General features: G+C 37.4%; 1 non-coding gene and 7 pseudogenes across 1 annotated transcript; all 8 read left to right on the plus strand.

Annotated features, from left to right (window-relative positions):
* Positions 1-11,469: 11,469 nt before the first annotated feature.
* LOC149517891 (25S ribosomal RNA) lies at positions 11,470-13,996 on the plus strand (annotated as a pseudogene).
* A 6,343-nt stretch (positions 13,997-20,339) lies between these two features.
* Positions 20,340-22,100, plus strand: LOC149517892 (18S ribosomal RNA; annotated as a pseudogene).
* A 302-nt stretch (positions 22,101-22,402) lies between these two features.
* On the plus strand, positions 22,403-22,558 carry LOC149517893 (5.8S ribosomal RNA). The gene has a single exon (XR_016344390.1). It is a non-coding gene; the product is annotated as a 5.8S ribosomal RNA (ribosomal RNA).
* A 256-nt stretch (positions 22,559-22,814) lies between these two features.
* LOC149517894 (25S ribosomal RNA) lies at positions 22,815-30,038 on the plus strand (annotated as a pseudogene).
* Positions 30,039-35,412: 5,374 nt separating this feature from the next.
* On the plus strand, positions 35,413-36,518 carry LOC149517895 (18S ribosomal RNA; annotated as a pseudogene).
* Positions 36,519-38,711: 2,193 nt separating this feature from the next.
* On the plus strand, positions 38,712-38,868 carry LOC149517896 (5.8S ribosomal RNA; annotated as a pseudogene).
* A 248-nt stretch (positions 38,869-39,116) lies between these two features.
* Positions 39,117-40,817, plus strand: LOC149517897 (25S ribosomal RNA; annotated as a pseudogene).
* Positions 40,818-69,297: 28,480 nt separating this feature from the next.
* Positions 69,298-70,382, plus strand: LOC149517898 (18S ribosomal RNA; annotated as a pseudogene).
* The last annotated feature ends 1,707 nt before the right edge of the window (positions 70,383-72,089 follow it).

Consider the following 72,089-nt stretch of genomic DNA (forward strand, 5'->3'; position numbering starts at 1 on the left):
CAAATTATTATGATATTTGTTTTGTAATAAAACAAATGCTTCTGTTCATACAAACTTATTATGAGTAAAATATTGCTAAATTAATAATATTCCAAAAATTAATAAGAGCTTTGAAAAATAAATGTGTTAATTGAATCAATTCAAATAGTTAAGACTATTAGAACAATTATCTATTTCAAATCATTCTTACCTTTTGTTTATTCATAAAACAATTATTTCAGTTCATCCAAGCTTATTCAGAATAAAATAATTGTAATTTATTAATATTCAAAATATTAATGAGCAAGAGATTTAAATAAAATAAATCTATTTATCAAACAAGTTCACATAGATTTGACTATTTGAACAATTATCTATTTAAAGTTGTTATAACCTTTTGTTTTGTCATAAAACAATTGTTTCATTTCATAAAAACTTATTCGAAATAAAATAACACTACTTTATTAATATTTCAAAAATTAATAAGCAAGAGATTTAAAACTAAAGTTATTTTCTGAACTAGTTCAAATAGTTATGACTATTTGAACAAATATCATTCTCAAATCTTTATGATTTTTGTTTTCTCATAAAACAATTGTTTTTGATCATGCAAGCTTATTCGAATAAAAATAATATTAATTTAATAATATTCCAAAAATTAGTGAAAGATTTTAAAAATAAATGTATTTGCCGAACTAGTTCAAATAGTTAAGACCATTAAAATAATTATCTATTTTAAATCATTCTAATCTTTTATTAATATTTAAAAAATTAATCAGTAAGAGATTTAAAAAGTAAAACTATTTACCAAACCCTTTTAAATAGTTTTGACTATTTGAATAATTATCTATTCCAATTCATTATAACCTTTTATTTTGTCATCAAACAATTGGTTCTATTCATACTATTTTATTCAAAATAAAATAATACTAATTTAATAATATTTTGACACTTAACAACCAAGAAAATTAAAAAATAAATCAAATTGCTAAACCATTTCAAATAGTAAGACTATATGAACGATTATCTATTTCAAATCATTATGACATTTTGTTTTGTCATAAAACAATTATTTTTTATCATACAAGCTTATTCGAAATAAAATAATACTAATTTATTAATATTTCAAAAATTAAAAGTAAGAGATTTAAAAAATAAATCTGTTTACCAAATTAATTCAAATAATTATGACTATTTGAGCAATTATCAATCCAAATCGTTAAGATCTTTATTTTGTCATAAAACAATTGTTTCTGATCATAAAGCTTATTTAGTTAAAAATAATACTAATTTAATAATATTTCAAAAATTAATAAGCAAGAGATTTAAAAAATAAATGTGTTTGCGAACCAGTTCAAATAGTTAAAACTATTAGAATAATTATATATTTTAAATCATTCTAACCTTTTTTTTAGTTAGAAAATATTTGTTTCATATCTTATAATCTTATTTGAAATAAAATAATCCAAATTTATTAACATTTGAAAAATTAGTAAGGAAAAGTTTGAAAAAATAAATCTATTTATCGAACAAGTTCAAATAGTGATTACTATTTGAACAATTATTTATTTAAAATCATTATGACCTTTTGTTTTGATATAAAATAATTGTTTTAGTTTATAAAAGCTTATGCAAAATAAAAGAATACTAATTTCTTAATATTTCAAAAATTAATAAGCAATAGTTTAAAAAAATAAATTAGTTTACTAAACAAATTCAAATAGTTACGCTTATTTGAACAATTGTCTATTTAAAATCATTATGACCTTTTTTTTTTGTCATAAAAAAATTGTTTCAATTCATAAAAGCTTATTCAAAATAAAATAATACTAATTTACTAATATTTCAAAAATTAATAAGTAAGTAATTTAAAAAGTAAATCGGTTTACCAAATCAGTTCAAATAATTGTGGCCATTTTAACAATTATCTATTTTAAATCACTATAACCTTTTGTTTGGTTATATAACAATTGTTTTTTATTATACAAAGTTTATTCAAAATAAAATAATAGTAATTTATTAATCCCTCAAAAATTAATAAGAGATTTAAAAAATAAATTTATTTACCACACCAGTTTAAATCGCTATGACTATTTGAATAATTGTATACTTCAAATAGTTATAACATTTCATTCTGTCATAAAAAAATTATTTCTGTTTATACATGCTTATTCAAAATAAAATAATACTAATCTAAAAATATTCAAAAAATTAATAATTTAGAGATTTAAAAAATAAATTTGTTTGCTAAACTAGTTCAAATAGTTAATACTATATGAACCCTTATCTATTTCAAATCATTTTTGTTTTCTCATAAAACAATTTTTTCAATTCACACTAACTTATTTGGAATAAAATAAAGTGAATTTATTCATACAAAAAAATTAATATGTAAGAGATTTAAAAAGTATTTCTATTTACCTAACCAGTTTAAATAATTATGACTATTTGAATAATTATCTTTTTCAATAGCTATAACCTTTTGTTCTGTCATAAAACAAATGTTTTTGTTCATGTACGTTTGCTCGGAATAAAAGAATACTAATCTATTAATATTTCAAAAATTAATAAGGGATTTAAAAAATAAATCTGTTTATCAAATTAGTTCAAATAGTTATGATTATTTGAGCAATTATTTATTTCAAATTGTTATGACTTTTTGTTCTATTATAAAACAATAGTTTTTGTTCATACAAGCTTATTTGGATTAAAATAATACCAATTTATTAATATTTCAACAATTAATAAGTAAAAAATTTAAAAAATAAATATGCTTACCGAAATAGATCAAATAGTCATGACTATTTGAATAATTATCTATTTCAAATCGTTATGACCTTTTGTTTTGTCATAAAAAAATCATTTTGGTTCATATAAGCATATTTGAAATAAAATAATACTAAGGTGTTAATATTCTAAAAATTAATAATTAAGAGATTTAAAAAATGAATCTATTTAAGAAACAAGTTTAAATAATTATGACTATTTGAACAATTATCTATTTGAAATTGCTATAACATTTTGTTTTGCCATAAAATGATTTTTTTCTATTCATACAAACTTATTTTGAAAACAATAATACAAATTTATTAATATTAAGACAATTAATAAGTAAAAAATTTTAAAAATAAATTTGTTTACCGAACAAGTTCAAATCGTTATGACAATTTGTGCAAATATTTATCAAATTGTTATGACCTTTTTTTTTGTTATAAGACAATAGTTTTTATTCATATAAGCTTATTCGGTTTAAAATAATACCAATTTATTAATATTTCAATAACTAATAAGTAAAAAATTTAAAAAATATATATGCTTACCGAACTAGATCAAATAGTCATGACTATTTGACTAATTATCTATTTCAAATGGTTACGACATTTTCTTTTGTCATAAAAAAAATTATTTCAATTCATACAAGCTTATTTGAAATAAAATAATACTAAGTTATTAATATTATGAAAATTAATAATTAAGAGATTAAAAAAATGAATTTGTTTGTCGAACAAGTTTAAATAATTTTGACTATTTTGACAATTATCTATTTGAAATCACTATAACCTTTTGTTTTGTCATAAAATGATTTTTTCTGTTCATCAAGCTTATTTTGAAAAAATAATACAAATTTATTAATATGCAGGCAATTAATAAGTAAAAGATTTAAAAAATAAATCTATTTATTGAACAATATCAAATCTTTATGACTATTTGAAAATTTATTTATTTCAAATTGGTATGACTTTTTATTTTATCATAAAATAATTGTTTCTATCATACATGTTTATTTCAATTAACAAAATATTAATTTATTAATATTTTGACAATTAATAAGTGGAATATTTAAAAAATAAATATGTTTTTTGAACAAGTTCAACTAGTAATAATTATTTGAATAATTATCTATTTCAAATCATTGTGACCTTTTGTTTTGTAATAAAACAATTATTTTAGTTCATATAAGCTTATTTGAAATAAAATAATACTAATTTTTTAATATTCCAAAAATTAATGAGAAAGAGAATTAAAAAAGGAATCTTGTTGCCTAACATATTCAAATAGTTATGACTATCTGAATTGCTATATATTTCAAATCATTATGACCTTTTGTTTTGCAATAAAACAATTGTTTTAGTTCATATAAGCTTATTTGAAATAAAATAATACTAATTTATTAATATTCTAGAAATTAATGAGAAAGAGAATTAAAAAATAAATCTTGTTACCAAACATGTTCAAATAGTTATGACTATTTGAATAATTATTTATTTTAAAATATTATGACATTTTGTTTTCTCATAAAACATTTGGTTCTATTCATGCAAGCATATTTTGAATAAAATAATAAAAATTTATTAACATTTCAAAATTTAATAAGTAAAAATTAAAAAATAAATATATTTTCTAAACATTTTCAAATAGTTATGACTACTTAAACAATTATTATTTCAAATTGTTATGACATTTTGTTTTGTCATAAACCAATTGTTTCTGTTCATAAAAGCTTATTTGAAATGAAATAATACTAACTTATTAAAATTTCAAAAATTAATAAGTATAAGATTTAAAAAATCAATTTGTTTATCAAGAAGTTCAAATAATTCGGACTATTTGAACAATTATTTATTTCAAATCATTATGATATTTTGTTTTGTCATAAAACAATTGTTTCTGTTCATACAAGTTTATTCGAAATAAAATAATACTAATTTATTAATATTTTAAAAATTAATATGTTGAAAATTTAAAAAATAAATTTGTTCACCAAACAAGCTTAAATAGTCATGTTCATTTGAACTATTATCTATATCAAATTGTTATTATATTTTGTTTTGTCATAAAATAATTGTTTATACTCATACAAAATTATTGAAAATAAAATAATACTAATTTATTAATATTTCAAAAATTAATAAAAGATTTAAAAACTAAATCTTTTATATTGAACCAATTCAAATAATTATGATTTTTTGAACAATTATATATCTCAAATCGTTATGATATTTTTTTTGTCATAAAGTAATTGTTTTTGTTCATACAAGCTTATTTGGAGTAAAATATTGATAAATTAATAATATTCTAAAAATTAATAAAAGATTTAAAAAATAAATGTGTTTGCCAAACTAATTCAAATAGATAAGAAAATTAGAACAATTATCTATTTCAAATCGTTTTGACCTTTTGCTTGTCATAAAATAGTATTTTCAGTTCATACATGCTTATTCAAAATAAAATAATACTAATTTATTAGCATTCAGAAATTAATAAACAACAAATTTTAAAAAATAAATTTGTTTATCAAACAAGTTCAAATAGTTATGACTATTTGAACAATTATCTATTTAAAATAAATATGACCTTTTGTTTTATCATAAAACAATTTTTTCAATTTATAAAAGCATATCTGAAATAAAATAATATTACTTTATTAATACTTCAAAAATTGATATATTAGAGATTTAAAAAATAAATCGAACTAGTTCAAATAATTATGGTCATTTGAACAATTATATATTTCAAATCATTACAAACTTTTGTTTTTTCATAAAATAATTTTTTTTCATCATACAAGCCTATTTGGAATAAAATAGTATTAATTTATCAAATTTTCAAAAATTAATAGGAAGGAGATTTAAAAAATATATCTATTTACTGAATCAATTCGTATTTAAACAATTATCTATTTTAAATTGTTGTAACCTTTTGTTCTATCATAAAATAATTGTTTTAATTCATATAAGCTTATTTGGAATAAAATAATACTAATTTAATAATATTCCCAAAATTAATAACTAAGAGATTTAAAAAATAAATCTGTTTGTTGAAGTAGCTCAAACAATTAAGACTATTGAACAATTATCTACTTGATATCATTATGACCATTTGTTTTATCATAAAACAATTGTTTTAGGTCATAGAAGGTTATTCAAAATAAAATAATACTAATTTATTAATATTCCAAAAATTAATAAGTAAGTTATTAAAAAGTGAATCTATTTATCGAATCAATTCAAATAATTACGATCATGTTATCAATTATCTATTTCAAATTGTTATTACCTTTTGTTTTGTCATATAACAATTGTATTCGAACATTCAATTTTATTTGGAATACAATAATACTATTTATTAATCTTTTAAAAATTAATAAGTAAGAGATTTTAAAAATAAATCTATTTACCGAACTAGTTCAAATAGCAATGACTATTTGAACAATTGTAAACTTCAAATTGTTATAACCTGTTGTTTTGTAATAAAACAATTATTTTTGTTCACACAAGCTTATTTGAAATAAAATAATACTAATATAATAATATTATGAAAATTAAAAGCTAAGAGAATTAAAAAATAAATTTATTTGTCGAATTAGTTCCAATATTTAAGACTATATGAACAATTATCGATTTCAAATCGTTATGACCTTTTGTTTTGTCATAAAATAAGTATTTTTGAATCATAATAGCTTACTTGGAATAAAATAAAATGAACTTATTAATATTTTAAAAATAAATAAGTAAGAGATTTAAAAAATAATTCTATTTACCTATCCAGTTCAAATAATTATGATTATTTAAACAATTATCTATTTCAAATCATTATGACATTTTGTTTTGTCATAAAACAAATGCTTTTGTTCATATAAGTTTGTTCAAAATAAAATAATTCTAATCTATTAATATTTCAAATATTAATAAGAGATTTAAAAAATAAATCTACTTATCAAACTAGTTCAAATAGTTTTGACTATTTGAGCAATTATTTATTTTAAATCATTATGACTTTTTGTTCTATTATAAAATAATTATTTCTATTCATACATGCTTATTTGGACTAAAATAATACTAATTTATTAATATTGCAACAATTGATAACTAAAATTTAAAAAATAAATATGTTTACTGAACTGGATCAAATAATCATGATTTTTTGAATAATTGTCTATTTCAAATTGTTATGACCTTTTGTTTTGTCATAACAAAAATGTTTCAGTTCATATAAGCTTATTCGAAATAAAATAATACTAATTTACTAGTAATTCAAAAATTAATAATAAAGAAATTTAAAAAGATGAATCTGTTTACTGAAAAAGTTTAAATAATTATGACTGTTTGAACAATTATCTATTTGAAATTGCTATAACCTTTTGTTTTGTCACAAAAGAATTTTATCTATTCATACAATCTTATTTCAAATAATATAAGTCAAATTTATTAATATTAAGACAATTAAAAATGTAAAAGATTTAAAAAAATAAATTTGTTTACCAAACAAGTTCAAATGTTATAACTATTTGTTTAATTATTTATTTCAACTTGTTATGGCTTTTTGTTTTATCATAAAACAATTGTTTCTATTCATACAAGTTTATTTAGATTAAAATAATATTAATTTATTAATATTTCGACAATTAATAAGTAAAAGATTTAAAAAAATAAATATGTTTGCCAAATAAGTTCAAATAGTCATGACTATTTAAATAATTATCTATTTCAAATCATTATGACTTTTTCTTTTGTAATAAAATAATTGTTTCAGTTCATATAAGTTTATTTGAAGTAAAATAATACTTAATATTTCAAAAATTAATGAGTAAGAGAACAAAAAAAAGAATCCATTTACCAAATAAGTTCAAATAGTTATGACTATATGAACAATTATCTATTTTAAAACATTATGACCTTTTGTTTTGCCACAAAATAATTGGTTTTGTTCATGCAAGCTTATTTTGAATAAAATAATTTTAATTTCTTAATATTCCAGAAATTAATAAGAAAAAAAATGTTTTCTAAACACATTCAAATAGTTATGACTATTTGAACAATTATCTATTTCAAATCATATGATCTTTTGTTTCATCATAAACTAATTGTTTTTACTCATAAAAACTTATTCGGAAGAGAAATAATACTAATTTATTAAAATTCTAAAAATTAATAAGTAAAAGATTTAAAAAATAAAATCTGTTTAACGAACGAGTTCAAATAGTTATGACTATTTGAACAATTATTTATTTCAAATTATTATGATATTTTGTTTTGTCATAAAACAATTGTTTCTATTCAAATAAGTTTAATCAAAATAAAATAATACTAATTTATTAATATTTTAAAAATTAATAAGTTGGAGATTTAAAAAATAAATATGTTTTCCTCACAAATTCAAATAGTCATGTCCATTTGAACTATTATCTATTTCAAATCATTATGGCATTTTGTTTTGTTGTAAAACAATTGTTTTATTCATATAAAATTATTTAGAATCAAGTAATACTAATTTATTAATATTTCAAAAATTAATAAGACATTTAAAAGCTAAATTTGTTTACTAACCTAGTTTAAATAGTTATGACTATTTCAACAATTACCTATCTCAAATAGTATGGTCTTTGTTTTGTCATAAAACAAATTGTTTCTGTTCATGCAAGCTTATTCTGAATAAAATAATGCTAAACTAATAATATTCTAAAAATTAATAAGTAAGAGATTTAAAAAATAAATGTGCTTGCAGAACCAGTTATAATAGTTAAGACTATTAGAATAATTGTCTATTTCAAATCATTCTGACCTTTTGTTTTGTCAAAAAATTTTTTTTTTTAGTTCATACAAGCTAATTTAAAATAAAATAATATAATTTTATTAACATTCAAAAATTAACAAGCAAGAAATTTTAAAAAATAAATCTGTTTACTGAATAAGTTCAAATAGTTATGACTATTTGAACAATTATCTATTTAAAATTGTTATAAACTTTTGTTTTATAATAAAACAATTATTTAAGTTTAATAAAACTTATCAAAAGTAAAATAATATTACTTTATTAATATTTCAAAATTTGAGAAGTTGGAGATTTAAAAAATAAATCAGTTTATCGAATTAGTTCAAATAATTATGGCCATTTAAACAATTATCTATTTCAAATTAGTTATGAACTTTTTATTTTGTTATAAAATAATTGTTTTTCATCATACAAGTTTATTTGGAATAAAATAATATTAATTTATTAATATTTCAAAAACTAATAAGTAGGAGAATTGAAAAATAAATATACTTACAAGACCAGTTTAAATAGTTATTACTATTTGAATAATAATATATTTCAAATCATAAAATAATTGTTTATGTTCACACAAGCTTATTCGAAATAAAATAATTCTTATCTAATAATATTATGAAAATCAATAACTAAGATATTTAAAAAATAAATTTGTTTGTCGAACTAATTCAAATAGTTAAGGCTATATGAATAATTATCTATTTCAAATCGTTATGACATTTTGTTTTTTCGTAAAACAAATATTTTTGTTCATATAAGTTTGTTTTGAATAAAATAACATTTATTTTTTAATATTTTGAAAATTAATAAAAGATTTAAAAAAATAAATCTATTTACCAAACCAATTTAAGTAGTTATAACAATTTGAGCAATTATTTTATTTCAAATCATTATAACCATTTGTTTTGTCATAAAATAATTATTTCTATTGATATAGTCTTATTCAAAATAAAGTATGCTAATTTATTGATATTCTAAAAATTAATAAATAACGGATTCAAAAAATGAATCTACTAGCCTGACCAGTACAAACAGTTAAACAAATTTATTTTTTAAATCTCTTAGTTATTAATTGTCAAAATATTATTAGATTAGTATTATTTTATTCTAAATAAGCTTGTATGAATAAAAATAATAATTTTATTAGAAAACAAAAGGTTATAACAAATTAAAATATATAATTGTTCAAATAGGTATAATTATTTGAAGTGGTTCCGTAAATAACATTATTTTTTAAATCACTTTAAATTTTAAAATATTAATAAATTAGTTTTATTTTATTATGAATAAACTTGGATGAGTTGAAATAATTGTTTTATAACAAAACAAAAGGTTATAACAATTTAAAATAATAGATAATTATTCATATAGTCTTAACTATTTGAATTGGATTGACAAACAAATTTATTTTTTAAATCTCTTAGTTATGAATTTTTAGAATATTATTAATTTAATATTATTTTATTTCAAATAAATTTATATGAATAGAAATAATTATTTTATAATAGAACAAAAGGTTGTAACAATTTGAAATAGATAATTGTTCAAATAGTCATAACTGTTTGAACTTCAGTAAATAGATTTATTTTTTAAATCTCATACTAATTCTTGAAATATTAATAAATTAGTATTATTTTATTTCAAATAAACTTGTATGTTCAAAAATTATTGTTTTATGACAAAACGAAAAGTACTAACAATTTTTTTGAAAAAAGCTTGTATGTTGAAAAACAATTGTTTTATGACAAAATGAAAGGTAATAACGATTTGAAATAGATAATTATTTAAATATCCATAATTATTTAAACTAATTTAGTAAACTGATTTATTTTTTAAATCTCCTATTAATTTTTAAAATATTAATAAACTAGTATTATTTTATTTTGGATAAACTTTTGTGAACTAAAACAATTGTTTTATGACAAAACAAAAGTTCACATTGATTTTAAATAGATAATTATTTAAATAATTATAGCTATTTGAACTTGTTCAGTAAATAGATTTACTTTTTCAAATCTCTTGCTTATTAATTTTTTGAAAGTTAATAAATTAGCATTATTTTCTTTCAAATAAGCTTGTTTGAACTAAAACAATTATTTTATGACTAAACAAAAGGTCAAAATGATTTGAAATAGATAATTATTCTAATAATCTTAACTATTTGAATTGATTTAGCAAACACATTTTTTTAAATTATTTATTAATTTTGAAAATATTATTAAATTAGTATTATTTTTATTTGAATTCACTTGTACGATCAGAAACAACTATTTTATGACAAAATAAAGATCATAATGATTTGAGATTGATATTTGTCCAAATAGTCATAATTATTAAAATTGCTTTAGAAAACAACTTTAGTTTTTAAATCTCTTGCTTAATAATTTTTAAAATATTAATAAAGTAGTATTATTTTATTTCAGATACATTTATTAATTGAAACAATCATTTTATGACAAGATAAAAAGTTAAAACAATTTTAAATAGATAATTGTTCAAATAGTCATATCTAATTAAAATTGTTCAGTAAACAGATTTATTTTTTTAAATCTCTTGCTTAGTAATTTTTTGAATGTTAATACATTAGTATTATTTTATTCCGAATAAGTTTGTATGAACTAAAATAATAGTTTTATGACTAAAAAAAAGGTTAGAATGATTTGAAATAGATAATTGTTCAAATAGTTTTAACTATTTAAACTAGTTCGACAAACATATTTATTTTTTAAATCTCTTACTTATTAATTTTCAGAATATTATTAAATTAGTATCATTTTAATCGAATAAGCTTACATGAAAAGAAACAATTGTTGTATGCCAAAATAAAGATCATTACGATTTGATATAGATAATTATTCAAATAGTTATAACTATTTGAACTAGTTCAGTAAATAGATTTAGTTTTTAAATCTCTTATTAATTTTCAAAATATTAATAAATTTGTATTATTTTATTTTGAATAATTATGTACGAATAGAAACAATTGTTTTACCACAAAACAAAAGGTCATAATAATTTAAAATAGATAATTGTTCAAATAAACATAACTATTTGAACTTGTTCGATAAACATATATATTTTTTAAATCTCCTACCTATTAATTTACAAAATATTAATAAAGTAGTATTATTTTATTCTGAATAAACTTGTATGAATAGAAACAATTGTTTTATGATGAAACAAAATATCCTAACTATTTAAAATAAAAATTTGCTCAAACAATCATAACAATTTGAGCTTACTCAGTAAAAGATTCATTTACTTATTAAATTTTGAAATATTAATAAACTAGTATTATTTTATTTCAAATAAGCTTGTATGGACAGAAACAATTCGTTTATCACAAAACAAAAGGTCATAACTATTTGAAATAAATAGCAAATATTCAAATGAGAACTTTGAAGGCCGAAGGGGGGAAAGGTTCCATGTGAATAGCACTTGAACATGGATTAGTCGATCCTAAGAGATGGGGGGAGTTAGTTCAACAGCCTATCCAGTGCGAGCTTTGAAAGGGAATCGGGTTGAAATTCCTAAGTCAAAACATGAAGGCTAATGGAAACATTAAGGAGTTTGGAGTTTTTGACAGGGGCCTCGAAAAGAGTTATCTTTTTTGTTTAACTGCCTACCTACCCTAGAAACGGCTCAACTGGAGGTAGGGTCTAGTGGTCGAAAGAGCACCACACATCACGTGGTGTCTGGTGCACCCTCAACAACCCTTGAAAATCTAAAGGATCATGCTATCCATGCCCAGTTGTACTCATAACCGCATTAGACATCACGTGGTGTCTGGTCGATGGAACAATGTAGGCAAGGGAAATTGACAAAATGAATCTGTAACATCGAGAAAAAGATTGGCTCTAAGGGCTAGGCATTGGGGTCCCAGTGTCGAACCCATCAGCTACTGAAGCACTACTCAAGTTGCTTCCATGGCAATAGTAGGTCACCGCATGCCGACCAAGGGATGGACTAGGAAAAACTCTCTCAAGAGCTTTTCTTGAGTGATGAACAGTTTACTCAAAACTATATAGACAAGGGGAATTTGATTGTTTAATTAAAACAAAAGCATTATGATGGTCATTACGGATGTTCATGCAATGTGATTTCTACCCAGTACTTTGAGTGTCAATGTGAAGAAATTCAAGCAAGCATAGGTAAATGGTGGAAGTAATTATGACTCTCTTAAGGTAGCCAAATGCCTTGTCATCTAATTAGTGATGCACATTAATGGATTAATGAGATTCCCATTGTCCCTGTCTACCATTTAGTGAAACACAGCCTTTGAGTGTCAATGTGAAGAAATTCAAGCAAGCATAGGTAAATGGTGGAAGTAATTATGACTCTCTTAAGGTAGCCAAATGCCTTGTCATCTAATTAGTGATGCACATTAATGGATTAATGAGATTCCCATTGTCCCTGTCTACCATTTAGTGAAACACAGCCAAGGGAACGGGCTTGGTAGAATCAACAAAGAGAGAAGACCTTATTAAGTTGACTTTAGTCTAACTTTGTGAAATGACTTGAGAAGTGTAGGATAAGTGGGAGACCTCAGATGAAATTGAAATACCACTACTTTTAATGTTATTTTACTTATTTTGTGAATCGAAAACGGGGCACGATCCTTTTTTTTGGACCCAAGGATGGCCTCAATTAGTCAATCTAGGCAAAAAACATTCTTAGGTGGGGAGTTTGGATGGGAAGGCAAATTTGTTAAAAGATAATGTAGGTGTTCTAAAATGAGCTCAATGATAACAAAAAACATGTGGAACAAAAGGGTAAAAGCTCATTTGATTTTGATTTCCAATACGAATATGAATTATGAAAGCATGGCCTATCAATCCTTTATACCTTTGGAATTTGAAGCTAGGGATGTCAGAAAAGTTACTACAGGGATAACTGGCTAGTGGTAGCTAAGCATGCATAGCAACATTACTTTTTAATCCTTTGACACCAACTTTTCCTATCATTGTGAAGCCGAATTCACCAAGTGTTGGATTGTTCACCCACTAATAGAGAACATGAGCTGGGTTTAATCCATCATGAGATAGGTTAGTTTTACCTTATTAATGGTAGTTTCACAATAGTAATTCAACCTAGTAGAGAGGAACTATTGATTCACACAATTGGTCATCGTGCTTGGTTCAAAAGTCAAAAGTGCAAAGCTACCATATGCTAGATTATGACTGAACACCTCTAAGTTAGAATCTGGGCTAGAAGTGATGCATGCGCTTGTAACCTGATTGTCAACCCAGAGTAAAAGCCTATGGCCCCTAAAGGTACATGTTGTAGGTGCAGCCTCTGAGGTGAACAAATTATGCGGGCCTCCTTAGAGCTTAATTCCCACAAAGTAGTAGGTAGAATCCTTTGCAGATGACTTAATTATACAATAGACTACTGTAAGTGGTAGAGTGGCCTTATTGCCACTGTGCCATGATCCACTAAGATTTAGCCCTTTGTTGCTTTGATTCCTCCCTTCCCTTCACACCCATTGAAGTCTATTCACTTTATTTTTTTAAATCGTACCTTTTTGGGGTAGGGGATGAATGGTGTTTTCCATTGTAATTGATTGGGTTGGTGGATGACATTCCTACCTCAAGCATCCAAGTAAATGACAACCAAATGCCTTTGGTATTTGTTATAGGAACAGGCTCACCTTTGGTGCAGCTAGCCCTTAGATTAGTTCTGCCTGCGCACCATTGACAGCACTTAGCCCTTGGTTTGTGTGGGCAATTGCATCCAACACCATTGGTAGATGTTGGCCTATTATTTCCTCGAATACCATTAGCAAATGCTGGCCCCTTATTTCAGGATGCTACCTCAAACACCATCGCTAGATGCTAGCACTTGTCAAAAATTATCAACCTTCAAAACTCAAGTGCTTAGCATAATTCTAGCTTGCCAAAGATTGTGCTATAGTATTAGGCATTCTAGAAGCCCACAAATTTGATCTTCCTAGGACTATGCTTAGGCAATCCCACACATGGGTTTGATCGTGTGCTTCCACCTTGATCATCGATGCCTGCATTTAGGTCTAACTGTGTGACTGCACATTGCTCACAAGTGCATGCACCCAGACCTAGCTTAATTCTACCAAACCTAAAAACCTTGCTTGTGTCTCTGGAGTCTTGATTACTACCCATACCACTGTTTTGGGTAGTTCTCTATGACCTAGGACTCTAGTAAGCCTTATGGCTTGGTTGCTTGGTAGTCGAACCCTATCATACTAGAATTGAGACTGTTCGTCAACTTAGAGAGAACCCTTGGGCTTGGACTAGCTTATGGATAATGACACATACATATGCCTCAATTCATCTAAGTGCTCACCAGCCCTACACCTGAGCCTAGCTTAATTCTATAAAATTAAACACTGTGCCTGAGCCTCTAGAGTCTTGATCACTGCCCATACCACAATTCTAGGCTAGTGCCCTGCAACCTTGGCCTCTAGTAGGCCTTGGTCCCCTTGGCAATTGAACACTTTCCTATTAGAACTAGAACTATTTTTTGACTCAGAGAGAACATTTGGGCCTGGACCAGTGTTTAGGCCATGACACATTCACTTGCCTCGACCACCATTAAGATATGTTAGCCCTTAGTCTTTGCACATGCTTTGACCTCTATCGGCACATGCTAGCCTTTTGTATAAGTAGTTCCCTTGAACATTATTGGCATATGTTGGGCCACACACCGAGTGTGGTTTACTAGGCCTAGACCAAATACCATGCACACTACTATCGAGTAGTTGGTGGGTTCAGGCATATCTTCACGTTTTTTCCATATGAATGCCATTTTAATGGCTTATCAATTCATCTAAGTGCTCACTAGTGCCTGCACCTAGGGCTAGCTCAATTTCATGGAACCCGAACACTATGCTTGAGCCTTTGGAGTTTTGATCACTGCCCATACCACTATTCTTCGCTAGTGCCCGTAACTTGGGCTCCAATAGGTCTCAAGGCATAGTCCCCCTAGTAGCGGACCCTTTTTTACTAGAATTGGAACTATTCCTCAACTTAGAAAAAACCCTTGGGCCTGGACTAGCTTGCAAACCATGACACAAGTACATGCCTTGACCACTATTAGGATATGTTGGCCCTTTGTGTGAGTAGTTCCCTTGAACACCATCGACACATGCTAGGCCGTGCACCACATATGAGTATCCTAGGCTCGAGCCTCACACAATGCATACCATGATTGGGTAGTCAGAGGGTTCTAGTACATCTTCACATTTCTGCCATGCCAATGCCATTTTTATGGCCTATAAACTCACAAAAGCACTCACTAGTGCCCGCACTTAGGCTTGGCTCAATTTTGCCAAACCTGACCACCATGCTTAAGCCTCTAGAGTCTCAATCATTGCCCGTACCACTATTTGGGCTAGTTCTTTATGACTTGTGCTTCTAGTAGGCTTCAAGGCCTAGTCCCCCTCGTAATCGAACCCTTTCCTATTAGAATTAGAATTGCTCCTTGACTTAAAGAGAACCTTAGGCCTGGATCAACTTATGAATTATGACACATGCATATGCCTTGACCACCATTAAAAGATGCTGGCCCTTGGCCTTTGTGTATGCTTTGACCACCATTGGCACATGCTGGCCCTTTGTGCAAGCAGTTCCCTTGAACACCAATGGCATATGCTAGGCCACACACCAAGCATAGGTATCCTAGGCTTAGGTCACATATTATGTGCACCATGATCGAGTAGTAGATGGGTTCAGGCACATCTTTATATTTTTGCCATGCTAATGCCATTTTAATGGCTTGTAAATTCATATAATGCTTACTAGCTCCTGCACCTTGGCTTGGCTCATTTCCACTAAACTTGAACATCGTGCTTGAGCCATTGGAATCTTGATCACTGCCCTTACCATTATTCTGGGCTAGTTCCCTATGACCTAAACTTCTAGTATAACTCAAGGCCTGGTCCCCTTGGCTATCAGACTCTGTCTCACTAGAATTAGAACTGTTGCCCGACTAAAAAAGAGCCTCTAGGCTTGGATTAGCTTACAAACTATGGCACATGCACATGTCTCGACCACCATCGAGACATGTTGGCCTTTGGTCTTAGCATATGCTTTGACCATCATTGGTAAATACTGGCCTTTTGTGCGAGTAGTTCCCTCGAACACCATCGACACATGCTAGGCCGTGCACCAAGTACAAGTATCCTAGGCCATAGTCATGCACCATGTGCACCACAACTAAGTAGTAAGTGGATTCAAGTGTCATGGTTCATAAGCTAGTATAGGCCAAAAGGTTTTCTCCAAGTTGAGTAGTAGTTCTAACAAGATAAACTTTGACATCCAAGGGGACCAGGCCCTAAGGTTCACTAGATGTCTAGGTCATGGGGAAATAGCCCAAAATAATGGGGTAGGTAGTGATAAATACTCTAGAGGCCTAGGAAAGGTGTTCAGGTTTGGTAGGATTTAGTTAGGCCCAAGGGTAGGAATTGGTGAGCATTGCACAAGCATCCAATCAAACCCAGGTGAGAGCATTAATGGTCAAAGAGTAGGTACACGATTGAGCCTAGGTGTGGGTACACCTAAACACAATCCTAGGAGGATCAGTTTTTAGGGCTTCTAGAAAGCCCGATAATCAGCACGATTTCAGCAAGTTAATGATTGTGTAGCAACACCAATCCCTTAAAATCAAGAATTGTATCTTATCTCCTAAAATCATAGGATTCAAGCCAGTGTAATCCCTAGAGTTTAAAAATGTATCTTAGCACTAATTGTAAAGGGGACTCAATTATAAATAGAGAGATTCTCACCCTCATTGTACACACACTAGAACCATTGAATAATAACATCCTTACTTTTACCTTAAACTTTATTTTATTCTTTTTGTTAGCCTTTCTGCAAACACTTGTTGTGGCCTTTCATTTTGTAATGTACTAAGTGGCCAAGCCTTGTAATCTAAAGTGTCCATGTACTATTTCTTATGTTAGGCTAATTTAGGATGCGGAATAGTCCATTCTTGTGTCCTAGAGCTGTGTGAGCCTGAAGCTTGAGTCTCGACCAATGACACAAGCACATCTTCATATTTTTGCCATGCAAATGCCATTTTTATGGCTTGTAAATTCATAAAATGCTAACCAACACATGTACCTAGGCTTGGCTCAATTTTGGCAAACCTGAACATTAGGCTTAATCCTTTATAGTCTTGATCACTGCCTATAAATTCATAAAATGCTAACCAACACACACATACACCCCTAAGCCTAACCCAATTCTATCAAACCCAAACACTAGGCCTAAGCCTCTAAAGTCTTGATCACTACCTGTTCCATTATTCTAGGCTAGTTCCCCATGACCTGGACCTCAGTACACCTCAAGGCTTGGTCCCCTAGCTTTCAGACCTTGTCCTACTAGAACTAGAACTATTTCACTACTCAAAAATAACTCTTGGGCTTAGACTAGCTTACAGATTGTGACATATGCACATACCTTAACTACCATAAAGATATGTTGGCCTTTGGTCTTGGCACATGCTTTGATTACCATCGGCACATGTTGGCCCTTGGTGCAGGTAGTTCCCTCAAATATTATTGGCACATGCTAAGCTGTGCATCATACAGACCATGATTGGGCAATAGTTGGGTTCAAGCACATCTTCATATTTTTGCCATGCCAATACCATTTTTATGGCTTGCAAATTCATATAACAGTCTTCTATGCCTTCATGTGAAGTTTCATGGCAAGATGACACATTTTCTATTTTTTATGATTTTAAAAATTTTTCATGGTTTTGGATTTTTTTAAATTCTTTTAAAAGGAGTTTTGGCCCTAGATTTAGTATACGTGATCCTTGTATTTTTGTAAGCATCCATAAAAAAGTTAGATAAGAACTCGAAGTGTAGAAGATCTTATGGCCATTTGAAAAAAGCATCCTTATTTTAGACACTTAAATGGCTACTGGTTGCAAACCTATAAAAGCTTTTATGCTTTTTTAAGAGGTTGTGAGCTGTTGAGGTTTCTTGAGGGATAAGGGGCCAATATAAGGGCTAAGGACTAGCACTTATTATACATCATGTGCACACACCCTATGGTCCCCTTCCCCAATCGTTGGAACCCTTAATGCCATTGACTAGGTTTTCCAACAATCTTTTCGTGATGGTGCCTTAGGCGAAAAATGTGACACTAGTACATGCCCAAGCCTAGCATGTGCATTAGGGCACATAATCAAGCTTTACCTAAGGCCTTGACCATCATCAGCACATGCTAGCACATGGTGCGGGCACATGTTGGCACATGTTACGGGCACACACCTTGACCATCATCAGCACAAGCTAGCCTTTGGTAAGGGCACCTACCTTGACCACCACTGGCACTAGTTGGCTTTGGTATGGGCAATTGCCTTGACCATCATTGGTACATACTGACCCTTAGTGAAGGCACATGCCTTGATCAGCATCGATAAAAAATACCCTTTGGTATAGGTAGTTACCTCAAACACCATCGGCATATACTAGCCCTTGTTACAGACACTTGCCTCGAACACCATTAGCATATGCTGGGCCTTGGTACGGGCACATTCCTTAACCACCATCAACACCTACAAACCCTCATGCAAGATATGCCTGTTTGAAAGAAGTTTCCTATTATAAACACTTTAATGTCTACTGCTAACATCTATGTAAAATCTATCATGCCTTTTAGAGGTGGTTGTCGGGTCTTCTTTTTTCCCTCATGAGGGAGTAGGTGTGCATGATAGGCTTGTTGTTGCAAACATCCATGGCAATGTCCCTAGAGCAAAATCTAGGCCATGCATGCCTTCTGGTCATGTTGTCAAGCAACTAGTTGCTTTGGTGACTTGTAGGAGCTCATGGCCTTAATTGGTTAGTGTGCATATGGAAAAAAGGCTCAGTTGTGCTGAGCTTAAGCCCATGCCTATGATTGATGCTGCCTTAAACCCAGACCAAGTCCCTAAATCAGGCAACAGCTCCTTAAAGTGGTGCAAGCAGAACCTGTAGTCATTGGCTTAGTCTGGCCAAGTGTCTTGAGTATTTGGTAGTCCCGTGGTCCCTTATCATCGACCATAAAATTGCTTTGGCTTGGCCAAGCCCGTGCATGTAGCCCATGCTACCAAAGACCCTAGGAACAAATCCCTAAATCAAGCAACATCCCCTTAGGGTAGTGGCTGTGGAGGTTTAATGTGTAGTCTCGACTAGACCAAGCATTTGTGGTTTCATGCCATTATTGCCTATTGGATGGAAAGGGTAGTTTTATAGCCCTTGCTTATGTTTTTCCCATGCCAAGCAGTTGTGGCATGGCTTCATACATCATTTTTTCCTCTTACTCATCGAGTAATTGATTGGGTGGGTTGTGGACTAGTGTGTATGGATGCAGCCACTTGTATGCAACAGGCATATGAGTGATGTTATGATTATGGATGTTGGTAGGATTTATGCTTGATGCATCAAATTGTCAACCCATCATCCTCTTTAATCTCTCTTTATGTGGTCATCATACCTTGTGGGGTGCAATTGAGATCCTATGCTACATATCTAAATTGATGGTAACTGGATGTCTTATAATCCATCATTCTTCTTGTATCCTTAAGGGGTATGGGTCGAACCTCAATCATGTGTTGTGTCCAAAGTGTGCCACCCAAACCTCTATAGCCACATTAGTGCACTAGTGTTCAATCATGCTATTGGATGTGGAATGTTTTGTGGGTACAGGCTTTCAACCCTTGCACATCTATTGCTATGCATTTTACAAGCTTGACATGCATGATGCTTGTGCTTCATATTGGCTATCTCCATCACTTAGTCAGTGCATTAAGGTTTATGCAGTGCCAACATCCTGAAGGAATGCTACTTGGTTAATCCTGCCAAGTAGTCATATACTTGTCTCAAAGAATAAGCCATGCTTATGTAAGTTTAAACTAATTCAGATAGTGAAACTATGAATGGCTTATTAAATCAATTATATAGCTAATATGTGCAACAAACCTCAACGTTTGGAAATGATGCATTCATTAGATAAAAGGTCTACATAGGCTTTGCCCATTACTCTGATGATTCATGGTAACTCGATAGATCACACAGCCTATGTGCCGGAGACGCATCATTCAAATTTTTTCCCTATCAACTTTTGATAGTAGGATAATGGCCTACTATGGTGGTGATGGGTGATGGAGAATTAGGGTTTGATTCCAAATAGGGAGCCTAAGAAATATCTACCACTTCCAAGGAAGGCAGCAGGTGCACAAATTACCCAATCCTAACATAGGGAGGTAGTGAAAAAAAATAATAATACCAAGCTTTATGAGTCTGGTAATTGGAATAAGTACAATCTAAATCCTTTAATGGGGATCCATTAGAAGGTAAGTCTAGTGCTAATAGCTACAGCAATTCTAGCTCTAATAGCATATATTTAAGTTGTTACAATTAAAAAGCTTATAGTTGAAACTAGGATTGGGTTGTTTGGTCCACCTCACAGTGAGCACCAAGCTACTCTTCCCTACTATTGGTGAGGCACTCCTAGCCTTAATTGGCCAATTTATTCCTCTAACATTGTTACTTTGAAGAAATTAGAGTGCTTAAAGTAGGTTTATGCTTGTATACATTAGCATGGGATAACATCATAGGATTTCAGTCTTAATGTGTTGGCCTTCGAGATAGGAGTAATGATTAACAGGGACAATTAGGGGCATTCAAATTTCATAGTTAGAGGTGAAAATTTTGGATTTATGAAAGATGAACAATTGTAAAAACATTTGCCAATGATGTTTTCATTAATCAATAATGAAAGTTAGGGTTCAAAGATGATCAAATACCATCCTAGTCTTAACCATAAATGATGTTGGCCAGGGATCGATGGATATTACTTTTAGAACTCCACCAGCACTTTATGAGAAATCAAAGTCTTTAGGTTTTGGGGGAGTATGGTCGTAAGGTTGAAACTTAAAGGAATTGATAAAAAAGCATCACCAAGAGTAGAGCTTGTGGCTTAATTTAACTTAAGAAAGGGAAAACTTACTAGGTCCAAACATAGTAAGGATTGATAGATTGAGAACTCCATTTTTATTCTATGGGTGGTGGTGCATGGCCGTTCTTAGTTGGTGAAGTGATTTGTCTAGTTAACTCTGTTAAAGAACAAGACTTTAGCCTACGAACTAGGTACACGGAGGTGATCCTTCAAGGCTAGCTTTTTAAAAGGAATATGGCCACTTAGGCCAAAGAAGTTTAAGGTAATAATAGGTCTATGATGCCCTTAGATGTTCTTGGCCACACACTTGCTAAATTGATATATTCAAGTAGTCTATAGCCTTGGTTGACAAGCTTGGGTAATCTTTGAAATTTCATTGTGATGGGGATAAATCATTGTAATTGTTGGTCTTTAACAAGGAATTCCTAGTAAGCGTAAGTCATTAACTCATGTTGAGTACGTCCCTACCCTTTGCACACCACCCATTGCTCCTATCGATTGAATGGTTTAATGAAGTGTTTAAATCATGGTGACATGGATAATTCGCTGCTTGTGACATCATGGGAAGTCCACTGAACCTTATCATTTAGAGGAAAGAGAAGTCATAACAAAGTTTCAATAGGTGAACATACTGAAGGATCATTGTGCAAATGATCATTGTCGAAACCCATTTATCGAATGACTCATAAACACGTTAATGAAACACCAAAAGGGTAAGGGTGCCTTCATGCCCTGAGCCCATCTTAGCCTCAAGTGGGTGTGACACTTCATTCTACCTCTCGGAGGGGCGAAATGATTGGTATTGCTGTCTGCGGTTGAATAACAAAGCCATAGTGTGAATTGTGCCAAAGAACCAGAATGAAAAAAAATGCATATGCCATCACCATCCTGTTCGTGATGTGTGCATAGTCAGCATTATGACTTTTTTTGTCATGAAAACCAAAAATGACTCTCGATAATGGATATGTCAACTCTTACATTGAAGAAAAATGCAGTGAAATGCAATACTTGGTGTGAATTACAAAATCTCGTGAGCCATCGAGTCTTTGAATGCAAATTATGCCCTGAGCCATTAGGCTGAAGGCATTCTTGCCTGGGTGTCATGCACTGTCACCCCCTCTAAACCCCCGCCCATTGGGCTCTGGGTGAAAGGGGTGGAAGATGGCCTCTTGTGATTTTGTCGGTCATGGTTGGCCCAAAAGTGAGTCCCTAGCAATGATAGTGCTATGACCATCAGTGGTAAAGCCCCTAATGTGCCTTATCTTTGATGACATGTACTTGTTGTCCACCGATACCCGATTAGATCCCCCACATCACTTGGTCGATGCTCGCATCATGACCTTAGGTTAGGCGGGATTACCCACTAAGTTTAAACATGTCAATAAGTGAAAGAAATGAAATTTACCAAGATTCCTCTAGTAGTGGCGAGCAAACTAAGAATAGCCCAGCTTGAGAATTGGACACCTTCGGTGTCTAAATTGTAGTCTGGAGAAGCATCCTCAATGGTAGACTGGGCCCAAGTACCCTGAAAAGGGGTGCCAAGAGGGTGAGAGCCCTGTTGCACCTAGACCCTTTCATAGCACTAGGCATTGTTTGTGAGTTTGGTTGTTTGGGAATGCAGCCTTAATCGAGGGGTAAATTCTATCCAAGGCTAAATATGGGTGAGAGATCGATAGTAAACAAGTACCATGAGGGAAAGATGAAAAAGACTTTGAAAAAAGAGTCAAAAAGTGTTTAAAATTATCGAAAGGGAAGCAAATAGGGGTCAATAATATGCCTTGATCAGATGTGGAACAGTAAGAGCTGATTCACTGATCAACTCAAGGCATCGATCGACATGGGTTATGATGGTGGCCCAAGCCTAGGCTTTCGATATGCCTATAGAAATGTTATCACCATGATCATGGAATGCAGCACACATTATCTCGATGTGCCTCGACACCGCATGCTCTAGGCATTAGCCTGTGGTCTCACCATCTAACCCATTTTGAAACATAGACCAAGGAGTCTAACATGTGTGCTAGTTAATGAGCTAAAATACCCATAAGGTGCAAGGAAGTTGATTGGTGGGATCTCTAATGGGTACACCACCGACTGACCTTGAAATTTTTTACGAAGGGTTCGAGTGTGAGCTGCTTGTTAGGACCCAAAAGATGGTGAACTATGCCTAAATAGGGCAAAGCCAGATGAAAATTTGGTGGAGGCCTACAGTGATAATGATGTGCTAATCATTTGTATAACTTGGGTATAGGGGTGAAAGACTAGTCGAACCATCTATAGCTGGTTCCCTTTAAAGTTTCCCTTAGGATAGTTAGAGCCCTTGGCATGTTTTATAGGGTAAAGCCAATAATTAGAGGCATTGGATGCACAACACCCTCGATCTATTCTCAAACTTTAAATAGGTAAGATGGCACGCATCACTAGCTAAGCTTTCTCTTAATGAAGCAACAGACCATATGGCATTTGGATGGATGCTTCCCCACAAGTAGCCAAGGATAGTTTGATATCTAAATAGGTGACCAACAAACCACAAATTAATCTCAAGAATACATAATGATATATTAGGCCATATTAGGAGCACACTAAGGCAACCTTCGATGTTCCCATAAGAAAAAAACTATTTTATTAATATCAAGAAAGTACAAAAGTACAAAAAAAGCATTGAGTCCTCCCACCATCATCGAGGCTAGAGAGGCAGCCCTAGATGGGTGATCTAACATGTACCTTAGTTAGTGAGGTAGCCCAATAATATGTCGATTGCTCAACCCCTCTAAAAAGATTAAGAGATTTTATACTGATGCTACTAAGAACCATTACAAAGTTTGAAATAGGGACACTTTTTCCAAGCCAATGAGATGTACCCTCCTTTTTGGCACATTTACTTAGTCATGGCCCTATGCATGGGTGACTCATTACATCCTATGCCCGATTGTGGCCCTATACAAGGTTGGCTCATAACATACTCCCCCACCTATTTTGTCGATGACCTCATTGACTTGTTGGTATAGAATTCTTCAATCTTTTGCTTGAATGCTTGGAGGACATGATCTCTTTCCCAACTAGTTTCTTCTAGTCCTAAGCTCTCCTACGTCACTAAATATTCGTGAACTATTTTTCGAGATACTTAAGATACCTTGTCAACTAAAATCTCTTTAACTTGATGTTTTGATGGTGGCTTCATGGTACTGGCAACTCTAGTTGATTCACCTCAACTTGTATCTACGGGGTTTGCATGATAGGGCTTTAAGTTGTTCACATGGAACACTAGGTGCACTTTCATTCATTTTGGTAGGTCGATTTTATAAGAGGCATTCCCAACTTTGGAAAGGATCTTCATTGGACCCTCATACTTATGCTCCAACCTAAAATCCTACTTCTTTAGGAACCTGGTTTGTTCGGGCACTAATCTGACAAGAACAAGATCACCAACTTTGAAGTGTTGTGCCTTTCGACCCTTATTTGCTCATTTTTTCATGTGGTTTGATGCCTTCTCTAAGTTTGTTTGCACAATTTTTGTGTTTTGTATTGATTTTTTGCTAAGGTTGAAGGCTCGTGGATTCTTCCCTCGATATGGCTTAAGGGATGTATGTAGTGGTCTTTGCAATTGTTCAGTGACCACTTCAAATAGACTTTTGTTTATGAAAGAACACTTGTTGGAATTAAAACAAAGCTGAGCTACATCTAACAATAAAGGCTAATTCTTCTGATTAGCTTGAACAAAGTGTCTTAAGTACTCCTTTAATAACCCATTAAATCATTTAGTTTGACCATTAGCTTGCAAGTGATAACTTAAAAAGATGTTGAGCTGAGATACCAAGATCTTGAAAAATTCTCTCAAGAATAACCTAGTGAATCTTGGATCCCTATCACTAACAATGTTTTAAGAAACATGTTTAAATATTATTCAGGCCATATCTTCCATGATGCAAGCCTTTTGGGTGAGAATCAATGTAGCATATTTAGAGAAATGGTCAATCACTACTAGAATAGACATAAGATCACCAACCTTAGGAAGGCCCAATATGAAGTCAAAGGAAAAAGTTACCCAAGGTCTTGTGGGCATAAGTAATGGTTCAAGAATGCCTATTGATTTCTTTTTTTCAACTTTATCCTATTGGCAAATGAGGTAAGTCTTCGTATAGTCCATCACATCTTGCCATATGTGAGGCCAATAATAGCTTTTTTTTAATAAAGCCAAAGTACGTTGCCAACCAGGGTGACCCGCCCATGGTGTATCATAGCATTCCATAGCATTTATCTTAGACCTCCTACTTTTGGCACAAACAACCAAGGACCTTTTATCAATAAGACCTTATTTTCTTGCTAAAAGTACTTGGACTTCCCTTCTTTTATTAGCTCCAGGATGGCACTGGCTTGTGGGTTTTTCTTTAGATTATATTAATTAACTTGTGAATATCTGTTGTGACCTTACTAGCTACCATCGGGGCAATTTTCCTAAGGGCAGCCAGCTTTGCCTATCTATTCAGTGCATCTATCGCTTGATTGGTTATTCGAGTAGTGTGCTCAAAACAAAATTCAAATTTGGCTAGAAACTCTACCATCTAGCTTGCTTAGCCATGAGCCTCAGTTGGGTGAGAAAATGACTAACCGCCACATTGTCTATCTTAACTATGAATTGTGAACCTAACAAATAATGCTGCCATGGTTTCAAACAATGGATTACTATTAGAATTCTTTCTTTTAAGCCATATATCACTTTTTAGCTTCACTTAACTTTTGACTTTCAAATGCTATAGGGTGCCATTCTTGTAAAAGCACTCCCCCAATAGCAAATTAGATGCATTTGTTTGAACTTCAAAAGGCTTCCTAATGTAAGGGAGAGTTAAGACAAGGTCCTTCATCATGGCTTTCTTTAAGCCCTCAAAAGCCTCTTAACATTCACTTGTCCAACACCATTTATGCTTTTTTTTCAATAGCTCTATGAGAGCCATGATTCTACGAGAGTATGCTTCCATAAATCTCTTATAATAGTTGGCTAACCCCAAAAATGAGTGGAGTTCACCTAACATTCTTTGGTGTTGCCTAATCCTTGATAACCCTAATTTTTTCCATGTCCATTCGAATGTGGCCTTGTTCAACATTATAGCCTAAGAAGTGAATTCATGTTTGAGTAAATGCACTTTTCTATCTTTTAACAAACAAATGATGGTCTTGTAGTATTTGAAACACAAGATGTGAGTGCTCTTGGTGCTCTTCCAAGGTAGAACTATAGACCACTATGTCATCCAAATAGATGACCACAAACTTGTCAAGATAATCATGGAACACCTGATTCATTAAGGTACAAAATGTGGTAGGGGTTTTAGTCAATCCAAAAAGCATAACAAGAACTTCAAATGCACCATACTGCATTACACAAGTGGTTTTTGGCTCATCTCTTTTAGCAATTCTAACTTAATGATAGCTAGATCTCAAGTCCAATTTGGAGAAGCACTTGGCCTAGCTTAGTTGATCAAACAAATCTGTAATAAGAGGAATAGGATATTTGTTTCTCATAGTGACTTTGTTCAATGCCCTATAATCTATACATAACCACAAACTCTCATTAATCCCATCTTTGTAAATTGGTATAGCCACATAAAAAGGCTCCCTTGTCTTTACTCATTTCTTTAATTGTAATGTTGAAATCATTTTCTTCCTACTCTTATAAAGGATTGTGGTTGACATAACATATAAGCTTTCCCTCAAGAACACTAAACAACTAGCAGTAGGGATTGGGATCACCAGAGCCAACATCATGAAGCCTAATCCTAGAACAACATCAAAGTCATCCATGAGGGAAATCATGAAGTCTACATTTCCATCCCATGGCCCTAACTTGGTCATCACACTATTGGAGCTTCCACCAATCACAAAGGCTAGCAAGTTAACCACTTTCATTTGCCCACAGTCTTTATTAACCTAGAGACCACACCTTTTTGCTTTCTCTGGTGTGATGAAGGTATCAATTACGCCTATATCTACCATGGCTTTTATGGTTTTACCATTAAGTATGAGGTCCTTATTCATCAAACCTCTCACAGATTCTTTCTTTATCATGTTTAGTTGTGTACAAAAGGCATTAAGGAACCATATTGAGCCCATCCATGATGGCTCATATTTAACTTCTTCAACAGTTTTGACTACTTTGGAAAACTCTTGAAAGGAGGCTTTTAAAGCATTAAAGGCACTTCTACATGGGCATTTGGCCACCCAATGTGACCTCTTGCATAAGAAAACAAGCTAGCAGTTGCTTCAGATTAAAATTTGATATATTGTTTGCCTTGGGTTGGGTATTGTCTGAACTAGAAGGCCTATTATCTAATCCTTCATTGAAGGGTCTATCTACTTTGACCATCTTTTCTGCCATTCCCAAAGTTGGAGTTATTGCCACCTGATAGAGGGTTCTTTCATTTTGAAGAAGCATTGTTATAGTCATTAAGATGTTTGATGGCAGCCATGGTCGTGGCCACATCTTGCACCTTTTATCTTTGAAATTCCATCTTAGCCCAAGGTTTGAGGCCCTCAAGGAATTAGAACATCTTGTATTTTTTAGACTTGTCTCTAATGTCCAACATCAAGGTAGAAAAGCTCCTCACAAACTCTCACATTGTTCTTGTTTACACTAATTCTGGAAGCATCATTCGGGCCATATACTCCACATTCTCAAGGAAGAACTCATTTTTCAACTCTTGCTGAAGATTTGCCTAAGTTTTAATAGGGCATTCATTACTTACAAATTTTGAACACCACTATAGCTTAGCATCCTTAGCAAGGTCTATTGAAGCCATTGCAACCTTATCCTCCTCTGATTATGTGTGCATAGCTTAAAAGAATTGTTCTATGTCAAACAAGAAGTTTTCTAGCTCTTTGACATCTCTTACCCCCTCATTACATTGAGGCTCTAGCACTTTGGCTCTCTTCCTTTTCTCTATGGGCTAAAAGTTGACCTGGCCATAGCCATTTGTAGCATACTTACTTAGGCCCTAAGCTCCTCAAACTCTCTTCGGAGGACACTTAAGGCATCTTTGCTCTCCTCACCCAAGCTATGTAGAGTATTAGATAACTCCCATTAGGATATCTTGATCCCCTTTAGTGGATCATGAGTTACCATATGAGCTTTTAGGGTAGCCACCATGGCCTCAAGCTCCTCGATCCTTTGTTGATCATTAAATCCATCACTCATAGCCATTTTATCAATTCTCTAGCACTTCTCAATTGTGCTCTAATACCATGTGTCACAGGCTAAGCTTTCTTTCAATGAAGCAATAGACTGTGTGGCACTTGGATGGATACTTCCACACAACTCAGCCAAGGATAGTTTGATATATGAATAGGCAACCAACAAGCCACAAGTTAATCTCAAGAATACACAACAATAAATCAGTGCATAATGGGAGCACACCAAGGTAACCCCCGGTGTTCTCATAAGAAAAAAAGTTTTATTAATATCAAGAATAGTATAATAAGTACAAAAAAAAATTGAGTCTTCCTACAGTCGTCGAGTTCAGAGGGGTAGCCCTAAATGGGTGGTCTAGCACATACCTTAGCTAGTGAGACAGCCTAACAATACATCAACTGCTCACCCCTCTAAAGAGCTGAAGAGAGTTTACACTTATGCTACCATGAACCATTACAAAGCTTGAAATGGGGACACTTTTTCCTAGCCCATGAGATTTACCCTCCACCTTGGCACCTCTACTCAATTATGGCCTTATATATGGGTGGCTCATGACACCCTATGCCTAGTCATGGCCCTATACAACGTTGGCTCCTGACAGTGTGGTCGTTTCATTTAACCGTGCCATAGAATCAAAAGCTCTAAGTAGGCCATTTTTGGTAAGCAAAATTGGTGATACGAGATGAACTGAAAGCTAAGTTATGGGCCTAAATATGCTCTAACCTAGAACCCGTAAGGGGTGTTGGTCGATTAAGATAGCAGGATGGTGGTCATGGAAGTCAAAATCCACTAAGGAATGTGAAACAAGTTACTTGCTGAATCAACTAACCTAAAAAATGGATAGGGCTTAAGCACACGACTTATACCCAACTGTTGGGGCAAGAGCCAAGCCTCGATGAGTAAGACGATATAGCAGTCATCGTAAAACCTAAGGTGTGAACTTAGGTGAAGAACCATCGGTGCAGATCTTGGTGGGAATAGCCAATATTCAAATAAGAACTTTGAAGGCTGAAGAGGGGAAAGGTTCCATGTGAATGGCACTTGCACATGGGTTAGTCGATCCTAAGAGATAGGGAAAGCTCATCTGATAGCATGTTTAGCATGAGTTTCAAAAGGGATCTAGGTTAAAATTCCTTAATTAGGATGCAGCAGCTAACGACAACATTAGGGAGTTTGGAAAAGTTGACGAGGGCCTTAGGAATAGTTATCTTTTTTGTTTAATGGCCTACCTACCCTGAAAATGGCTTAGCTGGAGGTAAGGTCCAATGACCAAAAGAGCACCACACGTCTTATGGTGTCAAGTGTGCCCTTGGTGGCCTTTGAAAATCTAGAGGACCAAGTGCCATCGATGCCTAGTTGTACTTATAACTACATCTGGTCTCTAAGGTGAATAGCTTCTAGTCGATGGAACAATATAGGCAAGGGAAGTCATAAAATGGATCCATAACCTTGGGAAAAGGATTGGCTCTAAGGGTTGGGCACGGGGGTCCCAATCTCAAATACTTCAGCTATCGATACATTGCTCAATCTACTCTCATGGTGAGAGCAAGTTGCTATGTGTTGGTCAAAGGGACTGGGAATTGCTCCCTCGAGGGCCTTCCCTAGGTGAGAGCAGTCACATTAGAATTGGTATAGACAAAGGGAGTCCAACTCTTTAATTAAAATAAATCAATGCAATGGTTTCTGCATATGCTCACGTAATGTGATTTCTACCTAGTGCTCTAAATGTCAAAGTGAAGAAATTCAAATAAGCATAGGTGAACGACAAGAGTAACTATGACCCCTTTAATGTAGCTAAATGCCTCATCATCTAATTAGTGTTTCACATGAATGGATTAATGAGATTCCCACTATCTTTGTCTACTATCCATCAAAACCATAGCTAAGGGAATAGGCTTGGAAGAATCAGTAGGGAAGGAAAACCTTGTTGAGCTTGACTATAGTCTAACCTTGGGAAATGACTTAAGAGGTGTAGGATAAATGAGAGGCCTCGAGTGAAATTGAAATACCACTAGTTTTAATGTTATTTTACTAATTCTATGAATTAGAGGCGAGGCTTGACCCCTTCTTTTGGACCCAAGGCTGGCCTTGGTCAATCAATCTGGGCATAAAACATTGTTAAGTGGGGATTTTGGTTGGGGTAGCACATCTGTTAAAAGATAACACAGGTGTCTCAAGATGAGCTCAACAAGAACAAAAATCTCACATGGAACAAAAGGGTAAAGGCTTATTTGATTTTGATTTCCAGTAAAAAAATGAACCATGAAAGCATGGATTATATATCCTTTAGACCTTCAGAATTTGAAGCTAGAGGTGTTAGAAAAGGTACCATAAGGACAACTAGCTTATGGCAGTTGGACCTATTCTTACTAAAATGCTCTCTGACTTAAAGAGAACCTCTAAGCTTGGACCAGCTAGCAGACTTTGACACATGCACATGCCTTGACCACCTTTGGGACATGTTGGCCCTTGGTCTTGGCATATGGTTTGACCACCATCGACACATGCTGGTCTTTTATGTGGGTAGTTCCCTTAAACACCATTGGCACATGTCGAGCCACACACCACGTGTAGGTATCCTAGGCTCAGGCTACTCACCTTGCATACCATGATTGGAAAATAGGAGGGATATGGCACATCTTAATTTTTTTTTCCATGCCAATGCCATTTTTATGGCTTATCAATTCATCTAAGTGCTCACTAGCACCCATACCTGGGCTTAGCTTAATTCCACTGAACTTGAACACCATGCCTAAGCCTTTGAAGTCTTGATCACTGCCCATACCATTATTTTAGGCTACTGCCTTATAACTTGGGCCTCCAATAAGGCTCAAGGCTTAGTCCCCTAGTAATCGAACCTTTATTTGTGAGAATAGAAACTGCTCATTAACTCAGAAAGAACCCATGGGCTTGGACCAGCTTGCAAATTGTGACACAAGCATATGCCTCAATCACCATCAAGACATGTTGGCCCTTGGTCTTTATAAATGCTTCAACCACCATCAGTACATACTATCCCTTTGTGTGGGCAGTTTTTTCAAACACCATTAACACATGCTAGGCCATGCACCACACAAGAGTATCCTGGCCTTGGGCTGCACATAATGTGCACCATGATTAGGCAATAGGTGGGTTTAGCCCCATCTTTATAATTTTGCAATGCAAATGCCATTTTTATGTTTTGTAAATTCACATAAGCTCTCACTAAGGCCTTCACCTAGGCCTGGCTCAATTCTGCCAAACCTTAACATCATGTTTAAGCCTCTTGAATTTTGATCACTACCCATACCACTATTCTGGGCTAATTTCCTATTGCTTGGGCCTCTAGTAGACCTCAAGGCCTAGTCCACCTGGCAAACAAACCATTTCCCACTAGAACTAATGTTACTCCTTAACTTAGAGAGAACCCTTAAGCTTGGACTAGCTTGTGGATGACACATGTACATGCCTAGGCCATCATTGGGACATATTGAACCATGGTCTTCACACATGATTCGACCACCATCGGCACATGCTGGCCTTTTATGTGGGTAGCTCCCTTAAACACCATTGGCACATGCTAGAATGGGCACTAAGCATAGGTATCCTAGGCTTGAACCATGCACTATGCATACCATGATTAGGTAGTAGGTAGGTTCAGGCACATTTTCATATTTCTAATTTGCCAATGCCATTTTTATGGCTTGTAAATTCATATAATGCTCACCAGTGCCTGCACCTAAGTTTGGCTCAATTTTGCCAAACCTAAACATCATGCCTGAGTCGCTAAAGTCTTGATCATTGCCCATACCACTATTTTAGGCTAGTTCCCCATGACTTAGACCTCTAGTACGCCTCTAGGCATGATCCCATAAGCTGTCAAATGTGTCCCACTTGAACTGGAATAGTTCTTTGACTAAAAAAGAACCTATGGGCCTAGACCAGTTTGTCAACCATGAAACATGCACAGGCCTCGAATACCATTGAAATATGTTGGCCCTTGGTCTTAGGCACATGCTAGGCCATACACTAAGCACGAGTATTCTGGGCTCAGGCCGTGCACCGTGCACACCATGACTGGGTAATAGGTGGGTTTAGGCACATCTTTATATTTCTACCATATCAATGCCATTTTTATGGCTTGTAAATTCATATAAGGCCTAACTAGTGCTAGCACCTAGGCTTGGCTCAATTCTGCCAAACCTGAACACCATACCTAAGCCTCTAAAGTTTTGCTCACTATTCATACCACTATTTTGGGCTAGTTCCCCATAGCTTGGGCTCCAAGTAGGCCTTAAGGCTTGGTCCTCTTGCCATTCAGACCCTATCCCACTAGAATTAGAACTATTCATTGACTTAAAGAGAACCTCAGGGCTTGGACCAGCTTACGAACTCTGACGTAACCCCATCATTGACAACCATCATGACAGTTGGCCCTTAGTCTCAGCATATGCTTCAACAACCATTGGCACATGCTTACCCTTTGTATGGGCAATTCCAGTAATCACCATTGATATATGCTAGGTTGTGCACCACAAGCGAGTATCCTAGGCTTGAGCCGTGCATAATGTGCACCATGATTGGGTAGTAGGTGGGTTTAGGCACATCATATTTCTACCATGCCAATGCCATTTTTATAGCCTATAAATTGACATAAATGCTTAGCAATGCTCGCACTTGGGCCTAGTTCAATTTTGCCAAAGTTGAACACTGTGTCTAAGCCTCTAAAGTCTTGATCACTACCCATACCATGGTTTTGGGCTAGTTCCCCATGACCTGGGCCTCCATTAGGCCTCAAGGCCTAGTCCCCCTAGCAATCAAACCCTTTCCCACTTGAGCTAGAACTGCTCATTGACTCAAAGAGAACCTTTGGACATGGACTAATTTGTGGACTATGACACATGCACATGCCTCGACCACCATCGAGACATGTTGGCCTTGGTCTCCACATAAGGTTTGACTGCCATTGGCACATGCTAGCCCTTTATATAGGTAGTTTCCTTAAACACCATCATCATATGCTGGGCTGCTTACCAAGCATGGGTATCTTGGGCTCGGACTGTGCACCGTGTGCACCTAGACCAGATAGTAAGTGGGTTCAGGCACATCTTTATACTTTTACCATGCCAATGCCATTTTTATGTCTTGTAAATTTATATAATGCTCACTAGCGCCCGTACCTAAGCTTGGCTTAATTTTTTCAAACTTGAACATTATGCCTGAGCTACTGAAGTCTTGATCACTTCTCATACTACTATTTTGGGCTAGTTTCCCATGACCTAGACCTCTAGTATACCTTAAGGCCTAGTCCCTTTTGCTATCGACTCTAACCTGCTAGAACTAGAACTGATCTTTAACTTAAAAAGACCCCTAGACCTAGATAGCTTGTTGTCCATGGCATATGCACATACCTAAAATACTATCAAGAGATGTTGGCCCTTAGTCTTAGCATATGCTTTAACCACCATCGACATACGTTAGCCCCTTGTGTAGGTAGTTCCATTAAACACCATTAGTACATGCTAGGTTGTGCACCAAGCATAGTTATCCTAGGCCTGAGTTATGCACCATGCATATTATGACTGGGTAGTAGGTGGGTTCAAGCACATCTTCATATTTTTACCATGCCAATGCCATTTTTATGGCTTGTAAATTCATATAACACTCACTAGCACTCATACCTAGGCTTGGCTTAATTCTATCAAACCTGAACACTAGGCTTGAGCCACTAGAGTCTTGTTCACTGCTCGTACTACTATTCTAGGCTAGTTACCTGTGACTTGGACCTCTAGTATGCCTCAAAGCCTAGTTTCCTTGGTTGTCAAACCCTATTCTACTAGAGCTGGAACTATTCTTTGACTCGGAGAGAACCTCTGTGCCTGGACTAGTATATAGACCATGACACATGCACATGCCTTGATCATCATTAGGACATGTTGGCCTTTGGTCTCGACATATGCTTTGACCACCATCGACACATGCTTTGACTACCATCGGCATATGCTAGCCTTAAGTATGGATAGTTCCCTTGAGCACCAACTGCACATGTTAAGCCATGCACTATACGTGGGTACCCTAGTCCCGGGCTATACACCTTGTACACGATCGAGTAGTAGGTGGGTTCATGCGCATCTTCATATTTTTGCCATGCCAATGCCATTTTTATGGCTTGTAAATTCATATAACGGTCCCCTAAGCCTTCTTATGAAGTTTCATGGCACGATGACTTATTTTTTATTTTTCACGATTTTTAGAAATTTTCACAATTGAAGATTTTTTGAAAATTTTTTTAGAAGAAGTTTTGGATTGATGTGCATAGACGCTACCACTTGTACGTAATGGGCCTATAAGTGGTGCTATGGTTGTGCATGTTGGTAGGCTTCATGCTCGATGCATAAAACTGTCAACCTATCATCCTCTTCAATCTCCACCCATATGGTCATTATACCTTGGGGGCACAATTAAGATCTTGTGCTACATACCTAAATCAATAGAAATAGGACGTCTTTTAATTTTGCATTTATCTTATGTCCTTAAGGGCTATGGGTCAAACCTTAATTATGCCCCATGTCCTGAGCGTGCCTCCTAAACCTTCATGGCCACGTTGGTGCACTGGTGTTCAATCGTGCTCTTAGATATGGAACATTTTGTGGGCACAAGCTCCTGGCCCTTATTCATCCAATGCTATGCATTTTACGTGCTCGATATGCATGATGCTTGTGCCCTATATTGGCTTTTTCCACTATTCAATTGGTGTGTTGAGGCCCATGCAGTGCCAATAACTTGAAAGAATGCTACCTAGTTGATTTGGCTAGTAGTAATATGCTTGTCTCAAAGATTAAGCCATGCAAGTGAAACTATGAACTAATTCAGATTGTGTAATTGTGAATGGCTCTTTAAATCAATTATAGTTTGTTTGATGGTATCTATTACTCGGATAACCGTAGTAATTCTAGAGCTAATATGTGCAACAAACCTTAACTTTTGAAAAGGATACATTTATTAGAAAAAAGGTTAAAGCAGGCTTTGCTTATTGCTTTGATAATTCATGATAACTTGACGAATCACACAGCCTTTGTGCCAATGATGCATCATTCAAAATTTTTCCCTATCAACTTTCAATGGTAGGATAATGGCCTACTATGGTGGTGATGGGTGACAGAGAATCAGAGTTCAATTCTAGAGAAGGAGCTTGAGAAATGGCTACCACATCCAAAAAAGGCAGTAGCTGCATAAATTACCCAATCTTAACATAGAGTGGTAGTGACAATAAATAGCAATATTAGGATTTATAAGTCTGGTAACTAGAATGAGTACAATCTAAATCCCTTAACGATGATCAATTGGAAGGGAAGTCTAGTGCTAGTAGCCACAGTAACTCTATCTCCAATAGCATTTATTTAAGTTGTTGCAGTTAAAAAGCTAGTAGTTAAAACTAGGGTTAGGTCATTTGGTCTGCCTCACAGTGAGCACTAATGTACTTGTCCCTACTATCGGTGATGCACTCCTAACCTTCATTGGCTAGGTTATTCATCTGGCACTATTACTTTGAAGAAATTAGAGTGCTTAAAGTAAGCCTACACTTGTATACATTAGCATGGGATAACATCATAGGATTTTTATCCTATTATGTTAACCTTCAGGATCAGAGTAATGATTAATAAAGACAATCAAGGGCATTCATATTTCATAGTCAGAGGTGAAATTATTGAATTTAAAAAAGATGAACAACTATGAAAGCATTTACCAAGGATGTTTTCATAAATCAAGAATGAAAGTTGGGGGCTCAAAGATGATCAGATACTATCCTAATCTCAACCATAAATGATGTTGACTAGGGATTGGTGGATATTACTTTTAGGACTCTATCAGCACCTTATGAGAATCAAACTCTTTGGGCTCTAGAAAGAGTATGGTCGTGAGTTTGAAACTTAAAGGGATTGATGGAAAGACACCACCAAGAGTGGAGCTTGCAGCTTATTTTGACTCAACATGGGAAAACTTACCAGGTCTAGACATATTAAGGATTGATGGACTAAGAGCTCTTTCTTAACTCTATTGGTAGTGGTGCATGGCCATTCTTAGTTGGTAGAGTGATTTGTCTAGTTAATTCCATTAACAAATGAGATCATAGCATGCTAACTAGCAACGTAGAGGTGATCCTTCATGGCTAGCTTCTTAGAGGGACTATGGTCGTTTAGGCCAAAGAAGTTTGAGGCAATAGTAGGTCTACAATGCCCTTAGATGTTTCGAGCCACATGTGTGCTACACTAATGTATTCAACAAGTCCATAGCGTTGGCCAACAAGCTAGGTAATCCTCAAAATTTAATCATGATAGGGATAGATCATTGTAAATGTTGGTATTCAATGAGGAATTCCTAGTGAGCATGAGTCATCAGCTTGCATTGGCTACATCTCTACCCTCTGTACACATTGCTCATTGCTCCTACCAATTGAATGTTTTGGTAAAGTGTTCGAAAATAGGAAGGTAGTGATAATAAATAACAATATTGGGCTCTATGAGTTTGGCAATTAGAATGAGTATAATCTAAATCCCTTAATAAGGATCTGTTGAAAGGCATGTCTAGTGCCAGCAACTATGGTAATTCTAGCTCCAATAGTGTTTATTTAAGTTGTTGTAGTTAAAAAACTCATAGTTGGAACTAGGGTTGGGTCATCTAGCTCACCTTATGATGAGCAACGATTTACTCATCCCTATTATCAATAATGTGATCTTGTCCTTATTTGATCGGGTCATTCCTTTAGCACTGTTACTTTGAAAAAATCAAAGTGCTCAAGTAAGCGTACACTTGTTTACATTAGCATAGGGTAACATCATAAGATTTCAATCCTATTGTGTTGGCTTTTGAAATCGAAGCAATGTTTAATAGGGATAGTCAGGGTCATTCATATTTCACAGTCAGAGGTGAAATCCTTGGATTTATGAAAGACAAACAACTATGAAAGCATTTGCCAAGATGTTTTCATTAATCAAGAATGAAAGTTGGGAGCTTGAAGATGATCAAATACCATACTAGTGTCAACCATAAATGATGCTGATTGTGGATCGATGGATGTTACTTTTAGGACTCTGCCGACACCTTACGAGAAATCAAAGTCTTTGGGTTTCGAAGGAAGTATGGTCGTAAGGCTGAAACTTAAAGGAATTGATGGAAAGGCACCACTAAGAGTGGAGCTTACAACTTAATTTGACTCAACACAAGGAAACTTACCAAGTTTAGACATAGTAAGGATTGATAGATTGAAAGATCTTCCTTAATTTTATGGGTGGTGTTGCATGGCCATTCTTAGTTGGTGGAGTGATTTGTCTTGTTAATTCCATTAAAGAACGGACATAAACTTGCTAACTAGCTACACAGAGGTGATCCTTTATGGATAGCTTCTTAGAATGACTATGGCCACTTAGGCCAAGGAAGTTTGAGGCAATAATAGGTTTGTGATGCCCTTAGATGTTATAGGCTGCATGCACACTAGACTGATGTATTCAACGAGAGGTAATCTTTGAAATTTCATCATGATGGGGATAGATCATTATAATTGTTGGTCTTGAATGAGGAATTCCTAGTAAGCGTGAGTCGCTAGCTCATGTTGACTATGTCCTTACCCTTTGTACACATCACCCATCACTCTTACTAATTGAACGGTTCGGTGAAGTGTTTAGATCATGGCAATGTGGATGGTTCATTGCTCATGATGCTATAAAAAGGTCTACTGAACCTTATCATTTAGGGAAAAGAGAAGTCATAACAAGGTTTCTTTAGGTGAACTTATGGAAAAATCATTGTATAAACTTGCTTAATAAACAACCCATAAATGTGTTAACAAAACACTGAGGGGGCGAGGGTGCCTTTGTTCCTTGAGCCCCTTCTGACCCTGGGTGTGCATGATGATTGATTTGTTTAGCCTCCCAAGCAAGTGAAATGATCGGTATCATCACTTGTAGCTAAGTAACAAACCCCTAGCACGAATCGCACCATGAAACTAAAACAAAAAAGAGAGCATGTGCCATCAACATCCCATTCATAGCGTATGTGCAGGTGACACCGTGACTCCTTTTATCCTAAAAAACCAAAATGACTCTCAGCAATGGATATCTCAGCTTTTGCATTGATGAATAATGTAGCAAAATGTGATACTTAGTGTTAATTGTAGAATCTTGTAAACCATTAAGTCTTTGAACACATGTTGCACCCAAGCCATTAGGCTGAAGGCATGTTTGTCATTCATCGTCTCCCCTTCCAGCCCTCGCCCATCGAGCTTTGGTGAGAGGGGTGAAAGATAGCTTTCCATGATCTCATCGATCATAGTTGGCCCAAAAGTAAGTCCCCGACAATGATAGCACTGTGACTATCGATGGTAATGCTCTTGAGGTGCCTTGTCTCTGGTGACATGTGCTTATTGTCCATCTGACCCCATCGGACCCCCTACATCACTTAATCAATGCTTGTATCGTGACCCTAGGTTAAGCAGGATTACACAGTAAGTTTAAGCATAACGATAAGCTAAACAAAAGAAACCTATAAGGATTCTCCTAAAAATGATGAGCAAATCGAGAAGAGACTAGCTTGAGAATTAGGCACTCATGACATCCGAATTGTAGTCTAAAAAAGCATTCTCACCAGTGGACTAGGCCCAACTCCTTTGGAAAGGGATGTTAGAGAGGGTGAGAGCCTTGTTATGCCTAGACCTTATCACACCACAAGGCACTATCGATGAGTCAGGTTATTTAGGAATGCAACCCTAATCAGGTAGTAAATTCTATCCAAGGCTAAATATTGGTGAGACACCGATAGTAAACAAGTACCATTAGGGAAAGATGAAAAGGACTTTGAAAAAAGAGTCAAAGAGTGCTTGAAATTGTTAGAAGGGAAATGGATGTGAGCCAATGATGCACCCCAATCGGATGTGGAAAGGTAAGAGTTGGTCCACTGATCGACTCTAGGTGTGGACTAATGTAGGTCACGATGGTGGCCTAAGCTCCGAGTTTCGATATGCCTATAAAGACATTGTCACTACGATCATGGAATGTAGCATGCACTGTCTTGACTTACCTCATCACCTATGTGCTCTTGACATTTGCCTACGAGCTCCCCATTCCACCTATCTTGAAACACAAGCCAAAGAGTCTGATATGTGTATGAGTCAATGGGCTAGAAAACCCATAAGGCAAAGGAAGCTGATTGGCAAGATCCCTCACAGGTGCACTACCAATTGACCTTGATCTTTAGAGAAAGGTTTGACTGTGAACATGCTTGTCAGGACCTAAAATATGGTGAACTATGCTTGAGTAGTGCAAAGCCAAAAGAAACTCTAATGGAGGCCCATAGTTATACTAATGTGTAAATTGTTCACCTAACTTGAGTATAGGGACAAAAGACTAATCAAACTATCTAGTAGTTGTTTCCCTCCAAAGTTTCCCTTAGGATAGCTAGAGTCGTTGGTGAATTCTATTGGGAAAAGCCAATGATTAGAGGCATCGAGCGCATAATGCCCTTGACATATTCTCAAACTTTAAATAGGTAGAATAGCACTGCTACTTCGTTAAGCCAAACCAAGAAATTGAGAGCTCAAAGGGAGCCAATTTTGGTAAGCAAAATTGGCAATGCATGATAAATCGAAAGCTAGGTTATAGTGCCCAATTGCATGCTAACCTAGAACCCACAAAGGGTGTTGGTTGATTAAGATAGTAAAACTATCACAAAACCCAAGGTGTGAGCTCAGATGGAGTGGCCATCAGTGTAGATCTTGGTGGTAGTAGTAAATATTCAAATGAGAACTTTGAAGGCTTAAAAAGGGGAAAGGTTCCAAGTGAACAACACTTGTACATGGGTTAGTCAAACCTAAGATATGGGGGAAGCCCATTTGATAGCATGTCTAGTGCGAGCTTCGAAAGAGAATTAGGTTAAAATTCTTGAATTAGGACACAACGACTTATAACAATGTTAAGAAGTCCGAAGATGTTGGTAGAGGCCTCGGTAAGAGTTATCTTTTTTATTTAATGACCTACCCACCCTGAAAATAGCTCAACCAAAGGTAAGGTCTAGTAGCTGAAAGAGCACTGCACATCATGTGGTGTCCAATACACCATTGGTGACCTGTGAAAATTCAGAGGAGTAAGTGCCATTCATGCCCTATCATACTCATAACAGCATCAGGTATCCAAGGTGAACAACCTTTGGTAGTTAGAACAATGTACGCAAGGGAAGTCAGCAAAATGGATTCGTAACCTTAGGAAAATGATTGGGTCTGAAGGCTAGGCATAGGGGTCCCAGTCTTGAACCCAGTGACTACTGGTGCACTACTTAAGCTGCTCATTGAGTGACAAATAGTCAACTTAGAACTAGTACAGACAAGTGGAATCTAACTATTTAATTAAAACAAAGCATTGTGATGGTCCTTGCAGATGCTCACACAATGTAATTTTTACCCAATGCTGTAAATGTTAAGGCAAAGAAATTTAACCAAACGCGGCTAAATGGTGGGAGTAACTATGACTCTCTTAAGGTAGCCAAATGCCTTGTCATCTAATTAGTGATGTACATGAATGGATTAACAAGATTCTCACTCTCCTTGCCTACTATCCAGTGAAACCATAGCCAAGGGAACAGGCTTGGCAAAATCTACTAGAAGAAAAGACCATGTTGAGCTTGACTCTAATCTGACTTTCTGAATGACCTAATAGGTGTAGTATAAGTGGGATCCCTTAGGAAAAATTGAAATGCAATTACTTTTAATGTTATTTTACATATTTCATGAATCAAAGGCTAGGTACAACCTTTTCTTTTGGACCTAAGGTCAGCCTCAATCGATCAATTCGGGCAAAAGACATTGTCAGGTGGGGAGTTTGGCTAGGGTGCCACATTTGTTAAAAGATAACACAAGTGCCAAAGATGAGCTCAACTAGAATAGAAAGTATGGTATTTACAAATGACTTAAATATGTGATGGGGTGTTGTAAGCAGCCAAGTGGCCTTGCAACCATAATTTATTGAGATTCAGCCTTTTGTCGCTTTGATTCATCCTTCCCCTCACGACACCCACTAAAGTCCTCTCACTTGATTTTTTTACACTATACCCCTCTAAGGTTAGGGATGAATGGTGTTCTCCATTGCAACTGATTTAGTCAGGTGATGACATCCCTTCTTTAAGCATCTAAGTATATGACAACTAAATGCCCTTAGTATTTGTTACAGTGATGGGCTTGCCCTTGGTGTGAGCACTTGCCTTGAACTCCATTGACACACCCTGGCCCTTGGTCCATGTTGTTGCCTTAAACACCATCGACAGCATCTGGCCCTTGGTTAGTGTAGGCAATTATATCCAACACCATTAACTAATGCTGGCCTATTGTTGCCTTGAACACCATCAGTAAATGCTAGCCCCTTAGTGCGGGATGTTGCCTTAGACAACATCACTAGATGCAAGCACTTGCCTTAACCACTATTAGCGTAAGCAAGCCTTTCGTACGGATTATTACCTCAAACACCTTTTTGGTAGATGCTAGCATTTGGTACGGTATGTGTACCATGAACCTCTCACACAAGGCATTTATCTACCCCTCGATCACCATCAGCACCAAATGACACTCGATGCATGTGTCATGGGCTTTGGTCTTAAGTCAAACTTTGTGTGACCTTGGATAGGGAATTGATTTCATTTGCCAAACTCAGCCTACAAAACTCAAGTGCTTAGCATAATTCTAGCTTGTGAAAAATTATGCTATAGTACTAGGCCTTCAAGAAGCCTACAACTTTGATCCTTCAAGGACTGTGTTCAGGTGTGAACACATTTGGGTCTAATTGTGCGCTCATAACTCAATCATCAGTGCCTGCATTTAGGTTTGACCATGCACCCGCACCTTAATCATTAGTGCCAACACTTGGGTCTGACTATGTGTCCACATATCCTTCACCAGTGCCCACACCTAGTCTTGGCTCAGTTCTACCAAACTTGAACATTGTACCTGAGCTTTTGGAGTCTTGATCACTACCCACACCATTGTTCTGGGCTAGTCTCTTAAGATCTAAGCCTCCAATGATGAGGATGGTTGAGATGCCAATATAAGGTCTAAGAACCAACGCTTATCACACATCATGTGCGCACACCCCCTAGCCCCCTACCCCCAATCATTGGAACCCTTAATGCCAACGGTCAAGTTTTTCATCTCGAGCCAGCATTGACACATGCTGGTGCATGGTGTGAGCACATGCCTCAACCATCATTGGCACAAGCTGGCCTTTGGTAGGGGCATTTACCTTGACCACTAATAGCATAAGCTGGGCCTTGGCATGGGCAATTGCTTAAACCACTATCTACATATGCTAGCCTTGGTCAGGGCACATACCTTGATCAACATTAGCATAATTTGGACTTGGTGAGAGCACATGCTTCGATCAGCATTGATAGAAGATGGCCCTTGATGTAGACAGTTACCTTAAACACCATCGACACATGTTGGGCCTTGGTACGAGCACATGCCTCAACTGTGGACCCTTGGTATGGTATATGCCTATTTGAAAAAAGTGTGCCCATTTTAAATACTTTAATGTCTACTGCTATCATATTTGTAAAACCTCTAAAGCCTTTAGAAGGTGGTTATTTAAGCCATTTTCCCCCCCTTAATGGAATAAGTGTGCTTGATAGGCCTATCATTATATACATCTATGGCAACATCCCTAGAGCAAAATCTAAGTCATGCATGCCTTCTGGCCATGTTGTTCGGTGACTATTATTCTGGTGACTTATAGGCACCCATGGCCTTAATTTATCTCTGTGCATGTGAAAAAAGGGTTCAGCATGTTGACCTTAAGCCTTTGTGTATTTCATACAAAAAGGTCAAAAGATACAGCTTGTTTAAGTTAGTGAGGGAAAAAAGACTTGGAAGGATAAAGACCAAGGTCCTAAAGGCACATACATGGCTTGAATGTATGGATCAGGGCTTAGGCTAAGGTGAAAGAGCATGATGAGGTGAGTAGCTTAGTGCCAAGAATGGGGACTACTCATTGAAAGATCTAAAATGCCCTAGAAGAGTGGCATGGGCAGACAAGCACAAAAGGCTCTTGATTAACCTAGGGATAGGCTAGGTGCGTAGGCACAAAGAAGTCTCAATAAGCCTAGAGAACAACTAAATGTGTCAGCACTGAAGGCTCTAGAATGGCCTAGCACGAGAATAGTGATAGGTATATGCACCCAAATGAGGAAGGCTCTTATAGGCCCTAGTTGCAGGCAAAGTAACGACCAGATGGGAAAGGTTTTAGAGCCTGCTAGGTACAAGCACTCAGCAGAAGTGCTCAAACTCTTCCAGACCCAAGACTTAGTGAGGAGTTTGGAATAAGTTGAATTTTACAAAGTCTTTAGCTGACCTAGAAAGTGTCTTGGGGCTATGGAAGGGTCTAAAATGCCTATAAAAGGCCACACATTTAGATCAATAAAGGCCATATGTGCTGGGGAGGCTTAGGCATAAATAAGGACCCTCCTTCTAATTGTAGTTAATAAGAGAAGCAACAAGAGAAAAGTAAAAGGAATCAAGTAATAAACTTAGCCATATTAGAAACTTGGGGATAGACATAGGAGTCATTGTAAGGTCATTAAGTCATTAAGCAATTGTAAAAAGCATTAAGTAAAAAGAAATATAATTGGTTTAACTCTCTTTCCTAGCTTTCTCCCAAGTTCTTAGGGAGCCAATGGAATGCATAGTATAAGTGTTTAGCACAGAGTCAAAAAAGATGTTAACTTAGGTACATGGAAAGTAGTTTCCAGCCTAAAGCCACACAGGTGCTAGGCTTAAGCCCTTGACCTGTGACAATTGGTATCAGAGCAAGTTTTGACCTAGAGAGATCAAAATCTTTTTTATGATTGGTGTTGATGTCAATTACAATTATGTGGGTAGCTTGCATGCTAGTGCACCACTTGTGATGATAGCTTATATACAGGGTTACCTGGTATAGGCATTGTAGGTTGTCAATGGAAAAAGTGGGCATGAAGATTCTTGATTACTTATAAGGATGTACTAGAGATCCTTGGTTTAAGCTTCATGTTTATGGTTGAATGCATGGATGATGTGCATGAGGACCACCCACCCATGTACAAAGGGAGAAAGGCTAGTTCAAAAGAGAGGTTATCATCCATGAAAGCTGGTTTGAAGACACCAAAGATCACATATGAGTGCTAGACTCCACACATGAGGAGTCTGAAAAAAGGTAAAAGCCATGGGTAAAAGCTAAATGAAGCTGTAGGGTACAAAACTTGAAGTGGGAGTATTGCCATTGCTGGGTTAATGGTTAAGGCTGAATGCACTAAGTCTCCATAGCCTAAAGGTAAAAGCTGAGCCTAAGGGTAAGGGCTTGATTGGGAGAGACAAGAGTAGCGGTTTCTTAAAGGAAGAGGAGGCCAATAAAGAACTACAACATCAGAAGGTAAGGAATAAGGATTTAGTCTAGGACAAAGGTATGATGACCATGTCCTTTAATTGCTTCTTATGCTCAAGACCATATAAAGCCAAGAAACACTCAAAGTAGAAGAAGCCTAGAGCCATTGTAAGGACTTAGGGAAAGTTTAATAGCAATAGTCATGATGGTGGTTAAATAGAGAAGAGGGGATCTCTTAAGCTCTTCATAAGGGCAAGGTGAGTGTGGTTGTGGAAAGCCACCAGCCTTGAAAATGGATGGTATGTCGAAAAAAGGGTAATAGCCTAAACATGGAAGTTACATGCCCTGTACTTGTGTGTGTTGTACACACTGAAGGGCCTATTGAGTGCTAGAAAAAGGTATAAACCCCATTTTGCAATGGAGAGGGTAAAGGCACATTAGACATAGAGGTGTTGTATGCTTATACAAGCTAAGATTTATGGAAGCCAATGTAATGAGCAGTCAAAGAATGACATCCCCTATAAACAAGGCATTGCTAGAATGAATGCGGGAGAAAGAAAGTGTCTGTGCACAAGTCCTAAGCCAAGAAGGTTGAGAGACATAGCTTATTCAAGTTGGTGTAGGCAAAAGATTAGGAAAGATTAAGACCATTATCCTAAAGGCATATATGAGTCTCAAATGTGCGAACTAGGGCCTAGGCTAAGGTGTAAGAGCATGCCAAGGTGAGCAACCTAGTGTTAAGCATGGGGATTGCTTAATGAAAGGATCTAGAATGCCTTAAAAGAGTGGTGCAAGCAAAAAGTTATAGAAGGCTCTAAATTAGCCTAAAGATAGGCCAGATGCATGGGCACAAAAGAGTTTGGAGAACCTTGGAGGCCAGCCAGGTGCATGGGCACTAAAGGTTTTAGAACAACTTGGTATGAGAATAGTAGTGGGTATTGTAGCACCCAAACTTGGAAGGCTTTTGAAGGCCCAAGCTACAGGCAAGCAGCGACTAGAAAAGGAAGGTTCTGAAACCCGCTAGATATGGGCACTCAGCGGGATTGCCCAAACTCTTTTAGACTCGAGGCTTAGCAGGGAGCCTAGAACAAGCTGGATTTTTGCAAAGGCCTTAGTTGACCTAGGAAGTGTCTAATGGTTATAGAAGGATCTAGAAGGCCTATAAGGGCCACACACTTAGATCGATAAGGGCTATATGTGCTGGGAAGGCTTAGGTATAAATAGGGGCCTTCCCCTTCATTTTTAGTTGGCAAGAAAAGCAACAAGAAAAAAGTAAGAGGAACCAAGTCATAGACTTTACCATATCAAAGACTTTGGGACAGACATAGGAGTCAATGTAAGGTCATTCAGTAATTGTATGTAGCATAAAGTAAATAAAAATACAATTACTTTAACTCTCCTTCCCAACTTTTTCCCAAGCTCTTAAAGAGTCAATGGAATGCATGGCACAAGTGTTTGGCATAGAGTTAAAGAAGAGGCTAACTTAGAAACATGGTAGTTTCTAGCTTAAGGCCACACAGGTGCTAGGCTTAAACCCCTAGCCCATGATAGTTGGTATCATAGTAGGTTCTGATCGAGGGGGATCAAAACCTTTATTATGATTGATGTTGATGTCAGTTTGAGTTGCACAGGTAGTTTGCATTCTAGTATGCCATTTATAATGATAGCTTGCTTATGGGATTACATGGTGTGGGCATTGTTGGTTGTTCATGCAAGAGTAAGGCACAGGGATGCTTGTTTGCTCATGAGGATGTATGAGAGATCCTTAGTTTAAGCTTCATGTTTGTGGTTGAGTGCATGGGTGATAGGCATGAGGGATACCCACCCATTCATAAGAGGAGAGAGGCTATTTTGAAGAAGAGGTTGTCATCCATGAAAGCCAGTTTAAAGACACCAAAGATCATATATGGGTGCTAATCTTCATGTGTAAGGAGTTCAAATAAGGGTAAAAGCCATGGGTAAGAGCCAAGTGAAGTGGTAGGGTACGAGACTTCAAGCAGAATATAGCCATTGTTAAGTTGGTGGTTGAGGCTGAGTGCACTAAGTCTCCATAGCCCAAGGTTAAAAGCTAAGCCTAGGGATAAGGTTGAGTGGGAGAAATAAGAGTAGCGATTTCTTAAGGGAAAAGGAGGCCAATGAAGAATCACGCCATCAGGAGGCAAGGACCAAAGATTTGGTCTAAGATAAAGGTACAGTGACCATGTCTTTTAACTACTTCTTGTGTTCAACATAAGGCTAGGGAACACCCATAGCGAAATAAGCCTAAAGCCATTATGAGGACATAGGGAGAGTCCAATGGCAAGAGTTGTGATGGCAGTTGAGTCGAGAATAGATGATCTCTCAAGCTCCTGATAAAGGTAGGGTCAATGTTGTTATGGAGAGCCAAAAGCCTTAGAGATGGATGGTTTGTTGAAGTAAGGGTAATGTCTTAGACGTGAGCACTACACATCTTACATGCCCTACACCTATGTCACTATGCAACTCGAAAGGCCCATTGAGTGCCGAAAAAGGGAAAAGACCCCATGGTGTGAAGGAAAAGGTAATGGCACATTAAACATAGGGCACTACACTTTTCAACAAGCCAAGATATGTGGAAGCCTATGTGATGTGAGTGCTATACACTCTAAAAGGCCCATTAAGTGTGAAGAGATGGTAAGGCCACATCACCAACTATAGCACTGCATACTTTGACAAACATCATTTTATGGGAACCACATTGGGATCAAAACTAAAGCAAAGGATGACTACTAAGGTGTACTAAGAGCCATCATGTACAAAGAACCATCACGTGCCATAGACTATCAGGATGAGAGTGGGACATCGTCAAACATGCGTATATAGTGAAATAATGGCATCTTCTAGTAATAAGGACATTGCTAGAATGAGTATAGGAGAATGCCATGGTTTATATGCAAGTCCTAAGCCAAAAAAGTTGAGAGACATAGTTTATTTGAGTTGGTGCAGGTGAAGGACTGAGAAGAATCAAGACCAAGGCCCTAAAGGCACATACGAGGCTCAAGTGTGTAGATTAAGGCCTAAGCTAAGGTGTAAGAGCATGGCAAAGTAAGTAGCTTAGTGCCAAGAATGAGGACTACTCATTAAAAGGATCTAAAATGCCCTAGAATAGTGGCATGAGCAAATAGGCAAAGAAGGCTCTAGATTAGCTTGGTGACAAGCCATGTGTATGAGCACAGAAGAGTCTGGAGAAACCTAGAGGCTAGCAAGGTGTGTAGGCATCAAAGGTTCCAAAATAGGCCGGCATGGGAATAGTAATAAGTACTATAGCACCCAGATAAAAAAGGCTCTTAAAAACCCTAGCTACGGGCAAAGTAATAATCGAACATAAAAGGTTCTAGAACCCACTAGACATGGGTACTTAATGGGAGTGCCCAGACTCTTCTAGACCTTAAGCTTAATGGGAAGCCTGGAGCAAGCTAGATTTTGCAAAGCCATTAGCCAACCTAGGAAGTGTCTAATGGCCATGGAAGGGTCTAGAAGGCCTATAAGGGCCACACACTTGGATTAATATGGGCCATATGTGTTATGGAGGCTTAGGTATAAATAGGGGCCCTCCCCTTCATTTATAGTTAACAAGAGAATTAAAAAGAGAAAAGTAAGAAGAACCAAGTCATAAAATTTGCCATATTAAAAACTTGGTGCTAGACATAGGAGTCATTGTCATTAAGCAATTGTACATAGCATCATATAAATAGAAATACAATTGCTTTAACTCTCCTTCCTAGTTTTCATCCAAGCACTTAGGGAGCCAATGGAATGCATAGCATAAGTGTTCAACATAGAGTCAAAAAAGAGGTTGGCTTAGGCACATGGATGATAGTTTTCAACTTAAGGCAACATGGGTGCTAGGCTTAAGCTCTCCACCCATGACAGTTGGTATCAAAGTAGGCTTGCAACAAGGGGATAAAAACCTTCGTTATGACCAGTGTTAATGTTGGTTTGAGTTATTAATACAATTACTTTAACTCTCCTTCCTAGCTTTCTTCCAAGCACTTAGGGAGCCAATGGAATGCATAGCATAAGTGTTCAACATAGAGTCAAAAAAGAGGTTGGCTTAGGCACATGGATGATAGTTTTCAGCTTAAGGTAACATGGGTGCTAGGCTTAAGCTCTCCACCCATGACAGTTGGTATCAAAGTAGGTTCGTAACAAGGGGATAAAAACCTTCATTATGACCAGTCTTGATATTGGTTTGAGTTGTATCAACAACTTATGTGCTAGTGTGGCACTTATGATGATAGCTTACATGAGGGGTTACATGGTGTAGGCATTGCTAGTTGTTGGTATTAAAAGTAGGGCATAAAGACATTTGATTGCTTATAATGATGTGTTGGAGATCCTTAGTTTAAGCTTTGCTTTTATGGTTGAGTGCACAAGTGATGTGTATAAAGGCTGTTAAACCATGTGTAAAGGGAAAAAGGGTAGTTTGAAAGAGAGGTTGTCATTCTTGAAAGTTAGTTTAAGAACACCAAAGATCATATATGACTACTAGACTCTATATGAGAGGACTCCAAAAAAGCATAAAAACTATGGGTAAAAGCCAAGTGAAGTAGTAAGCTATAGAACTTGAAGCTAGAGTATTTTCATTGCTCAATCGGTGGTCGAGGCTAAATGTACTAAGTCTCCATAGCCCAAGGCTAAGAGTTGAGCCCAAGGGCAAGGGCTTGAGTGGGAGAGATGAGAGTAGCAGTTTCTCAAGAGAAGAGGAAGCAAATGAAGATCCATAACATCAAAAGGCAAGGACTAAGGGTTTGATCTAGGATAAAGGTACAGTGACCATGTCCTTTAATTACTTTTTATACTTAGGACCATATATGGCCACGGAGCTCTCATAGTGGAAAAAGCCTAAAGCCATTATGAAGACTTAGAGAGAGTCTAATGGCAAGAGTCATGATAGTGATTGAGCCAAAAAAAGGTGATCTCTCAAGCTTCTAATGAAGGTAAGGTGAGTGTGGCTGTAAAGAGCCACCAGCCTTGGAGATGGATGGTTTGTCAAAGAAAAGGTAATAGCCTAGTCATGAGTGATGCACACCCTGCACTTGTGCTGTTGCACACTCTAAAAGGCTCGTTAACTGTAGAAAAAGGGTAAGGACCCTATGGCAAAGAGGATAGGGTAATGGTACATCAGACATAGAGGTGTTACATGCTTCGACAAGCCAAGATTCATGAAAGCCTATGTGACATGAGTGCTGCACACCTCAAAAGGCCCATTAAGTATTGAAAAAGGGTAATGGCACGTCACTAGCTAAGGCACTACATGCTTTGTCAAGCTTGGTTTCATGGGAATCGCATTGGGATCGTGAGTGAAGTAGGGGACAACTATGAAGGTGTATCGAGAACCATCATGTAACAAGAACCATCATGTGTCAAGGACCATAGGGACAAGAGTAGGACATTGATCCAACATGCATGTACGATGAAAAAATGGCATCCCTTAAAAAAGAGGGCATTGGTAAAATGAGTGGGGAAGAACATCATGGTCTATGCAAAAGTCTTCAGCCAAGAGGGTTAAAGACATAGCTTACTCCAATTGGTATGGGTGAAGGACTAGGAAAGATCAAGACCAAGGTCTTAAAGGCATATACAATGCTCGAGTGTGTTGACCAAGGTCTAGGCTAAGGTGTGAAAGTTTGGCGAGGTGAACAGCCTAGTGCCATGAATGGAGACTACTCATTGGAAAGATCAAGAATGCCTCAAAAGAGTGGCACGAGCAGACATGCACAGAAGGCTCTAGATTAACCTAGAGACATGCTAGGTGTAGGGGCATAGAAGAGTTTGGAGAAACTTGGAAGCCAACTAGGTGTACAGGCACCGAAAATTCCAAAATGGCCTAGCATGGGAATAGTAACAGGTACTATAGCACCCAAATGAAGAAGGCTCTTAAAGGCCTTAACTGTAGGTGAAGCAGGAACCAGATGGTGAAAGTTATGGAACCTGCTAGGTGTAGGCACTCACCAAGAGTAGACAAGCTAGATTCTACAAAGGCTATAGAAGTGTCTAAGGGCCGTGAAGGGGTCTCGATGGCCTATAAAAGCCATACACTTAGATCCATAAAAGCCATATGTGTTGGAAGGCTTAGGTATAAATAGGGGCCTTCCCCCTCATTTATAGTTAATAAGAGAAGCCAACAACATAAAACTAAGAGGAACCAAGTCATAGACTTGGCTATATTAGAGACTTAGAGGTAAACATAGAAGTCATTGTAAGGTCATTCAGCAATTGTACATAGCATCAAGTAAATAAAAATACAATTGCTTTAACTCTTATTCCTAACTTTCTCTCAATCTCTTAAGGAGATAATAGAGTGCATGGCATAAGCATACATCACATAGTCAGAAAAAAGGCTAACTTAGGCACATGGATGGTAGTTTCTTGCCTAAGGCCATATGGGTACTAGGCTTAAGCCTTTGGCCTGTGACATCTATGGCTGATGCTATCCCAAACCCTAGACCAAGTCTCTAAATTGAGCAACATCTCCTTGGGGTGGTGTAAGTAGAAGCTATGATCACAAGCTTGGTCTAGCCAAGTCTCTCAAGTATTTGGTAGTCTCATGGTCCCTTTTCATCGATCATAAAAATGTGTTAGCCTGGCCAAGTCCATGCATATGTCATAGGTTGGGCTTAAGCCTAGTACCTATGCGGCCTTAGGTTAGAAACTACCATCTAAGTGCCTAGGTAAGCCTTTTTTTTACTCTGTGTTGAATGCTTGTGCCGTGCACTCCATTAGCTCCCTAAGAGCTTAAAAGAAAGCTAGGAAGGAGAGTTAAAGCAATATTATTTCTATTTACTTGATGCTATGTACAATTGCTCAATGTCCAAGTCTATTGCTTAGTTCTTCTTCCTTGCTTATCTTGTTGCTTCTAACTTTTTTCTTCTTTATTGCTTATGTATAAATGAGAGGGAGGCTTTCCTATTTATACTTGAGCTATCTTGGTACTTATGGTTACAATGAATCAAAGTGTATAGCTATTAAGGGCCTTTTAGATAGTACTAGGGTGCCTAGGCTCTACCATGGTCAGCTAAAGCCTTTCTAAAGATTCGTTGGTTTCAAGCTCCCTGTCAAACCCCTGGCTCTAGAGGAGTTTGAACATTTCCACTAAGTGCCTATGTCTAGTGGGTTCCAAAGCTTTCTCCATCTGGGTGCCACCTTGCCCATAGCTAGAACCTTCTAGAGGCTTTCTCATACGAGTGCTATAATGCGCATCACTATGCTTGCACCTAGCCCTTCTAGAACCTTTAGTACCCATGCATCTGGTGAGCCTTTTGGCTTCTCTAGATTCTTTCCTGCCCACTCACTTGGCTAGTCTCTGGGTTGACCTAGGTTTTTTTGTGCTTGACAACTCATGCCATATCCTAGGGCTTTCTAAAACTTTTCAATGAGCAATTCTCATCCCTGACACTATGTAACTCACCTTTAGTGTACTCTTACACTCCGACCTTGGCCTTGGCCTACACACTTAGGTAAAGTATGTGCCTTTAAAGCCTTGATTTTGATCCTTCCTAGTCCATTGTGCATACCATCTTGAGTAAGTCTATCACATAACCCTCTTAGTTTTAGACTCCTACATGGTTCATGACATATTCAGCTGATGCTACCTAAAACCCCAGAAAGAAGTCTTTAAATTGGCCAATGTCCCCCTAAGGTGGTGACAATGAAGGTTGCATGTGTGGTCCCAGCTAGACCAAGCATTGGTTATATTGTGTCATTGTTGCCTGTTGGATGGTGGGGTAGTCTCCTAGCCATTGCTTGTGTTTTTCCTATGCCAAGTGGTTATGGCCTGGCTTCATACATTATTTCTTCTACTCACTCATTGAGTAATAGGCATATGAATTGTGCTTTGGTTGTGCATTTTGGTAGTCTCCATGCTTGATGCATTAGACTATCAACTTGTCATCCTCTTTAATCTCCCCTCATGTGGTCATCATACCCTAGGGGCGCAATTAAGGTATCAAAGTGCTTGGGCAAGTATGAGCTAAAGGATAGGTGCCTTGAAGTCGGGTACCTGTCAGGTGCTATCAATCAAAGTCATGAGCTATCAGTCAAAGTCATGAGTAGGCACCCTTAAATGTGTTAATGTAGCAACGAGTTGAATTTGAGAATTATAATGGCTAAGAGATAGGTCACTAGGCCCTAAGCTAGCTGAAGAAAGCTTTTGAGATGGTTAGGAAAAGTGTCCCTGTTTCAGACAGTCTTACATTTCTAGGTAGGATGATTAGGAAATTTTTTACACTTTTTATAAGGGATGACTGATGTTAGCTTTCCGCTACCCTCTTGACTAGTAGGTAGAAGAGGGCCTGGCTAGTCTGGAGTGAGTAACTCTTAGGCATATGTGGTGTCTAGATGGGTGGGCATCATCGGGTCATGAGTGTGGCATGATGCCTCCTTAGGTTATGGTAAACTCGAGGATAGTTAGAGTTAGTAGGCCTTGTATTATGCATTTGTGTTAAACCATGGGTTTAAATGCTAGTGTTTGTTATGCCCTTCAGTTTCCCTTCCTTGAGCTAGTTTAATGAGTAACCAAGGATCACGAGATGGTGTTTACATAAGAGGTGCACCATCAAGCCTGAAGAATAAGCAAGCTAGCAAGCAAACACACTGCTAGAGCCTTATGACCAATCGACAGAGGTGTGCTATAGGTAAGGTAGCACACTCAAGTTCCTTGAGGTGGGACAATCCTCATGTCAAGTGTCCATCATACATACGAGCAACCTAGGATAAGGCTAAGGGCTGAGGCCTTAAGATATGAGTTTCGTGGGATGAGATTAGCCAAGTGTGGCTTTAAGCTAGCTATTAACTAGCATCTATGTTGTGCCTTAGGGTTCAAGGCACAAAAGCTTGCATATGATGTAGGTTGGCATAGTGTTAAGTTCTCACATGCCAGAATGTGTGCACTACTATGAGCTAGGTGGGTTAGTGGTTAGAACCTCAATGCCTGCAAGTAGATGCGGATGTTTAAGGCCACCTGAGAATCATGGGTTGATCATGCATTGATTATGATAATGGGAGTTAGGTTCCTCCTTACGAAGTTTGAGATTATTGTGAGCAACCCACGAGGTTCAAGCCAAGAAAAGCTCACGAGTATGTACCTTGAAGGATAAAAAACGATCTATCTATGGAGAAAAAAATTTGAGAAAGGTTGACCTCGACTAAGAGTAGTCTTGGTGCTGCATGGACACATGATTTTGGTCTAAGAAATGTACGACCCATGACAACCAGCTTGTAGACTGTGACACATGCACATGTCTTAACCACCATCAGCACCAAATGACCCTCAGTGCATCTTTCATAGTTCACAAGCTAGTCCAAGCCTAGGGATTCTCTTCAAGTTGAGTGATAGTTCTAGTTCTACAGGGATAGTGTCTGACAGCCAAGGGGATCAAGCCATGAGGTGCACTAGAGATCCAGGTTACTTGGAACTAGCCTAAAACAATGGGGCGGGTAGTGATCAAGACTCCAGAGGCTCAGAGAAGGTGTTCAAGTTCAGCAGGATTGAGCCAAACCTAGGGGCAGGTGCTGGTGAGCAATACGGGGTCACCCAATCAGACCTAGGTGGAAGCACGATGATTGAGGTGTGGGCATAAGGTTAGGCCTAGGTTTGGCCATGCCTAAACACAAACTTGGTAGGATTAAATTTGGAGGTTTCTAGAAGGCTTAGTGCTCAACATGATTTTTGCAAGTCAAGGATTGTTCAATAGCACCAAATCTCCTAGAATCAAGGGTTGTATCTTTGCTCATGGAATCAAGGGATGGCATTCTCTAAAGTTTAGAAATGTATCTCAAGCACTAAATGTAAGGGGGCTTAGCTATAAATAAAGAGTCCTACACCCTCATTGTACACACACCAGAACCATTGAGTAATAACATCCTTATTCTTAACTTAAACCTTTTTGTTATTCTTTTGTTAGCCTTTTTTCTAGAACTTGCTATGCCCTTTTGTTTTGCAACATACTTGGTAGCCAAGCCTTGCAGTTTAGAGTATTTGTGCACTGTTTCTTATGTTAGTCTAATTTGGGATACAAAAGAGTCTATTCCTAGTCCTAGAGCTTGAGTCTCAATCCGTGACAAGTGGTGTCAGAGCCCGGTTCAAGGGAACCTTTTAAAGTAGGTAGGAAAACTAGATACCAAGGTGTATGAAAGCTTGGATTAGACTAGAGGCAATTACCAAAGCCTTGGTTCAGAGTGTGCAATAGATCCCAACTTATGACATGAGGAGCCAGAGTTACCATGAGAGCCAGAATTGGCATGAGAAGATAGAGTTGCGATTGATGTAGGTAGAGCGATTTGTGTGTAGGCATCTTGGTGTGGTGTGCATGCATCTTTCTATGTGTGTGGACATTTGACTATGTGGTGCAAGTAGTTTGCTGCTTGGTGCATGCATCCTAGAAGGGTTATTATGCTCATATGCTGGTGAAACACTCTTGGTGTGCCAAGTTTGAGCGTACTAGAATGCAAGATAGGTTCTCAACAAGTTGTTGTTGTATGCTATAGGTGAGCTATGTGTCACAGTCTATGTACAAGTCCTAAGCCAAGTGGGTCAAAAGACATAACTTATTTGAGTTGGCATGGGTAAAGGACCAGGAAAGAGTAAGACCAAGGTCTTAAAGGCGTAGGGCCTAGGCTAAGGTGTAAGGGCATGGAGAGTTAAGTAGCCTAGTACTAAGAATAGGGACTAGTCATTGAAAAGATCCTGAATGCCCCAAAAGAATGGCCCGGGAAGGCCAGTACAAAAGGCTCTAAATTAGCCTGGAGATAGGAAAAGTGTGCAAGCACAAAATAGTTTAGAAAAGCTTGGAGGTAGGCTATGTGTGTAGGCACTGAAGGTTCCAGAAAGGCTAGATACAGGAACAATGGTAGGTACTATAGCACCTAGATGAGGAAGGCTTTAGAAGGCCCTAGCAACAAGCAAAGCAATGACTAGTCAAGGAACATTTTGGAACCCGGTAGGGGTAGGCACTCAGTGGGAGTGCCCAAACTCTTCCAAACCCGAGGCTTAGTAGGGAGCCTAGAATAAGCTGGATTCTACAAAGGCCATAGCCAACCTAGGAAGTGTCTAGTGACCATGGAATGGTCTAAAAGGCCTATGATGGCCACACACTTGGATCAATAAGGGTCATATGTGCTAGAAAGGCTTAAGTATAAATAGGGGCCCTCCTCCTCATTTGTAAAGAGTTAGAAGCTACACAAGTAAGAAGAACCAAGTCATAAACCTAGGCATTAAGCAATTGTCTATAGCATCAAGTAAATAGAAGTTACAATTGCTTTAACTCTCCTTCATAGCATTCTCCCAAGCTCCTAGAGAGCCAATGGAGTGCATGGCAAAAGTGTTTGGCATATAGTCAAGAGAAAGGCTAACCTAGGAATACGAACGATAGTTTCCTACCTAAGGCCACTCGATAGCTAGGATTAAGCTCCTGGCCCATGAAACTGTGTAGGTGAGCAAATGTACATATTGGAGCCTAACCAAGAGAGGCTTATGTATTGAGCCATTATGCAGACCAGTGCCCGATCGTGTGTGCTATGTTGGTGTGCTGTATTGATAGACTAGTGTGCTGGCTTACAAGAACTAAAATCAGATTGTTTGAGTGCCTACTAGAGTTAAGGTAATCTTTTGATTTGTGCATTCATGATCTAATAGTTTGTGCATTTTGGGCTATGGTATAGCTAGGGAAAATCAAATAGGGGGCCTCAGTGAGGTGCTCGAGGAACACCCACCTACAAACAAGTGGCGAAAGGCTTCAACAAGTTATGTGCTAACAAGCACTTAGTTAGCGAAGTGTGTAGAGGCCATGCTTCAGATAATAGATTGATTTAGGACATTAAGGGATCCTTAAATAAGGTAATGGGAAAGCTCATATAGGGTAATGAAGCATTACAGTCCATAGTGACAACCTTATAAGAGGAGTTGGCCAGGCTCAAGATTGACCATGCTGCATTGTGAGCTATTATGGTTGCTATTACGGGCTAGGCCGAGAGTGGAGGTGCCTAAGCATTTCATTGATGGACCAAAGTCATGGGTAAAGGCTAAGCTACAATAAAAAGAGGTACAAGAGTCAAGTCAAGTGAAAATTGCTATTAATCATTGAGTCTGATTGAGTACACCAATTCTCCAAGGCCAAAAGGAAAAGGGCAAAGTGGGGGAAAACCGATGTTTATTCCTCAGAAGAGGAAAGGGCTATAGGGAAACCTAAATTTTGCAAGATCACTAGAGCCACCAATAGGAGCAAAAGGCTTTAAGTTACTATTTTTATGCCAGTCAACATCGGGTTAGGGAGTGATCGAAGCTTTTGGCCCTCAAACAAGCAAAAAGGCTATTTGAAAGCCAAAATGGAAGTGGTAAACAGCATCAGAATAAGCCCAAAGAAGAGCAGCCAGGTGCTAGTCAAGAGTACCAAGGGGTTAAGACCTCTTGAGGAGTTGATGAGGGAAAATCAATGGTAGTGGAGAGCCATAACATGAGTCCTATAGTACAGGCAGATTCCTCACAAGAGAGTGTACCACAAATAACTCAATGAAAGCATAGGAAGCATTAGTAGCATAGATGGAAAGTGCCATTGTAGTAGAGTATTGAGGAACATAGGATTGTAGCAAAATGTTAAGGAACATAGGATCAAGAATAGCAAAATCCAACAAAGTACATGTTTAGGAATAAGACCAAAATGTTGGAAAATTGGCTCATAGGGTAGGACTCAATACCAGTGTGCAAGGTGGGAGCATCATTCCCTAGCAATAAAGGCATTGCTAGAATGAGTGAGGGAGAATGTCATAGCCTACAAGTTAGTCTAAGTCCAAGGGTTCTTTCCAAGTCAAGTGACAGTTGTAATTCTAGCAAGACAGAGTCTGATAGCTAAGGGGACTATGTCTTGAGGTGCATTGGAGGTCTAGGTCATGAGGAACTACCCCAAAATAATGGGGTAAATAGTGATCAAGACTCTAAAAGCTCAAAGAAGGTGTTCAACTTTAGCAGGATTAAGCCAGGCCCAAGGGTGGGTGCTAGTGAGTGATGTAGGAGCACCCAATCAGACCTAGCCAGTAGCACCGATGATCGAGGTATGGGTGCATGATTCGGCCCAGGTGTGAGCATGCTTAAACATAGACTTGGGAAAATCAAATTTAGGGGCTTCAAGAAGGCTTGTTGCTCAAGTTGATTTTAGCAAGTCAAATATTATGCATTAGCACCAAATCCCCTAGAATCAAGGATTGTAACTTAGCTCCTACAATCAAGGAATTATAATCTCTAGAGTTTAGGAATATATCTCACAAACTAAATGTAAGAGGGACTCAGCTATATATAGAGTCCCCCACCCTCATTGTACACACACTAGAACCATTGAGTAACAACATCCTTACTCTCACTTTAAACCTTTTTGTTGTTGTTTTGTTAGCCTTTTTTCTAGCATTTATTGTACCTTTTTGTTTTGTTCTGTATAGGGCAACCAAGCCCATAGTCTAGAGTGTTCATGCACAATTTCTTATGTTATGCTAAATTAGGATGCAAATGAGTCCATTCGCATGTCCTGGAGCCACACTTGCCTAAAGCTTGAGTCTCAGCCCATGATAAGTGGGGTTTTTTCCAAGTTGAGTGACAATTTCAGTTCTAGCAGGATAGAGTCTAAAATCCAAGGCAACTATGCCTTGAGGTGCACTAGAGGTCTAGGTCATGAGGAACTAGCCCAAAACAATAGAAAGGCAGTGATCAAGACTCTAGAGGCCTAGGGAAGGTGTTCAAGTTTGATAGGATTGAGCCAAGCCCAAAGGCAGGCACTAGTGAATAATGCACAGGCTCTTATTTGGATCTAGGGGAGTAGACTGATGATTGAGATGTAGGTGCATGGTCATTCCTAGGTGTAGGCATGCTTGAACACAATCTTAAGAGGATTAGACTTAAAGGCTTCTAAAAGGCCTGGTGTTTAGCATGATTTTAGCAAGTCAAGGATTATGCAGTAACACTAAATCACCTAAAATCAGCTTCTAGAATCAAGGGATTGTAATCTCTAGAATTTATGAATGTATCTCAGGTAGTAAATGTAAGGAGGACTCAGCTATAAGTAAAGAGCCTCCACCCTCATTGTATATACAATAGAACCATTGAGTAATAACATTTTTACTCTTACCTTAAACCTTTCTATTGTTCTTTTGTTAGCTTTTCTTCTGACACTTGCTATGCCCTTTTGCTTTACAACATGCTGGGTAACCAATCTTCTAGTATAGAGTGCCTATGCACCATTTCTTGTGTTAGGTTGATCTGGGACATGAAAGAGTCCATTTTTATGTCTTGGACCTACTTGAGCTTGGAGCTTGAGTCTTGGTCTATGACATGTGAACATGCATCGACCACTAGCGAAACTTGCTGGCCCTTTGTCTCGACACATGCCTCGACCACCATCGACACATCCTGGCCCTTATATGGGCAGTTCCCTTGAACACTGTCAGAACATGCTGGGTTGTGAACCACATGTGGTTATCCTAGGCTCGAGTCACACACCATGTGCACCATGACTAGGTAATAAATGGGTTCAGGCATATGTTCATACTTTTTCCATGCCAATTGCATTTTTATGGCTTGTAAATTCATATAATGGTCCTCTAACCTTCGTGTGAAGTTTCATGGCAAGATGACTTATTTTCTATTTGTCACAATTTTTAAAATTTTTCACTATTTAGGATTTTTTGAAATTTTTTTAGGAGTTTTGGCCCCAAATTTGGTATATATGATCCTTGTATTTTTGTTGGAATCTATAAAAAAATTCAATTAAAAAAATCAAAATGTAGAAGATTTTGTGGCCATTTGAAAAAAGCATCCCTATTTTAGACACTTGAATGGTTACTAGCTGAGAAACTATAATAGCTTTTATACTCTTTAAGGGGGTGTGAGTTGTCAAGGTTCCTTAGGGGATAAGGGGCCAACATAATGGGCAAAGACTAGCACTCATCGCATATCATGTGTAAACACCCTCTGACCCCCCACCCCCAATCATCGAAACCCCTAATGCCATCAGTCAAGTTCTATAATGATGCTCCAACAATGGTTCCCTAGGCGAAAAATGTGGCACTAATGTATGCCTGAGCTCAGCATGTGCACCATGGCCTAGAATCAAACTTTAGTTAAAGCCTTGACCATCAATGGCACATGTTGGCACATGGTGCAAGTACATGCCTTGACCATCATCGAGGGCACTTACCTTAACCACCATTGGCACAAGCTAGCCCTTGGTATAGCACTTGCCTAAACCACCATTAGCACATGCTAGCCCTTGGTATAGGCACATGCCTCGATCAACATTGGCTGACGATGGCCTATGGTATGGGTAGCTGGCTTAAACACCATTGGCACATGTTGGCCCTTGCAGCAGGCACTTACCTTGAACACCTTTGGCACATGCTAGGCCTTGATGCAAGTACATACCTTGACCACCACTGGCACCTACGAACGTTTGGTGCAAGGTAATCTATTTGAAAAAAGTGTCCCCATTTTAGACACTTTAATGTCTATTGCTAGCATATCTCTAAAATCTCTCATGCTCTCTAAAGGGTGGTTGTCCTGGGCCTCCTCTCCCCCTACAAGGGGAGTAGGTGTGTGTGATGCGCCTATAATTGTATACATGCATGGCAATGTCCTTAGAGCAAATTCTAGGCTATAAATGTCTTTTGGCTATGTTGTCCTATGGCTAGTTGCTTTAGTGACCCACAAATGCCCATGGCCTCTATAGATTGACATACATGTGAAAAAAAGGCTCAGCTATGCCAAGCTTAAGCCCATGCCTGTAGCTGATGCTGGCCTAAACACCAGACCAAGTCCCTAAATCAGGTAATGGCACCCTGAGATGGGCAAGCAAAATCTACGACCATAGGCCAGGTCTAGCCACATCTTTTAGGTATTTGGTAGTCTCATGGTCCTTTCTTGTGGACCACAAAAATGCCTTGGCCTGGCCAAGCTTGTGCATATGTCACACCTCACATGAGCACCATCGAGGCCAAGGCTTTAGTGCTAGAACATGGAGGCTAGACCCTCACTAAAGCGCTAGGTCACATGAATGAGTCCCTACGAAAGTTACTTGATGTTGAACCTGATGACCATTTGAGAAAAGCTTCTCAAAAGCCCTAAAAAGGTGGTGTGGCACTATAGGTGCGAAGGCTCTAGATAAGCCTAGTTACAAGCCAAGTGCATGGGCATATAACCTTCTAAAAGGGTGAGATACAAAAATGGGTATGGTTACTACAACACCAGGTAGGAATGCTTCCAGAAGGCTAGAGGTATAGGTATTTTGTGAGAGAGCCTAGAACCTTTTAGACCTGGTGCACCACAAAGTGTATAGAACCAACTTCTTTTTAGAAATTCCCTAACCTTGTATGTGTTAAGAGCCTTGGAACCCTTTAGAATGTATATAAGAGCCACACACTTGGCTCACTGGTGACAACCTTGGCCGTGAGGGCTCAAATATAAACAGGGGTGCCTTCGCTCCCATAAAACCAACTTATAAGCTAGTGAACTTGTGAACCCACAAAGCTACTTAAGCACATTTGTACATGTAATTGAAAGGATCTTGTATTCTTTTACCAGTGCCTTTTTAGTGTGCTATAGTGTTTGATTGTCTCTAGGGTCCAACAAGTCATTAGTGAGTGGTACACTCACTCAACCCGATTAAAGGATGACTTAGGCATATGTGAATGGTAGTTTCCTACCTAAGGCTACATGGTTCCAAAGCTTAAGATTAAAGCTTGTGATAGTTGGCACCAGCACACAGTTTAGTGTGCGACCCCAATCCAAGACAATGTCTACTTTTAAAAAAGCCCTCAAAACACTGAGGGACAAGAGACTCATGAGACACACACTGTTGGAATGGGCAAAAAGACACCAATAAGCGCATGATCTCAACCTCAGATGCTCAATTGGCCAAGGTGGAATTAGCTATGGCTAAAATACAAGACAAGTACGAAGACTAAATGGAAGAATTGGTCTTAGCTCGAAAAGAGATCATGGAAGAGTTAAAGCAAACTCTTTATGAAGAAATCAAAAGCCTTACCTATAAGAACTCTACCCTAGAGGCCTTAGTGGAGGCCATGAGAGAGGAGATAAAGCAACTCAAGAGGAGGCTTTTTGTATACAAGGCAACCATAGGGGGAGGCATACTCACCATAGCTTCTAGGACTAGGAGGGAGGTTTCCAAGTCAAAGGAGTTCAAGGGGACATGATCTTCAAAAGACATAGCCAACTTCTTATGGGGCATAAAGTAGTATTTTCAGGCATTGGGCACCGAAAAGGATGTTGCTAAGGTAAGCATTGCCTCTATATACCTTGCAGACATTGCACTTCTATGGTGGCATTGCAAGTCCAATGAGGTTAGGCATGGGGGTGCCACCATTAGAACATTAGAAGAGTTCCAAAGGGAATTTAGGTAGCAGCTTTACCCTAGATACGCTATAGATGAGGCACATACCAAGCTACGATAGTTCAACCAACATAAAGAGGTGCGAGACTATGTTCTGGAGTTCTAAGAACTCATGCTCCAAATTCCCAACCTTAGGAAGGATGAGGCCTTTTTTGCATTTATGGATGGGCTCAAACCATGGGCTAAGCAAGAGCTAAGGAGGATGGGTGTCTAGGACCTCACTCGAGCCATGACCATCACTCAATCCTTAGTGGAATTCAAGAAAAGGTATAATTTTGAGTCTTTCAAGCCCAAAGGCAAGGCAAAGGTAGGGGAGACAGGGACAAGAGTAGAAATGGTAAGACACCAATACACAAATGGAAGTCCTCCAAGAAGGGACATAAAAAGAAGGAAAAATAGTTAGTGACCAAAGATGGACCTATAACCTATTTTCTATGTGATAGTCAACACTGAGCCAGGGATTATCCTAATAAAGCCAAGCTCATGGCCATCATTAAGGGGTATGAAAAGTAACTCAAGAAAGAGGGACTAAAGCTTGGTTTGATCATGCTAAGTTCTATATTAGCAAAAAAAGGGCATAAGAGAAAAGGGCTCATGTTCGACAAAATCTCAATTATAGGTAAGTACTTGAATGCCTTGGTAGACACAAGTACATTTGATCTCTTCATGTTCGAAGGAGTGGCCAAGAAACTAGGGCTCAAGGCCTAGAAAGGTGTGGGATGGATTAAGAGCATGAACTCTAAAAAAGTTTTGATCATGGGCATGGCACAAAGAGTCGAGCTATAACTTGGAGCATGGAAAAGTAAGGAATCTTTTAAGGTAATCCCTCTTAATGACTATGACTTTGTTATCGATTTAGATTTCCTCTAAAGGATCAATAAACTCCTTGTTCCCTTTAGCAATTGCATTTGCATCTTAGATGATTTGCATTTTGGACCATTGGTGCCAATGCATTGTCTCAATGAAACAAGAGCAAGGGACCAAAACCAAGGCACTATTCGTAATCTAGCTCACCAAGGGCATGTGAAAAGAGGAGCCACCTTTTTGGTGGCCCCAAAGAAGGATGAGCCTTAAGAATTGAAAGACAACACCTCTTTAGAGGTGTTGAAGTCCTTCAAGGTTGTCATGCCCATAGAATTGTCCAAGAGACTACCTTCCGAAAGACATGTAGACCACAAGATTGAACTAGTGCTTGATCCCAAGCCACTAGCCTGAGCCCCGTATAAAATGTCACCCCCAAAGTTGAAAAAGCTAAAGAGATAACTCAAGGAGCTTCTAGATGCAAGGTTTTATCAAGCCTTCTAAAGCTCCATATGGTGCACTAGTCTTGTTTCAATGGAGCCACAATGGGTCTTTACAGATGTTCATCAACTATTAGGCACTAAACAAGCTTACGGTGAAGAAAAAGTATCCCACTCCCCTTATTGTTGACTTGTTCAACCAGTTGGGAAGAATACGATGGTTTATCAAACTGGATCTAAGATTAGGATATGATCAAGTGAGGATAGTTGAAGGTGATGAACCGGAGATAGCATGTGTGACTTGTTATGGGGCGTACTAGTTCCTAGTAATGCCTTTCAATCTGATGAATGCACCATTACATTATGCACACTGATGAACAACATACTACAACTATTCCTTGACCAATTTGTTATCATATGCCTTGATGATATTGTTATCTATAGTCAATCATTTGAGGAACATGTGGATCACTTAAGGCAAGTGTTCCAAGTACTAAGCAAAAATGAACTATACATAAAAAAGGAGAAATATTCATTTACCTAGCAAGAGGTCTCATTCTTAGGCCATGTTGTAAGGAATGGCCAGATCCAGATGAATGTGACAAGGTCCATGCAATCCAAAAGTGGAAACCGCCAACCAAGGTCACAGAGTTAAAGTTACTCCTAGGTCTAGCAAACTACTATTAACACTTCATAAAATGGTACTTAGCCATTTGTCGCAGTACATGCTTTAACCACCATTGGCACATACTGGCCCTAGTGTGGGTAGTTGCCTTTAACACCATTGGCATATGCTAGGCTATGCACCATGTATGGGTATCCTAGGCCTGGGCTGGGCACCATACACACCATAACAGGGCAATAGGTGGGTTTAGGCACATCTTCATATTTTTGCTAAGCCAATGCCATTTTTTGGGCATTAAATTCATATAAATGCTCACCAGTGCTCACATTTGGGCTTGGCTCAATTTTACTAAACATGAACACCATGCCTAGACCACTATTTTGGCAAGTTCCGTATGACCTGGGCCTCAGTAGGCTTCAAGACCTTTTCCCCTAGCTATCAAACCCTATGTCACTAGAACTAGAACTACTCCATAACTTAAAGAGAACCTTTAGGTCTGGAATAGCTTATGGACTATGACACATGCACATGCCTTGACCACCATTGCGACATGTTGGCCCTTGGTCTCGGTACATGCTTCATTCACTATTGACACATGCTTGCCCTTTGTTTGGGCAGTTTACCCAAACACCAATAGCACATGCTAGGCCAGACACCATGCATAAGTATCCTAGGCTCAGACTGTACACCATTTACACCATGATTGGGCAATTGGTGGGTTCTAGCACATTATATTTGTGCTATGCCAAAGCCATTTTTATGGCTTGTGAATTTATATAAACACTCACTAGCACACGTACCTTGCCTTGGTTCCCCTGGCTATTGAACCCTATCCTGCAAGAACTAGAATTGCTAATCGACTAAGAAAGAACCTTTAGGCCTAGACCAACTTACCGACTGTGACACATCCACATGCCTCAACCACCATCGGCACCCAAAGACCTGTGGTGCATGTATATGCCTTGACCACCATCGATAAATGCTAGCCTTTAGTGTAGGTTATTACCTTAGACACCATCATCAAATGCTGACAATTTGTACGGCATCTATACCATGACCCTTCCACCACTCTTTTATCCCTTCCAAGGCACTTATCTGCCCCTCAAGCACTGTCAACACAAAATGATGCTCAGTGTATGTGCTATGGGCTCCAGTCTTAAGCTAAAATCCATGTGGCATTAGATAGGGAATTGACTCTATGTGCCTAAGTTAGCTTACGAAGCTTAAGTGCTTAGCATAATTCTAGCTTGTCAAAGATTGTGCTATAGTACTAGGCCTTCTAGAAGCCTCAAAATCTTATCCTCCTAGGACTATGTTTAGGTGTGCTTGCACTTGGGTCTAACCATGTACCCATACCTTGATCATCAAGGCCATTGCCTGGGTCTGACTATGTTTCCGTGAATGTTCACAAGCATTTACACTAGGGCCTTACTTAATTCTACTAAACTTAAACACTGTGCCTGAGCCTTTAGAGTCTTGATCACTACCTATACCATTGTTCTATGCTAATTCATCATGACATTAGCCTCCAATAGGCCTCAATGCTTGGTCTCTCTAGTTTTCAGATCCTATCATGCTAGAACTGGACTACTCCTTAACTCATAGAGAACTCTTAGGCCTACACCAACTTACAGGTCGTGACACATGCACATGCCTTAACCATTATTAGCACTAAATGACCCTCGATGTATGCACATACCTCGACCACCATCAAGACTTGTTGGTCCTTTGTCTTGGCACACACCTTGACCACCATCAATACATGCTAGCCCTTTGTGTAGGTAGTTCCCTCGAACACTATCGGCGTGTGCTAGATCACGCATCATACGCGCGTATCTCGGGCTTAGGCTACGCACCATGCGTACCATGACCTGGTAGTAGGTGGGTTTAGGCATGTCTTAATATTTTTTCCATGCCAATACCAATTTTATGGCTTGTAAATTCATCTAATGGTCCCTTAAGCCTTCATGTGAAGTTTCATGACAAGATGACACATTTTCTATTTTTCACAATTTTTAAAATTTTTCATGATTCAAGATTTTTTGAAATTTTTTTAGAATGCGTTTTAGCCTTAAATTTGGTGTACGAGATCCTTGTATTTTTTTAGCATCCAAAAAAAATTTAGGTAAAAAATCAAAGTATAGAAGATTTTATGGCCATTTGAAAAGAACATACCTATTTTGGACGCTTGAATGGCTGCTGTCTATGAACCTATAAAAGCTCTTATGCTCATTAAGGGGGTGTGAGTTTTCAAGGTTCCTTGAGGGATAGGGGGCCAATACAAAGACCAAAGACTAGCACCCATCACACATCATGTGTGCACACCCCTTAGCCCCTACCCTTTATCACTAGATCCTTAATGATATTGATCAGGTTCTTTGGTGATGCTTTGACGATGGTGCCTTAGACAAAAAAATGTAGCACCATCACATGCCCGAGCCCAGCATGTGTACTGTGGTTTAGAATCAATCTCCAATCAAGGTCTCAACCATTAATGGCACATGCTGGCACATGGTGTGGGCACATACCTCGATCATCATCAACACAAGCTAGCCTTTGGTATAGGCACTTGCTTCAACCACCATTGGCATATGCTAGCCCTTGGTATTTTTTAGATGCCTCGATCAGAATCAATAAAAAATGGCCCTTGATGTGGGTAGTTGCTTTGAACATCATCAGCACATACTGGCCCTTGGTGCAAGCAGTTGCCTTAAACCCATTGGCATATACTAGGCCTTGGTGCAAGCACATACCTTGACCACCATCAGCACCTATGGACCCTTAGTGCAAGATTTGCTTGTTTGAAAAAAGTATCCCAATTTCAAAACACTTTAATGTCTATTGCTACCAAATTTGTAAAATCTCTCATGCTCTTTAGAGGGTGGTTGTTTAGGCTCTCCTCACTCTCCTATGGGGGGACTAGGTGTGTGCAATGGGCCTATCATTGTGTACATTCATGGCAACATCCCTAGAGTAAAATCTAGTTTGTGCATGCCTTCTAGCCATGTTGTTTGGTGACTGGTTGCTATGGTGAACCACAAGCACCCATCATCTCAACCAGTTGGCATGCATGTGAAAAAGGGGCTTGACTATGTTGATTTCAAGTCCATGCCTATGGTTGATGCTAATCTCAAGTCTATGCTTATGATTAATGCTACCTGAAACTATAAACTAAGTCCCTAAATTGGGTAACTACTTTTCAAGGTGGTGCAAGTGGAAGCTAAGGTCATGTGCTAGGTCTAGCCAAGTCTCTTGAGTATTTGGAAGTTTCATGATCCCTTCTCATAGACCACAAAAATGCCTTGGCTGGCCAAGCCCCTACATGTGTCATAAGCTGGTAGCTTAAGCCTAGCTACCCTGTAACCTTAGGTGGGAAACTACCATCCATAGGCCTAAATCAGCCTTTCCCTTACTCTTTGCCAATCATTTTTGCCATACACTCCATTAGCTCCCTAAAAGCTTAGAAGAAAGCTATGAAGGAGGGTTAAAGCAATTGTAACTTTTATTTATATGATACTATATACAATTACTTTATGCCTAAGTCTATGACATGGTTTTTCTTGTTTATGTAGCTTCAACTTGTTTACAAATGAAGAGAATGGCCTTTATTTATACTTAAGCCTCACCAACATATATGACCTTTATTGATCCAAGTGTGTGGCCTTTATAGGCCTTTTAGACACTTTCATGGTCCTTAAACACTTTCTAGGTCAACTAAGGCCTTTGCAAAATCTAGTTTGTTCTACACTCCCTACTAAGCCTCGAGTCTACAAGTGTCCGAGTACTTTCGCTTAGTGCCTGTACCTAGCAGGTTCTAAAACCTTCCCCGTCTGGTCATTACTCCACATGAAGCTAGGGCCTTTTAGAGCCTTTCTTAATTAGGTGTTATAGTACCTATTACTATTCCTACCTTAATCCCTTTTGGAACCTTCAGTACCTATGCAAGTGGTTAGCCTTTAGGCTTATCTAGACTGTTTTGCACTTGTGCACCTAGCGTATCTCTAGGCTAATCTAGAGCCTTCTGTGCCTGCTCGTTTATGCCACTTTTTTGGGGCATTTTAGATCCTTCAAATGAGCAATCTTCATTCTCGGCACTAGGCTGCTTACCCTGCCGTGCTCTTACAGCTTAGCCTAGGCCCTAATCTACAAACTTAGGCCTCGTATATGCCTTTAGGACCTTATTTTCAATCCTTCCCAATCGTTTACCCACACCAACTTGAACAAGCCACTTTTTTTAACCCACTTGGCTTATGATTTGCACATGAACTATGACACATGCAACTGATGCTACCTAAGAACCCAGGAACAAGTCCCTGAATCGGGTAATGTCCCCCTGGGTGCTGACAATATAGTTTACATGTGCGGTCCCAACCAGACCAAGCATCGATGGTGTCATGTCATTGTTGTTTATTAGATGGTAGATGTAGTCTCTAGCCTTTACTTGTGTTTTACTTATGCGTAGTAGTTGTGGCATGACCTCATATGTCATTTGCTCTGCTCACTTGTTGTATAATTGAATAGGTGGGTTATGGACTGATGTGTGTGGATGCTACCACTTATATATAATAGGTATATGAATGGTGCTATGGTTGTGTTTGTTGGCAGACTCCATAATCGATGCATTAAACTATCAACCCATCATCTTTTTCAATCTCCCTCTATGAGGTCATCGTACCTTAAGGGTGCCATCGAGATCTTGTGCTGCATACTAAATCGATGGAAACTGGATGTCTTGCCATCCTTTATTGGTTTTATGTCTTTTTAGGCTATAGGTCAAACCTCAATCATGCCCCATGTCCCAAGTGTGCCACCCAAACCTCTATGGCCACATTGGTGCATTAGTGTTTGATCATGCTCTTAGATGCAGAACATTTTGTAAGCATGGTCTCTTAGCCCTTGTTCATCCAATGTTATGCATTTTATGTGCTCGACATGCACGATGCTTATGCTCTGTGTTAGCTCTCTCCGTTGTTTAGTCGGTGTGTTAAGGCCCATGTAGTGCCAACATCCTAAAAGAATGCTACCTAGTTGATCCTACCAGTAGTCATATGCTTGTCTAAAAGATTAAGCCATGCATGTGTAAGTTTAAACTAATTCAGACTATGAAACTACGAATGGCTCAACAAATTAGTTATAGTTTGTTTGATGGTATCTAGTACTCGGATAACCGTAATAATTCTAGAACTAATATGTGCAACAAATCTTGACTTCTGAAAGGGGTACATTATTAGATAAAAGGTCAATGTAGGGTTTGCCTATTACTCAAATGATTCATGATAACATGATGGATCACATGGCCTTTGTATCGATGATGCATCATTCAAATTTTTGCCCTATCAACTTTTGATGGTAGGATAGTGGCTTACTATAGTGGCAACAAGTAACAAAGAATTAGGGTTTGATTCTAGAGAGGGATCCTAAGAAATGGTAGCGGGTGTGCAAATTACCCAATCCTGACTTGAGGAGGTAGTAACAATAAATAACAATACTAGGCTCTATGAGTCTGGTAATTGGAATGAGTATAGTCTAAAACCCTTAATAAGGATCCATTAGAGTTTAAGTTTAGTGCTAGCAGTTACAATAATTCCAGCTCTAATAGTGTATATTTATGTTGTTGCAATTAAAAAACTTGTAGTTGGAACTAAGGTTGGGTTATTCGGTTTACCTCATAGTGAGCATTGGTCTACTCATCCCTGCTACCAGTGATGTACTCATGGCCTTAACTAGCCGAGTCATTGCTCTAGAGTTGTTACTTTGAAGAAATTAGAGTGGTCAAAGCAAGCCTAAGATTGTATACATTAGCATGGATAACATCATAGGATTTTAGTCCTACTGTGTTAGCCTTTGGGATTAGAGTAATGATTAATAGGGATAGTCAAGCGCATTCATATTTCATAGTCAGAGGTGAAATTCTTGGATTTATAAAAAATGAACAATTACAAAAGCATTTGCCAAGGATGTTTTCATTAATCAAGAATGAAAGTTGAGGGCTCAAAGACAATCAGATATCATCCTAGTCTCAACCATAAACAATGTTGACCAAGGATCGATAGTGTTACTTTTAGAAATCCATCAACACATTATGAGAAATCAAAGTCATTAGGTTTCGAGGGGAGTATGGTTGCAAGGCTGAAACTTAAAAGGATTGACATAAGGGTACCACCAAGAGTAGAGCCTGTGGCTTAATTTGACTTAACATAGGGGAACTTACCAGGTTTAGACATAGTAAGGATTGATAGAATGAGAGCTCTTTCTTGATTCTATAGGTGGTGGTGCATGGCTGTTCTTGGTTGGTGAAGCAATTTGTCTAGTTAATTTTGTTAACAAATGAGACTTCAGCCTACTAACTAGCTACGAAGAGGTGATCCTTCATGGCTAGCCTCTTAGAGGGACTATGGTCACTTAGGTTAAGGAAGTTTGAGGCAATAACAAGTTTGTGATGCCCTTAGATGTTCTAGACTGCACACACACTACACTAATGTATTCAATGAGTTTATATGTCACTGTCCATAGGAAAGACCAAGCCAAGGGTTCTCATTGAGACAGGGAGCATTTCTAAAGCTAATGAGACCAAGTCAATTTGTAAGGTAGACTAGGCATAGAGGTGCAATAGAGGTCCCAGGGGTAGGACCATGACCCAAAATGGATGCATAGGCACTGAAATGAACTTAAGAAGCTTAAGCCAGTGGATTTGGTTTGGTAGCTTTTAGATAGACCCAGGCATGGGTGCAGGTGTATGCCTAAGCATAGGTAGAACCAAACCTAGCACAAGCCTAAAAAAGGGCCCTACATGGGCACTGCTAAAGAAAGAGTCCAAGATAATTCAAACTCCTTTGTAATAGAGTCCATGTAAAAATAGAACTCTTTAATGTAATCCTATTGTAATGTCCTATATATATTGGACTCTTTGTAAGCTTAAGATAGGAACTATGTCAACCATTGATTCAAGGGAGCCTTAGTTATAAATAGGTGGTGCCCCCAACCTCATTATACTCTCCACAACTTAAGTAATACAAGTTTACTCTTGCCTATCTCTGTCATTCACTTTAGCTTTCTATTAAACAGTTTATGTATAGCCTTATCTAATAGCAGATTGGGGCAACTAGCCTTGGAGTTTTGAGTACCCATGCCATCTGTCTAGTTAAAGGCTTATCTAAGATACTAGATAAGTCAATTCTAGGGTCTTAGAGCCATACAAGTCAAAGCTTGAGTCTCAGCCTATGATAAGTGGTATTAGAGTAGGTTTAGAACTAGTTCAGAGTCAGTAAAAACTAGTCCAGAGTGATTAATACTGTGTGCTGCTGGAACTAAACTTAACATTGGGAGAGGTTTCGAACGTGTTGGTGTAGGCATTCAATTTTGTGGTGTGGGCATCGTAGGTCATTTTTGTGCTTGTGTGCTGGTGATATGCCCCCTAGTGCACAAGATACATGTGTACAAGAGTGTAGACTAGGTGTTCAATTTATTACTATTATGGTACTATAGAAGTGCTAGGCACGGTATGTAGGTGCATAGACTGGTGGCTGACCAAGAATGCAGGGCATGTTAAGCTAATGTGTAGATTGGTGCTTGACAATGTGTGTGTGTTGGTGTGTTGTGCCAACAGATAGGTGTGTTGGTTCATGGGGACCAAGACTAGATCACTGGAATGTGCAAAAGGTTGAGGTAGTCTCTTTGGTTTTGTAAATTGTTTAGGGTTGTTGCATCACTAGGGAAAACTAGACTGAAGGCCAGGGTAAGGGCCTTGATAAGTGCCCACCTATAGATGAAGAAAGGAAGGCTAGATTGAGAGACATGGTGATGTCACTAGATACCC

The sequence above is a fragment of the Durio zibethinus genome, chromosome 8 (genome assembly GCF_047325235.1).
Source record: "Durio zibethinus cultivar Kanyao isolate XHJ-2024 chromosome 8, ASM4732523v1, whole genome shotgun sequence".
Taxonomy (NCBI): domain Eukaryota; kingdom Viridiplantae; phylum Streptophyta; class Magnoliopsida; order Malvales; family Malvaceae; genus Durio; species Durio zibethinus.